We start from the raw sequence: 53288 nt of genomic DNA, 5'->3' as shown, positions 1-53288 counted from the left end.
AGTTTTTTCTAAAAATTATTTAATAAATATTTATATTTTATATTTTCAACAAAAAAATATTCCCTAACTTTTAATTTTATAATGCCGAAAATCAATCGGAGAACCGGCCAAAACCGTTGATTTGGAATCGTTAAAGAACCGGAATCGAAACCGTAACCGTTTGGTTCCAAATTTCAATCAGTATGGGCAAATTAAAGTTAATGGATATTAAATAAAATAATAAAAATAAGTGTGAAAAATAAATTTGCCTAAAATATTATATTTTTTTCAAATTTTAATATAATAAATTTTTATTGTTGGTTCTCAAATGTAGAAATTACAAGTTTGGTGTTGAATCTATTAATAATGTAATATCTGAATAATTTCAAAAAACAAAAATGATCACTTATCTAAATCTATTGATTTTTATAATATTTTTCAAATTTCTTTAGTGGAGGATAAAGACAAAAGACGTAACTAAATAAATTTACGTGTGTCTAAATGTTGGCTCAAGGGTCAATTTTATCTTGAGATTTTGATGATTATACTAAATAAATAAATTTAATATTCTTGTATGTGCTAATATTATTTTATGCAGAAATTATTGTTGAAAATTATTGAAGAAATGAAGTTCCTACATCCCAAGATTTTTATTTGAAGACCATGAAGATTAATGAAAATATTTTCTATTGGTTAGTATCATAATAAGTCTTAGGAAATTATTGTAGGATAGAGAGTAAATTATATTATAAGCACAAATTTATTTTATCTCTCTCAAAATTGTTTTGAAATGTTTTTGAATAAATTTATTAAGAGGATATAGCCAAAATCTTTACACTTCACGTTTTTCCATCTAAAATATCTTTGGAGTAAATATTTTTGGTAGCTATTAAATGAAATTCTGCAAAAAGTATTTTCTGATCTAAAAAGCAGTTTCTGATTTAATACAGCTCCTGTTTCTGATACAGCTGGCTGTTTCTGATATAAATGTTACACTCTTTTCTAAACTAAACCTTTCATCTCCAAACCTTGTATGTGTGAATATTAAATGTGGTCTGACAGCCCTTTTAATTGCAACTCATACATTGCCTCGTTAGTTTAAAAACATCAGAAACTTCATTGCTCATTAAAGCAAAAAATCTCAACGTTAACTTCTAAGAGATTATCATCTTTTCATATAAAAATCATTTCCTCTTTTAAAAAGAATGGGTTTTGCAAAAGAGTATGAGTTCATTGTTCATAGTTTAAATCTCTCAAAGCTCTCTCTTCAATCCCCCTATTTCTTTTCGTCACTTTGCTTCAAGAAAAATTTTTAAAAGAAAAGAAAGTTTATTAACAACATTTTCTGAAGAACAGTTCTGATCTTTAAATCTATTTTCTAAATTCATTTTCTGTTCTTCCTGTGCTTATATTTATATTTCTCTCTGTCTATATAGATTCTGTAATCTGTTGTAGACAGGCTCTTTATTTGAAAAACTTTTGTGTAATAGCTTAGGTGAAAAGCTATGGTGTAAGAGGTTATCAAGCGACCTTCTGCTTGTGTGAGATTCTAATGTCTTGATTTGAATTTCTGTTCTCTGCAAAAACAGAAGGGGTTGAGGTTAACTAGAACCTTTGGAAAATCTAATGGGATAAAGGTTAGATCTAGGTGTTGATCTATTTCCTTGTATTGTTGGTTTGTCTCTTACCCTTGAAAAGAGATAACATAGTGGAGGATCTCAAGATGTGTCTTGGGGAGTGGATGTAGGCGAGTTAGTGCCGAACCACTATAAATCTCTGTGTTTATCTTCTTTTACTTTCTGAAGTTCTGCTTGATTATATTCTATTTACACAACTGTTAATCTGTTTAGAAATGCGATGTTGTTAATGAGTTTCTGATTCTAATTGTGAATAAGTTTTATCTCTGTGGAACATTAGAACTCTGGATTTCTGTATTGTGATTTTACCAAGTTCTAATATGTCCTTCTATATTCAGTGTAATTCACAATATGAATTATAATCAGTTTTCTAATCTTGCTTAAAGCTTTATGAACCAGTTCTAAAATGCAATAACTGTTGTTTACAGAGTCTTTCTAAAATAGCAATAAGCTTTGTGAAGCTGTTCTAATCGCAATAGCTGTTCTTCACAGAGTCTTTCTAAAATAGAAATAAGCTTTGTGAAGCAGTTCTAAATGCAATAATTGTTCTTCACAGAGTCTTTCTAATCGTGCAATAAGCTTTGTGAGGAAGTTCTAAACTTGATAATTAACTCTCACAAATGCTTTCTAATTCCGCTGCAATAGAATTCTGAGTTTTGTTTTTAAAAGTTAAATTTTTAGAAAACTCAATTCACCCCCCTCTTGGGTTGTGCCATACATAAACGGGACCCACAATCTGGTGTCAAAGCTCTTGGCTCTTGACTTACCAAAGCTTAACCGCTTGAGAGAAAAGATCCCATGGCAGCCCCACTTCCTCTTACATCTTTAGAAGGTCAATCTGTTTCTAGACCACCTCTGTTCAATGGCTCTAATTACTCTTACTGGAAAACCAGAATGGAAAACTTTATAAAATCAGTTGATATAAATTGCTGGAGGAATGTTATAACTGGTCCTCGTATTCCTATGAAAACTGTTGACAATGAAAGAGTTCTAAAAACAGAAGAAGAATATAATGATGCTGATTGGAATGACATATCTATAAATGCAAAAGCCATTAATATTCTTCATTGTGCATTAGATCCAACAGAATATAACAAAGTTTCTGGATATAAGTCTGCAACGGAAGTCTGGGAAAAACTTAGAGTTACCTATGAGGGTATTGACCGAGTGAAGGAATCCAGAATTAATATCCTTTGGAGAGAATATGAAATGTTTAGTATGAAAGAGGGAGAGACTATAGCTGAACTAAATTCTAGATTTACAAATATAGTTAATCCTTTGAGAACTCTTGGAAATGAAATTTTAGAAGATGAGCTTGTTAAGAAAATCCTTAGAATTCTACCTAAAAAATGGGATTCTATAGGAACTGTAATGAACTATAAAGAAACTCAAGTAACGTATGATTATTTGATAGGAGCTCTTGTTTCAGAAGAGATGAAATCTTCTTTGACTTTAGAAGATAAGAAAAAGAAAGGACTGGCTTTGAAAGTAGTTTCTAGTGAAGAAAGTTCTTCTGATCTTGATAGTGATGATTTAGCACTTGTTGCTAAGAAATTCAAGAAGTTCTATAAAAAAGGTGGAAGGCCACAGAAAAAGTTTATCAAAAAGAATTTTTCACCTAAAAATAGCAACTTGCCTAAGAAAGAACCTTCTGAAGTGGTTTGTTATGAGTGCAACAAGCCCGGCCATATCAAGCCTAATTGTCCTAAGCTGAAAAAGAAATCAAAGAAAGAAAAGCTGAAGCAAGCATTTGTAGCTGCTTGGAGTGACTCAGATGATTCTAATTCTGAAAGTCAAAGTGACCAGGAGGAAATTGCGAATATCTGTTTAATGGCCACTATCGATTCTGACTCCAAGGAAATCAGAACTTCGACTTCAACACAGAAAGCTGAAAGTAGTGAAGCAAATGCAATATGCCAAAAACGTGATGAAAGCAATGTAAGTATCTCTGAGCTTGAATCAGAAAGTGATCTTCTAGATACTTATAATAACCTTTGTACTGAATTTGAAAAGCTTGTTAGAAAGCATAAAGTTCTAAAGAAAGACTTCAGAAAATTGAAAACTGAATGTAATCATTTGAAAGATGCTTTTTATCAAGAAGTTACATGCAAAGATCTTATTGTAGAGATCAAAGATCTTAAAGATTGTAATGACAAATTTTCTGAAAATCTGAAACACTTTGAAGAAAAATGTAAAAATCTGAATTCTGAAAATGAATCTTTGAAAACTGAGATTAGAATTCTAAAGTCAATTTCAGAATCGTTTTCTAAAGAAAAAACAAGTTCTAACTATGATAGCATTTCAAAACAAAATCATGTTTCTAATAAGAAAAATGCTATTTCTAATATTGCGACTTTAGAACATCAGAAGCAATTTGAAAAATCTGTTAGTCTCAATAGAAAGAAAAATCATAGTAAGTTGAATACACTTGTTACCACTAACCCTCCAGGACCCAATACGAGTTGGGTACCTAAATTTGCGTGATCTTTTCAGGTGTGCCTAAGGAGTGAGCTGAAAACAGAAATGTGGTACATGGACAGCGCTTGCTCTAGGCATATGACTGGTGATAGAAAGAAATTCACCAGATTAGAAAAGAAAAAGGGAGGTACAGTGAGCTTTGGAGATAAAGCTAAAGGTAAAATTGTTGGTATTGGTGTGGTAGGTTCTAATCCTTCAATAGAAGATGTATGCTTAGTAGAAGGATTACATTATAACTTATTAAGTGTAAGTCAGATTTGTGATAAAAATAGAAGAGTGATCTTTGAACCCTCTTATTGTGAAGTTCAGAACATGCATGATAACAAAACTTTATTTATTGGAAAAAGGTTTGGGAACATATACCTAGTAGACCTTTCTGATATGCATAACCTAGACATTTGCTTAGTTTCTCTTGAAAATTCTAGTTGGTTATGGCATAGAAGACTTGGACATGCAAGCATGCACCTTATTTCTAAACTATCTAAGAAAGACTTGGTTAGTGGTTTGCCAAAGCTAAAGTTTGAAAAAGATCACATTTGTGATGCTTGTCAATTGGGCAAACAAATCAGAACATCTTTCAAATCTAATGGCATGGTTTCTACTTCTAGACCTTTAGAATTGCTACACCTTGATTTATTTGGACCTGTTACTCCTTCTAGTCTTGGAGGTAAATCTTATGCATTTGTTATTATTGATGATTACTCTAGATTCACTTGGACACTCTTCCTTAGAAATAAGGATGAGTCATATGACATGTTTGTTCATCTTTGCAAGAGAATACAGAATGAGAAAGGATACAACATCTCTGCGATTAGAAGTGACCATGGAAGAGAATTTGAAAATCAGAAATTCGATGCTTTTTGCAAAGAATTAGGAATCTTCCATAACTTCTCAGCACCTAGAACACCCCAGCAGAATGGAGTTGTAGAACGCAAGAATAGAACACTCCAAATGCCCAGAACAATGCTGAGTGATTCTAAGTTACCAAAGGATTTTTGGGCAGAAGCAGTTAACACTGCCTGTTATATTCTAAACATGGCATTGGTAAGATCTAAACTGAAAAAGACTCCATATGAGCTATACAAAGGTAGAAAACCAAACATTGGTTACTTTCACATCTTTGGGTGTAAATATTTTATTCTAGATAATAAGAAAAATCATCTTGCTAAATTTGATGCTAAATCTTATGAAAGAAATTTTCTAGGATATTCTAGTAATAGTAAAGCATATAGGGTGTTTAATAAGAAAACTCTAGTTGTAGAAGAATCTATCCATGTTGTGTTTGATGAATCTGATTCTACTTCTAGAATATTAGAAAATGATGATGTTGTAGATTTCAATCAAGAAAAGCAGAATGAACAATCAGAACAACTAGAACAGCTAGAAAGTGAGCAGAATGTTGAAAATCAGGCTGAACCAGAAAATGAACATGAAGATCAGAACGCAACAGAAAGTCAAATGCCAGAAACAGAAAATGAGAATTTTGATTTACCAAAAGAGTGGCGATTCCACAAGTATCATCCTCAAGTAAATATCATTGACAACCCTTCAGAAAGGATGATGACTAGAGCTCAACTTAGAAGATATTTTGGTAATATTGCTTTCGTTTCTCAATTAGAACCTAAAAATTTAGAAGATGCTCAAAATGATGAAAATTGGATTATTGCCATGCAAGAAGAACTAAATCAGTTTGAAATAAACCAAGTTTGGAAACTTGTTTCTAGACCTAAATGGGTGTTTAGAAATAAGCTTAATGAACAAGGTAATGTTGTGAGAAACAAAGCAAGGTTAGTGGCTCAAGGTTACAACCAAGAAGAGGGCATAGATTTTGATGAGACTTTTGCTCCGGTTGCTAGACTTGAGGCCATTAGAATGCTTTGTGCATTTGCATGTTTTAAAAACTTTATGTTATATCAAATGGATGTGAAAAGTGCTTTTCTAAATGGTGTTCTAAATGAAGAAGTGTATGTAGAACAACCACTCGGTTTTGAACTTTATAATAAACCAAACCATGTTTATAAACTTACTAAAGCACTTTATGGTTTAAAACAAGCTCCTAGAGCTTGGTATGAAAGATTAAGTAAGTTCTTGTTAGAAAATGGTTTTTCTAGAGGAAAGGTTGATACTACACTATTTATTAAGAATAAAGCACCTAATATTCTACTTGTGCAAATCTATGTTGATGACATAATCTTTGGTTCTACTAACGACCTTCTTTGTAAGGAATTTTCTAAGATTATGTAGGGTGAGTTTGAAATGAGTATGATGGGAGAATTAAACTTCTTCCTTGGACTTCAAATTAAACAATGCGATGATGGAATCTTTATAAACCAAGGCAAGTACACTCGAGAATTGTTAAAAAGGTTCAAAATGGAGAATGCCAAGGTATGTAGTACACCAATGAGTCCATCCTCAAAATTAGAAAAAGATGAAAATGGAAAGGATGTGGATATTAAGATGTTTAGAAGTATGATTGGTTCTTTACTATATCTAACTGCAAGCAGACCTGACATTCACTTTAGTGTTTGTTTATGTGCTAGATTTCAATCATGTCCTAAAGAATCTCATTTAATTGCTGTAAAAAGAATTCTAAGATATCTTTGTGGAACTTCTAATTTAGGTCTGTGGTATTCTAAAGATGATACATTTGATCTTGTTGGGTATAGTGATTCTGATTTTGCAGGAAGCAGAATAGATAGAAAAAGCACGTATGGAACTTGCCAGTTTCTAGGTAGCGCCCTTGTATCATGGTTTAGCAAGAAACAAACTTCTGTTGCTCTTTCTACTGCAGAAGTAGAATATATTGCTGCTGGAAGCTGTGTTGCACAAGTTCTGTGGATCAAACAACAATTAGCAGACTATGGTATGAAATTAGAAACTGTTCCAATCAAATGTGACAACATAAGCGCTATCAACTTATCTAAGAATCCAGTCCAGCACTCTAGAACCAAGCATATAGAACTCAGACATCACTTCATACGCGATCATGTTCAAAAAGGTGATATAGTGATCGAGTTTAGTGCTACAGAAAAGCAATTGGCAGATATTTTTACAAAACCTTTAAATGAAAGCCAATTCTGCTTGATTAGAAGAGAACTGGGTATGTTAGTTCTAAACTCTTAATTTTAGAACTCTGTGAGTATGTTCTAAAAATGCTTTCTATATTTGATATTGAAAAACCTGTTCTGTGTTATGTTCTAAAATTCTATCATGTGTGACTTTGAAAAACGTTTTTGTGTTTAGAAGAGCTATGTAAGGTTCTGATGTGGATTTCTAATGTCACTGATTTCTAATATCTTCATCTACATCAGATTTTTTCTTTAAAAAAAAAAAAAAGAAAAAAATCAATTTTTTTAATTTTGTTATTTTTATTTATTTCATCTTATTTTGTTTCTTTTTTTTGTGTTATTTCTTTTATTTTATTCTTTTTCTTAGTTTTCTTTTTAAATTGGTAATGGAATCAAGTTTAGAAAAAGAAAAAGAAGATTCTTCAGAAAAAGAAAAAGCTGAGAAAGACAAAATAGAAAAGGAAACATTAAGTTTAGAAGAAGAAGAAGCTGATAGTAAGAAGAAGAAAGGGGGAAATAGCATTCACAGAAGAAAACCTCCTCTGCATCCCTTTTCTAAACAATCTGAGAATCCAACCGAAACTTCACCTGTTCAGAATCTCAGGAGTTCTAAAAGACTCAAAACGGATTCTAAACCTATTTGATTTCTTTCTAATCTACTCTCTAATTGTGTTTCTATTTTGTTTTGTGAACAATTTTCTGTTATTTGCTCTGATTTTTATTTGTGTCGGTTGTTTGTTTAGAATTTTCTTACTTTGTTTATTTCTTTATTTCTATTTTGCTCTGATTTACTAACCCTTTTCTATGATGACAAAAAGGGGGAGAACATAGTACACTTGATGCTTGAGTACTTGGAGGAGAACATAATATATTTATTTAAGTACTTAATCTCTTTGCTTATCATGTTCTAATCTGTGATATTTTTATAATGTGGGAGAACACAGTACACTTGATGCTTGAGTACTTGGAGGAGCATATAGTATATTTATTTAAGTACTTAATCACTTTGCTTATAATGTTCTAATCTATGATATTTTTGTTCTAATATTTTGTTTCTATGTGAACTGAATATGCTTTACATGCTCTGATTGTTAGATCTTAAAACTTAGTTTCAATTCTAATGTATGCTCTGATTAAAAGACTTAGAACTCTGTTTTAATTCTAATGTCAGTTTTTAAATCTGTATTCTGTTCTAATCCCCACAAATATTATATTGCACTTATTCAGGGGGAGTTTTATAGAAGTTCTAATCTTGCTTCATGGTAAATCTGTTATGTTTAGAACTTGTATTTTGTTGACATGCATAAATTTAGGGGGAGCACACGATTTTATATTTGATAAATTTATTGGTTTTGTCATCATCAAAAAGGGGGAGATTGTTGGCTCAAGGGTCAATTTTATCTTGAGATTTTAATGATTATACAAAACAAATAAATTTAATATTCTTATATGTGCTAATATTATTTTATGCAGAAATTATTGTTGAAAATTATTGAAGAAATGAAGTTCCTACATCCCAAGATTTTTATTTGAAGACCATGAAGATTAATGAAAATATTTTTTATTGGTTAGTATTATAATAAGTCTTAGGAAATTATTGTAGGATAGAGAGTAAATTATATTATAAGCACAAATCTATTTTATCTCTCTCAAAATTGTTTTGAAATGTTTTTGAATAAATTTATTAAGAGGATATAGCCAAAATCTTTACTCTTCACGTTTTTCCATCTAAAATATCTTTGGAGTAAATATTTTTGGTAGCTATTAAATGAATTCTGCAAAAAGTATTTTCTGATCTAAAAAGCAGTTTCTGATTTAATACAGCTCATGTTTCTGATACAGCTGGCTGTTTCTGATATAAATGTTACACTCTTTTCTAAACTGAACCTTTCATCTCCAAACCTTACATGTGTGAATATTAAATGTGGTCTGACAGCCCTTTTAATTGCAACTCATGCATTGCCTCGTTAGTTTAAAAACATCAGAAACTTCATTGCTCATTAAAGCAAAAAATCTCAACGTTAACTTCTAAGAGATTATCATCTTTTCATATAAAAATCATTTCCTCTTTTAAAAAGAATGGGTTTTGCAAAAGAGTATGAGTTCATTGTTCATAGTTTAAATCTCTCAAAGCTCTCTCTTCAATCCCCCTATTTCTTTTCGTCACTTTGCTTCAAGAAAAATTTTTAAGAGAAAAGAAAGTTTATTAACAACATTTTCTAAAGAACAGTTTTGATCTTTAAATCTATTTTCTAAATTCATTTTCTGTTCTTCCTGTGCTTGTATTTGCATTTCTCTCTGTCTATATAGATTCTGTAATCTGTTGTAGACAGGCTCTTTATTTGAAAAACTTTTGTGTAATAGCTTAGGTGAAAAGCTATGGTGTAAGAGGTTATCAAGCGACCTTCTCCTTGTGTGAGATTCTAATGTCTTGATTTGAGTTTCTGTTCTCTGCAAAAACAGAAGGGGTTGAGGTTAACTAGAACCTTTGGAAAATCTAGTGGGATAAAGGTTAAATCTAGGTGTTGATCTATTTCCTTATATTGTTGGTTTGTCTCTTACCCTTGAAAAGAGATAACATAGTGGATGATCTTAAGATGCGTCTTGGGGAGTGGATATAGGCGAGTTAGTGCCGAACCACTATAAATCTCTGTGTTTATCTTCTTTTACTTTCTGAAGTTCTGCTTGATTATATTCTATTTACGCAACTGTTAATCTGTTTAGAAATGCGATGTTGTTAATGAGTTTCTGATTCTAATCGTGAATAAGCTTTATCTCTGTGGAACATTAGAACTCTGGATTTCTGTATTGTGATTTTACCAAGTTCTAATCTGTCCTTCTATATTCAGTGTAGTTCACAATATGAATTATAATCAGTTTTCTAATCTTGCTTAAAGCTTTGTGAACCAGTTCTAAAATGCAATAACTGTTGTTTACAGAGTCTTTCTAAAATAGCAATAAACTTTGTGAAGCTGTTCTAATCGCAATAGCTGTTCTTTACAGAGTCTTTCTAAAATAGCAATAAGCTTTGTGAAGCAGTTCTAAATGCAATAATTGTTCTTCACAGAGTCTTTCTAATCGTGCAATAAGCTTTGTGAGGAAGTTCTAAAGTTGATAACTAACTCTCACAAATGCTTTCTAATTCCACTGCAATAGAATTCTGAGTTTTTTTTTTTAAAGTTAAATTTTTAGAAAACCCAATTCACCCCCCCTCTTGGGTTGTGCCATACATAAACGGGACCCACACTAAATAAATAAAAGAAGTATTTATTCAAGTTATACTTAAAGTCTCAATAAGTGTGAAGCTGTTCTAATCAATAGCTGCACTTTGCACAGACTTTCTATATCTGAAATTAGAACATTGTGAGGAGATTCTAATCCATATTCTACTCTCACAAAGTTCTGTATATTTTCCGCTGCACTTATAATTTTAATTCATGTTTAGAATTTCTAAAATTTATTTCAGTTTTTAGAAAACTCAATTCACCCCTCTCTTGGGTTGTGCCATACATATTCGGGACCCACAATGAGTTTTTTCTATTTGCAATTTTTTTTTAATAATAAATTTAATTTCTCTTTTGCTGATAAAAAAAAGTTTGGTTTTAATATTTTAAGATATGTTGCAAAACACATATATAGATGGTTTACAAAATGATAGATCCAGTTGCCAATATTATTTTCAAATATTTTATAAAAGGTGACTATTTTTTTCATAAAGTTATCATTTTACAAAATAATTGGTCGGCTACAAATATTATTTTGTAGAAGATGACTATTTATTTTATAAAAGTTAATGGTTTACAAAATAATTTATCTGGTTGCCACAGTCTTACAATATTTTTAAATATTTTGTAAAAAAATGCATATTTTTTTGTAAATGAGTTGGTTACAAAATAAGAAATCCAATTATTAATATTTTTTAAAAATTTTCAAATATGTTATAAAAAGTAACTATTTTTGTAACTCAAGTAAAATTAAAATCATTTTTTAATCTTCCTCAAGTCAACGTGCAAGCCATGCAATTACTGTTTATTTCATTTACGTGTTTTACAAAGGAAAATCAGGGGCCGCGATAGGTTATATAAAGTGGGGTCAATTAACCCACTCAAATTTTAAAAAATATTTATAAAATAGGGTTAAATTGATAAAAAAATTAAAAAAAATGTATATTAAATGAAAAATTTTAGATTTTTTAATATAATTGACCCCATTAAAAATCAAATTAAATAAATAACCCTACTGAAAAAAATCTGCCGCTGGAAAAAGTTATTTGTGAAAGTGATAACATTAAATAAATAAATAGGTAATTAAAATATTCATACAATTATTTTCTAATATTCTGTGAAAGGTGATTCTTTTCTTGTAAAAGTTGATGATTACAAAATACAGGCCTGATTGCCACTATTTTAAATTTTTTCAAAAATTTTGTAAAAAAATGAAAATTAATATTTTGTAAAATTTTCATAATTAAACTAACGTCGTTTTACTTGAATCCTCCTCAGATCGTCATGCAAGCAGTAACAGAAGGAGGGGACTGCGGGATTAATGTTTAGTTCACTCATTTGCATGAATCCTCCTCAACTCTTGATAGCCTAGTGGCGTTCCACTCATACTCTTGTAATGTATTTTATTATTATTATTATTATTTTCTTCCAATATTTAACGGTTCATAAGCCCACAACCCACTTCTAATGTTGGAAGCCGTCGGCTAAAGTATGTTCAAGGTGAATCGCAATGCAGTTACAAGGGATTGGATTTTAAAGTTTTATTTTAGAATTCAATTGCCTATTTTTGGTCCTTAATCTACAAAAGGAATCAATTGCGAGAAATGAGATAGACAAAAGAGTTTTGAACTGTTTGCTGCTGCTACATTTTTGTGAATATTTTTTTTTTTGGTAACCCATATTTATTGGGAAGAAAATAGTGTAGCTCATTCCGTAGCACAATTATTAAATTTGGATAGAGGAGTTTCCTCCATCTATTAATTCTACTGTGTTAGTAGATGATAAACGTGCTTTGAGTTGATGAAATTTGGAATGTTTATTTTGAAAAATGTGTATTTCCCAAGTAAATGCTCAATACCCAAGTAGGCCCAAAAGGTGATCATGATCAAATGCTTTTTGGCTATTTGAGACATCTGCAATATCTCATCTTCGACAGATATAGATAATGTGGTATGTCTTATTTTATTTTCCTGTTCTGGATAAATCCAAGATATTTTCCTGTTGATTGTCCGGTGGGGGCCTAACCAAAACTCAGCGCCATTGCACTTCAGTTTCTATGTCGCTATCCTCTCCATCTCGCTGTTTGCTTTTGAATCTTGGTCTCTTCCTGTTTTTTTTTTTTGCTCTGGGTCTATCATTTGTTGCTTTATTCACTGCTTTGGCTTTGTCTTAAACTTTGCTTCGTTGATTGGAACGCCCATCCTTAATAATTGCTCTGCTTGGCCATTGATTAAATTACTGCAATTCTATTTTGCATTTTTTCCTTTACATTTACCAATATAGTTTGATATATTAATAAATAAATAATATATAGAAACATATTATCAATATATATAAACATATACTGATTTCTCTATTTGTACTAATCTGTTAAACTCAATTTATCTCAAATATCAACCCCAACCATGGCCTAAGAAACCCAAAAGGCGGTAGCAACAGTATCAATTACCGGTGTCAAAACAGTTAATGCATCCGGTTCGACACCAACTTACTTAATACGCCGTACCATTAGGGTAAATATGAATATTTCTCATTTAATAATCTTGACAATAATTTAAACATGTACACAATAAGAAAATTAAACGAGCGATACAAATATAACACATAACCCGTTTAATTAAATGGATAAAAAAGTACAATCAATTTAATTAAATGGATTCATATAACCCATACGGTATAACCCATATAACCCAATTGATACATATAATTACCATTTTACCCTTAATTAAACCGATTAGATAGATTACCGCGAGTTAACCTGTGACATGATATATTTAAATTTGTGTTACATAAGGGTCATAATTTATTACACGAACTCATTTAAATTCAATTTTAACTCATTTGATTTCTGTGTTAGGTGAATTATATTCCCGTGTCAGACAAATTGTGTTTCCATGTCATGATCTTTTTTTAACATCTCTACTATCAATTAAGGAAAAATTGGCGGAGAAGCCTATTATTGAGAAATAAATAACACCAAAATCGGATTTAGAGTCAGAGGCGCAGGAAAAAGACTATAAATATTTGATGTTGAACTAATTATGGTACTTGTATCAAAAATTTAGATTTTTTTACAATTACAATAATATTTTTTATTGTAAAATTGATTATGATAAGTTGAATTTTAAAAGATTGCTTAGCTTTCTAACTATTAAGATTTTAATCTGTTATGTTAGGTATGTCTATGGTTTGAAAACAATTAATTTTTGTTTCAAAACCTCTAATTTCAGATATAAAAATAGTGGAAGCAAAATGCTTTTAGGGAGTTTTTAAAATATGAAATCCTTGCTTTAATACCACCTAACACAACGAGTAGCGTAGAAAAATATGACACATGATCAAATCCTTGAAAAATAAATAAGATATAAAGCAAAAACACAATTTCATTAGAGAAAATTCATATTTTATATCAATAATAAGAGAATTTTTTTTACAATGTTAAATATTAAAGATATATATAGAGTTAAATTAATTAGGAGTAGCATAATAACCTAAATCTAATTAGGAATACAAAATCCTAAAATAGGAACCCGTTTTAAATAGGAACTTAAGAATCTATAAGATACTTGGAAAAAAAAAAAACTAAAATTAAACTAATAAGGAAACTACTATGATTCGAGTAAATTAAAATAAATATAAAACCAACTTGTCAAAATCCCACTTCATACCATGAAAATGGATAAAGTTTACCTGTATTCACTCTATGAACCCACCTGTATATGAAACTAATGAAGATAAAAAAATTTTAAAGCTATTCTCACTTTAATCTTTTTTTTTTTTTTCCAAGTGAATGGCAATAAATACTATTGTTTCAAAGAAAAAATTCATACATAGGGCCATAGGCCTAGTCTTGCCAAGTATATATAAAAATATGAATGAAGGGAGGGGGATATTGGGTTTGTAGCCCCTACTAAATTTATAAATTGATAAAAATATCTTGAAATATTAATTTTGATTAGTTATATGTTGTTTGCAGACTTAGACATAGCATGAGGTTCGAAAAGAATTGAATAATACAAATGAAATACCGAATAATAGATTGGTTTGATAATTAAACGTATAAGAATAATTAGCCGGTATTTAATATGAGCTAGAGAGAAAACAATTAATAATTGTTTCAGATGTGTAGACTCCAATTTATATTGCAAGTACAATAAAGTTAGTGTTTTTAACTTGTATCCTTTATAGAAACCAACGCAAGTGAAACAAAAATAAAGAGAAAGCTAAATAAAGAGGTGTGGCAATATAGACTAATAGTAATAATATTTTTGTTGCGTTTACTTTTGTTTGGCATGTTTATTTATTTTCGTAATTAATATAGACTAATAGTAATAACCTATCTTTGAAGCATTTTGATAACTAGGAGTTTAATACAAACAATTAATAAAGCTACATTAATACAAATATAATTATAAACTATTTAAATATAAATTCTTTAGTTAATATATATATCCTCACTAAATTTATAGGTTGATTCTATTGGTTAAAAAAATAAAGATAATTTAATTTTAATTAGTTATTAATTTTTCTATTTAAATATAAACTAGTCACTTGCTCGTTCCTACTAAATTTAATTAGGAATTAGAATGATATTGTGGAAAAGTTTTGTCATATCTTGTGTGAGTGTATATATATCATTTTTAATTGCTTTTGGCTTTTAAGAATTTGTTTATTTTTGCTATCAATAATTTTTTATTTTGCTGTTAAAAATAAGTTCTTATTGGCTTAATAATTTTATATATAATTGCATATGTTATTTAATTATTGTTTGAATAATTTTGTAAGAGATAACAATGATATAAAATACCAAACTAATGTTCAATATGATTATAGTCGCAAAAAGAATGAAATATTAGAGTGTTAGTTGCAAGAATAGATTTTTAAGAAAAATAATATCAGCTGAGTTTAAGATAAATCTTATATTTTGTTATTTATCTACTTTTTATATTTTATTTTAGAAAATATTTATTAACTTCTTTAACTTTGAAATTTAAATTTAAGAAAATGAATAGTTAAATATACCAAGTTAGCTAATGGATTTAATTATTTGTAATATTGAATAATCAAAAATTAATAAAATAAAATTTGGATAAAAATAAGCTAAAATATTCATAATATCAATGAATGATATCATTATAATATATCAGTTTAGATTCGCGTTAACTTCACAATGACACATCTTACCTATTGCTACCAATGATTTCAATCCGAATTTCAAGAAATCTTATAAATTATATATTAAATTAAGAAAAATATTATAAGAACTATGAATTTGTTAATTTCACATTTGATTAATTATTTAGCTCAAACCATTCTATAAAACTTAAAGTTGAGGAAAATGGTGAATTAATAAGAGGTTTATATTAGAAATTTTAACGTGGACTGCTATTAATTGTTGGCTATTTTAGTTTGTAATAACGGACTGAATAAATACAGTTTAAGAATATGTGTGTGAAGTCCAATTTTTGTTTATATTATCACTTATATAATGGGTTTCTGCACCTTTAATAGGCCAATATAGTAAGGCGGTTAAAAGTATAGGACCAATCCTATAAGGACTAGTGATGGGAAGGTCCATAGAATTCTATATAAATAGATTTTCCATCCTTAACCCTTATATTAACTAGTCCTATTAAAAGCCGCTTGTGAATAAGGAAACACAAAGGAAGATCTAGTCCATCTTTTACAAATATTGATTCGTATTTAAGTCTGTGATTGCAGTTAATCGCCAATGAAGAATTGTGAACTCTTCTTTAAATTACAAATCAGGTAAGCAAATTGATTTCGCCTATTTAATAGTTGGTGTTATAAATTCATGTACTAGATCCATTAATTTTCTTACAGTTTATATATATATACAAAAATTAAAATACGAGTGAGAATGATGAGTAACGTATAACGTAAAAAGAAAAACATATATGTGTAAACATAAAAATTATCATGACAATCAATTATTAAATCAAATGAAAAAATTACTATAAAAAAATTATGAAAAGTAATAAAAATATAATAATTAAAATTAGATTTTAAAAAATATTATTATTATCTATATTATATATAAAAGTGGAAATGAGAGGGGAATAATATGATTACCAATATCCCCTTAATGAAATTTGAAATATTCTAAAATAATTTTAGTTATAATCAATTAAAAATTATATTTTATTAGTTGATTGAATATAATTTATAAAAAATATTAGCTAAATAAACACATATAGAATTAAGAATTTCAAAATTTTGAGTTTTATGTTTTTATAATTTATCTTTTAATAAATATATATGATAATAAGACATTTGAAAATTTATATATTTTATTTTTTAAATATTTTTATTTTATTTTCATTATAATTTAAAATATTTTATATAGGAAAGAGATAGAAACAGAAAAAAGTATATTTTTTTTTATGTTTATATAATTTGTTGGACATATTTTGTAACAAATAAAAATTTAAATAAAATATATATAATATTTTATTTAGATCAAAATTTTAATTTTTATCTTTTTTAAATTTATCTTTTAATAAATATATATGGTAATAAGGCATTTTAAAATTTTTATATTTTATAATATAATATTTTGATTTTACTTTGATTATAATTTAAAATATTTTATTTAGGAGAGAGATAAAAGGAGAAAAATTATATTCTTTTTTTCTTTATGTTTGTATAATTTGTTGGATATATTTTGTAAAAAATAAATTTTTAAATAGAATATACATAATATTTTATTTAGGAGAGAGAAAAAAAGAAAAAACTATATTCCTTTTTGTTGTATGGTTATAGAAAAAATTGAGGGTTTATTTGGAGAGGATAAAATGTTTCTTTTATGTATCTTCATTAATCAACATCCAATATAGTTCATTTTTTACTACAGTCTCAGCAACATTTTTTTGTAAAAAAAAAAAAAATTGGAGTTGTCCATAAATAATTAAGAATTTCAAAATTTGAAGTTTTTTTTTTTTTTAAATTTATTTTTTCAATAAATATATATGATAATGATATATTTTAAAATTTTTATATTTTATTTTTTAAATATTTAATTTTGTTTTGATTATAATATAAAATAATTTATTTAGGAGGTAGATAAAAAAGAAAAAAGTATATTCTTTTCTTAGTATTTTTTTTCTTTTATGTTTGTATGATTTAATTGGATATATTTTTAAAAAATAAATTTTCAGATAGAATATGTATAATATTTTATTTAGGAGAGAGATAAAAAAGAAAAAATATATGTTTTTTTTATGGTTGTAGGAAAAATTGAGGGTTTATTTGGAGAGGATAGAACATTTCTTTTACCTAATTTTTTTTATTAATTAATTAACTTATTTATTTATTTTAAATTTACAACTTAGAACAACGGAGAAACAAAATACTTGAATAAAATCATTAACCGATCAATATTAAATCCTAACATGATTTGCTTTGTAATTTTCATTTATTGAATTGGCTTTAGTCCTTTTTTTATCCATCAATTTTAAATTTCATTAAATTGTGACCTTTTCAGTGGAAGGAGTTAAGATTATTTGTTTCTTATTATAAGTTGAGTTTTAGAAAGAGCTTTATTTTTTCTAATAATTTTTATTTTTTTCGTTACTAAATTAATTTTTAATAACTATCACTTTAATTTAGTAAGAGATTTATATCTCCCTTAAAATAAATAAATGGTCTCTTGATGATAAAAGATTTTTAATTTTTTAATTTTTTTGTCTCTTATATTCTAAATCTATTTGATTTAAAAAAAATAATGTTTAAAAAGTGAAAAAGATGAGAACTATATATTTCTGTTTTGATTCACTTTTTGGAGTTTTAAGAATTTGTTCATGTCCATATATTCCTTTATTTAATGTACTAGATAAATAATATTGTCATTATAGTTAAAGTGATTACATTATTAATTCAGAGCATCTTCTCATTTCTTTTTTAATATTGATTTGGGATTGAGAGGGAGGGTGGATTGGAGATTGAGTAATGACTTGATTTTCTTTTTGGTACCGATTAGGGTTTTAAGAATCTGCATTTATAAATTAGGAACTGAAGGATTAGGTTTATAGATTTAGTTGAAATTTATTTTGAGACCACTTTAATTATATAAAAATAAATTCAGTACATAAAAAATAACATTAAAAAAATTAAAAGAGTGTACGCATCATTTTGTTAAAAGACGGTACCAATAAAGATGGTATCCAATAAAGAAAAGTGATACATATTTAGCTATATATACCACGGATTTAAAATAATTTTGTTACAATAAGAATAAGTGTACGCATCATTTGCCCACATGGAAAATGCTAAGTGAAATTGACAGCTACAATGCTTGTAGTAAAAAATTAGATATTATTAGATATTATTGCAGAACTTTGTGGAAACCAAATGTTGTCACATGGAATTGAGAAAACACACGCAAACAAATTCACCCCTTCTAAAATATTTCAAAACTAACGACATGTTTGTGCTATGCATAAATAATTTATAAATATAATTTTTTTAATTTTTAAATTTAAATTTTTAAATTTAATTTTTTATTAAAATATTTTTTTAATATTTATATAATTTTTTTAATAGATAAATAATTTTGAATTTGCAATATTCAAGTTTAATTTAATAAATATAGTCAAAAATTTTATAAATTGTAATTATGATATTAAACCATTTTTTTTTAAAAAATATGATAATAACGTTATAAAATAAAATATTATATTTAATTATTTATATCGTCAAATAAAAATTTATAATCTTAAAATGGATATTTCATTTAGTGGAGAAATTTTATTGTGCTAATTATTTATTTAATCAAATGATTATTATTTGATTATGATTATTATTATGCTGTAAAAATTTATGCTAATTATGTTTATTATTATTTTTTACTATATTATTGATTATTCTGTAAGAATTTATTGAATTTAAAATTTTAAATAATTATATTGATTATTTTTTATTAAATTTAAAAATTTATATCTTAAAATAACATAATAGACTAAATTTATATTTACAGTTGAAAAATATGAAATTACAAAATCCCAAATTGAATTTTCATAAAGTAGAATGGAATGCAATTTTAAATTTTAAAAAATATTTGAAACAGAACATAATGATAAATGTGTATCTCCTAAAACGTGCTAAACGAGGTTTTTCGTCTAGCAATTAAATCTTTGAATTATTTTAGAAGATTAGATTTGGATAGAGGAAGTTTTCTCCGTCAATCAATTCCATTGTGTTAGATGATAAGCGTGCTTTGACTTAATGAAATCTAAAATGTTTATTTAAAAAAAAAAAAAAACGTGTATCTCTCACACCATTAATTTTGAGACATTTGTAATATCTCATCTTGTGTGTTTCCACTAAAACGACAGATATAGATGACGTGAATGTCAGTAGGAGAAAGGCACAATACTTGAATATGATAGGACATCCGTTAAAGCAATGTTTGTTATTTCTCATAATGTAACCATATAATTGAGCAAAACTTCTCAAACGATTCATTCCAAGCATTGGGTATATTTTTACAATTATTGTTGGGCCATAATAATCTTAAGCTAATCTATTTAATTATAAAATATACTAGTATTAGAATCCGCAAAATGTATATTCTTAAGTATCATACGAAGTATTTTACTAAAGTATACAATGGCAAAAGTCATACATAATATGATATAAGTGTGTCAAAATGGGTTGGCGTGTTAGATTCAACACGGATTCGCCTAACATGCGACACGATTAGGGTCAATACGAACACAACTAATTTTATGATCGTGTTAAATTTATGAACACAAACACAATATGAAAATTAGGCAAGTGACACGAACACAACACGTTTAACCTGCTGAATATCATAAACAGTTTAAATGAGTCGTGTTGACCCATATGTAACCGTATAACCCACTTAAAAAAATAAATTCAGTACATAAGAAATAATATTAAAAAAAATTAAAAGAGTGTAAAAAATGAGTATATAAATGAGTATAATCAACCTACGATATATATCATAAAAAAAGATGGTATACCGTAAAAGAGTAAAAGAAAAATTACGAGTGAAGACAACTAATACAAACACGGGTAACCCTTGTTGATAAGGACTAATTCTCATAAAAAATAGGGATGAGCTAGAGAGGTTACAGTTAGCCAGGTCTTTATCCGGACATAATACAGTTACATATTATAATGTGAGTTGCTGCCATAGTCCAGAATGTTTGTACATTTTACAAATTTAAAAGCATAAATAGGTGTTCTATAAAAGATGTGGTGCCAGCACAGTTAAAAATAAATTTGAGGGATATTTTTACGTAAGTATTTGGTCTTCAAACAGTATATAAGGATCCACCCAAAAAAAAAAAAAAAAAAAAAAAAGCGTTATATAAGGACTTGATGCTCATCAAGGAATTCATCTAAGTTGGTGCCTTGGAGGTCGAAATGGTTTGTCATTTATTTGTGTCATTTCCTACGTTCACTTTCACTAAACCGCCACGTAGAGCTCCGTTCGTTCTTGGATTAAGGGAAAATTGCAGTTTTAGTGGCAAAGTTAGATGTATTGCTGCTCAAACCAATGCTAATGAAAATATTGTGAGACGATCTGCAAATTACCAACCTCCCATTTGGGATTATGATTTTGTGCAATCACTCACTAGTGAATTTAAGGTATATATATTGCTATTCGTTTGTTCCTTTTTTTTTTTTTTTTTTTTTTTTTTCTCTTTTCTGAAAATAAAAAACGTTAAGATTTTGATTCTCCTTTTCCTCAGTTTCAGTTTGATATTTCTGATTTTTGTAATGCAGGGAGAGGTGTATGCAAAACGGATTAACAAGCTGAAGGAAGAAGTGAGGGTTATGCTTAACCAATCCATCAATACTTTGAATCAACTCGAATTAATTGATACGTTGCAGAGACTCGGAATAGCTTATCACTTTGAAGATGAAATAAAGAGACAGTTGATGGGTATTTACAATTGTAGACGAACCGGAGTTGCAGGGACGGAGGGTTTACATGCTATAGCTCTTGAGTTTAGACTTCTAAGGCAGCATGGCTACACCATATCTCAAGGTAAGAATTATATATTTGGAAATTGTTCTTTTGATGTATATCAGATTCAAATTTATTGCAACAGCTGATATATCTACCGACAGAATTAACAAAAACAAAGTATTAGTTCCACACGTGGCTCAAACCATCACTTCAATTTGATTTTAGATTTTTTTTTTTGTTTTTTTTTTTTGAATCTACTTTGCTAATCGGCCTGCCTTTTATAAATTACTTGGCTAAACTGGGTTCATGGCTCTATTTATAAACCAAACAAATGAAACTAATGATTTTTTACAAAATTTTCTAATTTTATCTTTTTTTTTTTAAATACACGATCCCAAATACTCTCGTTTTAATAAAAATCCTTAATTTCATTGAAAACAAGATAGAATTGTAAAACAAGGTAGAATTAAATTTATTAGATAAAACTATTTATTACTATATATTACTTCATGGTAAAGTTAATCCAAGGATTGGATTAACTTAAAACACACCATTTCAAATTTCTCTTAACCACATTTTCGGTTATTGTCTGATAAAAAGAAGGCAACAATCTTCTCATTCTTCCAAACTGTAACCCTACGATCAATTTTACCATTTAACTGACTTTTCTATACGAAAAAAAGAGAAGAAAATTTTGTACAAAATTTTACTTTTGCTTTCAGACAAAAAACAGCGAGATAAGGACCAGTCTCCTTCTTCGTTCGTCTCAAACATCAGTAAGGCTTTAAACCATTAAAAAAACAATGTTCTCCTCTTGACTGCTATAGAGGTAGCCATTGATTCAAGCGAAGCAGATCCTTTTTTAATTTACTTCAACCTTTAAACCATTAAAAAAACAATGTTATCCAAAATTAATTGTTAATTAAGTGAATAATTAAATAATTAACTTTAAATAATAAATTCTATGTGAAACGGGCTGTAATTTGGAGAATCATAAAAGAAAATCTAATGAGTGAACTAAAACTAATTATGTGCTAAGTTTATATATGCAAGTACGGTGAAACAACTCATATGACATTTTTTCAAAATTAAAAAAAGAAAAAAGAATTGACTAAAATTGCAAAAATAGATAAAGTTCAGGGTTTGTTTTTTCATTTAGCTTCTTTTGGCTAACACGGCATGATGATGTGGTGCCGATGTGTCAAAATATAGGTCCCACTAACGACAACATCAATAATTTTGTAACAGATATAGAACGGAGGCTATAATTGCAATGAAAAAATAAGTTTATTGCTACAATCGCCAAAATTAAAAGAATTGGCTAAAATTGCAAAAAGACCAAAGTCTAAGGGTTTTTTTTTTTTTTTTTTTTATCATTTAACCAAATTTTAATTGTTTTTTGAGGTTTCAAATCATATGAACTAGCCTGTGGCTACTGCAAAGTTAGAACAAATCTCAAGTTCATGTTCCTTTGATACTCAATGTGTGTGTATGTGTGTATATATATATAATTCAGCCAACTCGGTCAATTTGAGTAACATTTTTAATCGAAATAAATTAACCAAAATTTTTTTTGACTTAACCGAATTTCATTGAACTAATTTTTTAACTGAACTTAACCAAATAATTTTGGCCAAATTAATTTTTATATTAACCAAACCAGAGTTAAAGAAAATAAAGACTTGATTAACCGACGAATTAACCGAAATTTATGATTAATTGATTTTAACCAAAATAAAAATTAACCGAAGTTATTAATCACTACTTAATCAAAATAAAATTGAAATATTCTTATTTTAAATTTTATTCTTTACGTAATCAATGATGTAGTTTTTAGAGTCGGTTAATTTGATTAATTTGGCTATATTAACTTTTAACCGAACCTTTAACTGAATATCGAAAATTTAAGTTTCTTTAATCGAACGTTTAATCAAATATTTATTCATCCAACCGAATTGGCTGAATTAACTAAATTGGCTGAATTAAATAGTTGCCCCAAATTTTAGCTTCTTTTTTAGCTTAATTTAGTTCAATTTTTTCATTTTTTAGGTTTTCAATTCTACATAATCAAAGAATCTAAATTGAAATTAACAGGTGATATTATGTCATTAATATTTTTTACTCTAGCAATATTAATTTGATTAATGTGACAAAGTGAATTGCAGATGTCTTTAATAATTTCATAGATGAAATGGGAGACTTCAAAACATGCCTTTGTGAGAGCTTAGAGGGAATGGTTTCTTTGTACGAGGCGTCATTCCTTTCAGGAGAAAATGAGAATATCTTACAAGTTGCTAGAGATTTTACTACAAGTTACCTCAACAACTACATTAAACAAAACAAGAATGACAATTATATATCCATGTTAATAACTCAAGCACTGAAGATGCCACTGCATTGGAGGATGCTAAGATTGGAAACTAGGTGGTTCATCGATGTCTATGAGAGAAAACAAGGCATGAATTCTCTTTTGCTGGAGCTTGCTAAATTGGATTTCAATTACGTCCAGGCAATACACCAGGAGGATCTAAAACACACATCATGGTACTTATGCCCAATTCTTTTCTCTTCTATTATAATTAACTTGGTCAGACTAAAGACTGCCATGTACTTGGGCTAGTAGTTTGTAATTTCCTTCGCTTTTTGGTAAACTTTTTTTTCCATACATAGGTGGTGGATGAATATAGGTCTAGGAGAAAAGTTGAGCTTTGCAAGAGACAGGTTAATGGAGAATTTCTTGTGGACTATTGGAATGATATTTGAGCCAGAATTTGGATATTGTAGGAGAATGTCTACAAAGGTCAATGTGCTCCTAACAACAATTGATGACGTCTATGACGTATATGGCACCCTAGATGAACTTGAATTATTCACCGATGCAGTTGAAAGGTCAGTTGATGGTGTTCCAACATCTAACAAAAGCTTCTTATTTGCCTAGCTGATCTAATACATTCACATATATTTTTATATAATATTAAAATTTGAAAAATGAATTACTAAACATAACAATAGTTCTCTAGGGTTCATAATAATGATTTTTCTTTTAATAGTAATTTTTTCTTCTAATTTTGTTGAAACTCGTAACACTCACTCGAGTACCGCTGAATCAAAACTCATTGATACATTACATAGAGTTGTCATCTCCATAGTTCTAAACATAAATATTCCAATAGGTTTGACGTATTATTCTATTTGTGGCATGTATTTTATATTATTGGGCATATATATATATATATATATATATATATATATATATATATTTGGCTAGAAATAATAATTCATTTTATATGTATCTTTATGCTTTGTTTTCAGATGGGATGTCAATGCAATAGAGCAACTTCCAGACTATATGAAGATTTGTTTCTTAGCTCTATATAACACAATCAATGAAATAGCTTATGATACCCTTAAGGAACAAGGACTTCACATCCTTCCTTACTTAAAGAAATTTGTACGTATTAATAATATTCTTAAATCATTTGTGAATGGTACTCGTTTGTTTATTTATTTATTTTTTTTTTTTTGTATAATGATAACTATTTTATCACTTTAATACTTTCCAGTGGGCAGATTTATGCAAAGCTTACTTGTTAGAAGCTAAGTGGTATTATAGTGGATATACACCAAATCTCCGAGAATACATTGATAATGCATGGATTTCTACAACGGTTCCAGTGATGTTAAGCCATTCTTATTTCCTTTCAAGAACGCCAATAACAACTGATGCCTTGAAAGCCTTGAAGGAATATCCCAATATAATTCAATTGTCAGCCATGATTGTTAGACTCGCAGGCGACCTTGGAACATCCTCGGTATGCAAGCTAGTTAGTTTAGGCAAATCCTCGTTTTCAGTTTATTTCTCCTTATATTTTTCTTTTAAATTCTTATCATATATTCTCTATTTTGTTCTCATTATTATAGGATGAACTTAAAAGAGGAGATGTTCCAAAATCAATTCAATGTTATATGCATGAAACTGGAGTTTCAGAAGTAAAAGCTCATGAGCACATCCGATATTTAATTAGCGAAACATGGAGAAAGATTAATAAAGAACGAGTTGTTGATTCTCCATTTTCGAATACTTTTGTTCACATGGCAATTAATCTAGCTAGGATAGCACAATGCATATACGAATATGGAGACGGGCATGGAATGCAAAATCAAGAAACTAAGGATCGTATTTTATCATTATTGGTTCAACCTATTCCTTATATGCCGAATTTTCCATAATTTTCATGATTTCTATGTATTCTAGTGTGTAATGAAATATTTTGGAAGTTTTAAATAAGCTTCATTAGTTATGGACTATTTTGGTTTATGCAAACAGATTAGTAAGAAATATGTGAAAAAACCTTATTTTGCTTTATGTGATCACTTATGTGATAGACTTGTACATTTCAATGAGACGATATGGTTTGATCAATAAAAGTATAGCAAATGTCTCATGAGGGAAACAACAAGTGTTGGGATTGAGTAGTTCGATATTTTTCCTTCTTAAGTAAGGACGAGGGCTCCATTCTCATTGATGGACTAAATACTTGATGGAAGCACTAAAATTTAGAGACTTTCAAGTTACTTTTGGAAAGTGATGAGACACATATGTTGATTTAGACATTATTTAAGAAGGGGAAAATAATTATTTCGTCCCTGAGGTTTACCACAATTATCTAAGTAGTCCAGTATTTTGTCAAAATATTTGAACGATTTGCCTTTTGCTTGCTGCTTAGTCCTTCCGTTAAAAAAACACACATTTTTCGTTAATTTTAAAGTAAAAAGACAAGATTAACCTGGCAACTTAATTCGCAAGTGTACGAATCGCTACAAGTAATATATGATGAGTAAGATATCGTTCCCACGAGGATTGTAATCCAAGTACCAAAATTATGTTATCTCGTTATTATTTAAACGATGATTGAGAGAATTGTTGTATAAATGTAAAATAAACAAGAGTCAAGGAAATAAAAATTGATTAAAAGAAATAAAGGAAGTAAAACTACTAGGGGTTTTGATTTCACTTAATTCTATCCAATTTATTTCATTAGTTCATTAATCAATTTAATTATTCAAGTAGGGGAAACAACTCTGAATTCACTAACAAGCTCTTCCGATGTATTGCTAGCTATTTTAATTCCATTTAATTACCTATCTTCCAATAGCGCAATTAACTATGAATTAAATCATTAAGTTATGTAGTTGTTTATGAATTTACAATTTAATGTTGATAAATCATAAAAAAAACCCATTAGTCAAACCATATAGCTTCCGCATCAAGTTATTATTCTCATGTGTTTTATTAACCTTTTCATATCAAAGATCCTTTTTCCGATAGTGATAATTGAAATAAATCAATCTAGGGGAAAATTCTGCCTAGAAGCATTGAGTTCATTAATAAATCATAACTTGAATAAGGAAAAATAAATCTAATTGCATAAATTGGAAAAGAGATTAAGCTACATCAAACCCCTAGTATAAGAATTTAGTTACACATAGTACTTAAATAAAACTCAACAATACTTGATAAATATTCCATAATCAATAAGAATAATGAAAGAAATAAACAAGATTAAGAGTTTAGAAATAAGAACTAGTGATAAATTGCTTGGATGGCTTTCTTAAATCTTTGCACAACTCTTGAATACTTAACTTCAAAAGAAAATAAAACTATGTGCAAGACTAAGAGAATGAGAGATATATGAGATGGAAGATGAGATGATAGCATGAATTGGGATCCTTCCTCTCTTTATATAGACTTCTTGGGAGAGAAATTCTTCATTGTTTAAGAAATAAATTCCACCTTGTTTAGGGAATAAAGTTCAACTTTGTTAGGAATTAAAATCCTCAATCAAGCCTTAATTTTCTCTCAATCATGACTTTCCCATGTGCATAGCTTAAGGATTGATTTGCTTGTGAAGAAAGTATCCAAAGTGATCTCATGAAAATGGTGGGAATAAGTTGGCAATCTTGACTTAGTTTAGGATTCCCCACTGTAGCACGGGCGTGCTGATTAGCACGGGCACTGTAGCACAGGCGAGCTTAATGAATTTTTACCTCATTTTTATCATTTTCTTGCAAAACCCTGCATTTTTCCTCAAAATCAAATGAGTTGTGTTTCAAGGAAGCTTTTAAATAAAAACATATCAATATTACATAAAAACTAATTTAAATAAATTAAAAGTAATAGAAATTTTAATCAAAATTACAATAAAAATACTATAAAAATAACACTTATCATAACCTTTGTATACTTCTTTTCCATATCAATCTCTCTTCTCTCTAAAATACTTGCTGCCATCAAACTTCGTCTCCATCACCAAACCAACTCTTTTCCCGTGTTCCGATCACCGTTCAACCACCTCTAGCATCGGATAACTTGATGTGGGTCCGAAAGCATCATCTCGACGTCCTTTCCTCCATTAGCGCTAAGTTCTAACGAAGATAACCCAACTCTCTCTCGATCGCATCGCAGCACCTACCCATCACCTGCTCTCGATTTCCGATCACCTCTCATCGATCTCAAGCTGACGAAGCCTCCTTTGACCTCTAACTGCCAACGAGATGCTTTCCTCTTCCTTTCTGATGCTAAAAAAGCTGCGAATCGCAACCTTTGTCACTTCACTGCTGTCGTAGTGATAATCATTAAATTTTGGAGAAGTCAAGCTTTTCTGATGAAGGCTATCAATTAAGTAGGTCTCAAAACATCACTTTCTTCTTCTAGACTTCACCACTTTCTTTTTCTAGGCCTCAGTGACGTGGCGTCACATGCTTGACAAAATACCCTATTGAGAATTTATTGAAATCTTGAATTCCCGTTGTTCAACGAGTGTTGGGTCTTTTGGTCTTTAGCTATGAAGCCAAATTTTTTTGTGAAATCTTGTAGCAGAATGCAATTTGCTAGTTGCGATTTTGTTTCCTGATAAACCTGATGATTAATTTTTTGGGAAACTGAGTTTGCATTTTGGTTTGATTTTCAGCTATGAGTTTGAGGTGAATGAGCCAATTCCTTCATGACTAGGTAATGAAGGGTTAACGTGAGAGGGTTGCCTCAAAATGTTCTTATAAAAGTGCAATTGATACGCCAAATAAATCTCTAACATCCGATTGTTCAGACTAATCAGGTTCCAGTGGTGATAGTAAGTTCTCAAAAGGGTTTTATGGTCAAGCTTTTTCAAATGGCTATTTTTGTGTTTGCCATTTTTGTGAGTGCTCGAAATAGAGAAAAGTGAGATTAAGAGAAACTGTTAATTAGATAATTTAGGGTAGTTTTGTCTTTTTATAAAAAATTAACGGCATAAAGTGTGTTTTTTTAACGGAAGGACTAAGTAGTAAGCGAAAGGCAAATCTCAGGGACAGTTCAAATATTTTGACAAAATACTGGACTACTTAGATAATTGTGGTAAACCTCGGGGACGAAATAATTATTTTCCCTTTAAGAAATCATTTTAATTTTTCCTAATTAATTTGTATGTGTTGATTAATGCTTTTCAACTAACAACTACAAACTTTGTGATAGGTTGTATTTTTATAGTTATTTTTAGTACTTTTTTTGTATCTAAGATTTGTCTTAAGTTTTGCTTAATTTGTTTCATTTTAGTTAAATTTGTTTATGTTTTACAATAAGGCTTTCTTGAATCAGATTTCACTTGGTCTTGAGGAATTTTTAAAGATTTTTATAGGAAACCAGCCAAAAATGCAAAAAGAGGATTTTAAGCAATCAATTGTCCATAACTTCCAGCAAAGAGCACGACCACGGCGTGCTACACAGCACCCCTGTGCTGTCTTCAGGGAAAAATCAAAGGAGAGACAGACTCTAGCACCGGCAGGCGTGCTACCCATCCCCTTGTGCTACTCTGCAGAGTTCAACTTGGGTCAAAATTTTGGATTTAGCCCGTGCTGCATACATGGACTTGCATGAAGATCTTTTGGGATGTGACTTATCAAGTTTGAATCTTATTTAGACGCTAAGAGAATCCTAATTGAGAAAAAAATGCAAAGTCCAAACAGTTTCCTAAACGAATTCGAAGATACTAAAAAAAAGTATATATAAAGAGAGAGACTAGCTAGTTTATTATTATTATTTTTTATCTTTTGTTCTATTGTTCTCTACATAGTTCTCTCTCTTTAAGACTTCAAGTATTCAAGTTGGTGCCGAGATTCAAGGAAACCGCTCAAGCCTATCGTCGACTAGTTTTTATTTTTAAATTCTCTTCTTGTTTATTATTCATTATGGGACTATTTACAGGCTTATTTCGATTTAATTTAATTGCTATGTTGAACTAAATCTTTTTGCTAGGGATATGATATAGTTTAAATTCAACCGCAATTTATAATATTAGATTTGATTTTCTTTATTTTAAGTAAAATTTATTATTAATTTTAATGCTTCCAGGCGGAGTTTCTCTCTTGAATTTGTTTATTTCATTAATCACTGTCAAGAGAATGATTTTTGATACAAACAAGTTAATAAATTCCATGGGAATAAATTTACTTATATATATATATAAGTTTATGCTCAAAATTTTAAAAAATGCAATAACATTTGATACTAAATTTACTTCCTACTTAAAAAAAAAAAAGGAAAAAAAACATAACATGGTTTATTATCTGTGCATAGATATTTAATTGAATTATGGATTTCAAATCTTATTAAAGGAAAAAGAGATATGAAAAACATAATATGGAAGATACTTATTAATAACTTAACAATTATTTTTAAACATATATTAATTAATTAATTATATATAACATATAAATTAATTATCTAATCAAAATCTTGTAAAATGATAAAGTAATTATTTTGAGAATTTGTAAAAGAAGAGAAACTAAAATGTTGAGAAAAGAGAGTACCAAGTGAATATTTCTAAAAATTATCTTTATTTGAACTTTATATACAGATATAGATATAATAATAAAATATTATAGAAAATTTTAAAATTAAAATTTTTAACTATTCAGCGTCCTAGACACACATATATTTATTTTATTTAAAAATAAATTTTGAAAATTTGAAAGGGTTAATAATGTATATTGTATTTGAAAATTTATTTTTAAAAATATATCTAATTAAATCATATAAACATAAAGAAAAAAGAATATTCATAAAAATATACTTTTTTTCCTTTTTTAATTTCTTCAAAATAAAATCTTTTATATTATAATAAAAATAGAATCAAATATTTAAAAAATAAATATGAAAAAAATATAAAAATTTTCAAATATCTGATTATCATATATATATATATATATATATATATATATATATATATATATATATATATATATAAAATAAAAAAACTTATAATTTTAAAATTTTTAATTATTCAAATGTATTTATTTAAAAAATAATTTTAATAAATTATATTCAATCAACTAATAGAATATAATTTTTTTAATTAGGCATGACTAAGGTGATTTTAGAATATTTCAAAAACTAACAAAATATAAAGAGTCAAAGTTAATATTCAAAATATTTAAACTAACAAATATTTTTAAATATTGAGCATCCCAGACACACATATTTTTGTTAGGATATTTTAATAGTTTTTGTTAGGATATTTTTTTAATTTTAATAGTTTTAGTTTTCTCATAGTATTGCTTCTTTGCAAATCTGTTTTTCCCTTATCATAAAAAGTAGCTGCAGTTTTTGATAAACTTTTGGTGTTTATTTGTTTTATGGTTTTGTTACTACAGTAGTGTGAACCCCTCCCCCCGAATATCAAGCATGTGAATGCATGTGACTAAGGGCAGAAATGCACATGAATGTATGAGTCGCCACCTTGTTTAATTATTTTAGGATAAACTAGGAAAAAACCCTAAGTTGACTCTGATTTTAATTAACCTAATTGCTAGATTAATTATCCCAATGTTTAAGGCACAATCTGCGAACCCGAGGTGGATCCCGAGACTATGTCATGCTGATGAACTAACCGATGAATGAAATGCTTTGCAGGGTGAATGATGCAATTGAACCAATGAAAAAAATATTTATGTGATTTCGACTTGCCGCTCGGGGTTAAATCCCTAACGTGCCTACGTACTTCCGTTTAAATGGAAGATCAAAGTCAACGTAGTTCGATAGGCCTTCTTTGAAGGGCTTTGAAGGTGTATGCTTAATGCATGAGTGTGTGTATGCTTTGTGCATGTTTGTTTAGGCATTTTGCCAAAGGATCGATTGATTCGATTAGGCGTTCGTTGCCAAAAATGTTGGTTTTAAGGCATTTGTGCCAAAAATGGTTGTCGGGCGATTTGTCGCCAAAGTTGATATTTGGGCTTATTATTGCCAAAATTGATGTTCGGGCTTATTATTGCCGAAATTGATTTTGTCGGGCGATTTGTCGCCAAAATGATTGATTTTAAGGCTTTTAGCCAAAAATGGTTCATTTTAAGGCATTTTGCCAAAAATGGTTGATTTTAAGGCTTTGAGCCGAAAATGGTTGATTTTAAGGCATTTTGCCTAAAATGTTCGATTTTAAGGTATTTTGCCGAAATTGTTCGATTTTAAGGCTTTGAGCCGAAAATGGTTGATTTTAAGGCATTTTGCCAAAATTGTTCGATTTTAAGGCGATTTGTCGCTAAAAAAGGTTAATCTCATTTAAAAGCAATTTGTTTGCTAAAAATCGAATAGACCGTAGGCAATTTGTCGCCAGAATAATTAATTAGATGTAGGCAATTTTATTGCCAAAAAAAAAAAAAAAAAACGTGATTTGAACGAGGCCATTAGTCACAATTATTGATTAATTGGACTTTTAGGTGAAGTGTTCGAAAATAAGGCAATCATACCATAGTTATTAATTAACTAGGCACTTTAGCCAATATTGTCGGATTTAGGCTTTAATACCACGATTATTAATTAATCGGGCGTTTAAGCTTAATCATGTTTTAATCGAGGCAGTTTATTTGTCTAAATATGATATGAATGCATTTATGCAGTTATAGAATTATTAGGAGTAGAAGAGAAGCATGCATGAAGTGCTAAAATTAAATAGACAGAGTTTCGTTTAAGTACCTGATTTAATCGACGACCGCTTCTTAACTCCAGATTAAGCTCCTCGCTTGGGAAAATATTAATTAATTTTAATTTGTTCAATTTTAGTGGCCAAGTATCACAACACATAAAAAAATAAAGACTGAATTAAAAATGCAAAAAGCGGTAAAAGAATCGCAAAAGCGTGAGGGAGAAAGATCGTCCGTCAACACAGACAGGAGTGGCCAAAAAATGAAGAGGTAAGTGGCCATTTATAGACCAAAAATGGGCCTAGGGCGGCAGGTGCCGCTGGAGGCCGGCGGCAGGTGCCGCCATGTCCGGCGGCCGGAGCCGCCGTGCTCGGCGGCGGCCCCTTGGGCCTTTCACTTCAGAGGAGTTTTTTAGGAGTTTCGGATCTCCGAAAAATATTCCGGGACCTGTTCCGCCATCTTCGCGACATTCCGGACGTTTTAAGTACCATATTGGCATATTTTCGATGAACTTCCAAAATGGCCTTCGGTCCGGTCGGACTGTCCGTAGTCCAGAAAAACAGGCTTTTCGAGCCTCAAAATTTGAATATTCACAAGTAGCAGGTTAGCTCTTTGGGTGTACAGAGGAAACCCCGATGGCTTGAGAAGCTCCATAGGAATAGGAGTGGCCATTTCTCGGTTTTTGGAACCGATATTGCCGGTTCGGAACTGGTGGAAACTAGAATAGTGAGGAACCAAAACTGGGGATCTATGGTCCGGTTCTGGTTTCAACTTTTGAGGAACCATGAACTGACAGTTTCAAGAACCGGCCGGAACCGATGATTTTTTCAATAGGTTAGAACCAACGGTTTGAACCGGCGGTTCTACCCAGTTCAATAATTTTTTTTATTTTTTCAAATATTTTTGTGAAATCTCCAAATTAACCCTCCTAAAAACTATATGAAGATTAGTTTTAAGGTATTTGTGGAAAATTGATTTTTTGGATTTACTATAAATACCTCTTTTCAATTAAAAAAAAATAACTTAAGTTCAAGCCTATTTCTAAAAAAAAAAAAAAATGGTTCAAGGCTTTTTTTAATAAATAAATTAAGTTAAGCTTTTTTTTTAATTTTTTCTTTAAGTTTTTTCTAAAAATTATTTAATAAATATTTAAATTTTATATTTTGAACAAAAAAAATATTCCCTAACTTTTAATTTTATAATGCCGAAAATCAATCGAAGAACCGGCCGGAACCGTTGATTTAGAATCGTTAAGAAATCGGAATCAAAACCATAACTGTTTGGTTCCAAATTTTAATCAGTATGGGCAAATTAAAGTTAATGGATATTAAATAAAATAATAAAAATAAGTGTGAAAAATAAATTTGCCTAAAATATTATTTTTTTTCCAAATTTTAATATAATAAATTTTTATTGTTGGTTCTCAAATTTAGAAATTACAAGTTTGGTGTTGAATCTATTAATAATATAATATCTGAATAATTTCAAAAAACAAAAACGGTCGCTTATCTAAATCTATTGATTTATAATATTTTTTAAATTTCTTTGGTGGATGATAGAGATAAAAGACACAGCTAAATAAATTGATGTGTGTCTAAATAAATGAATGAAGTATTTATTCAAGTTATACTTAAAGTCTCAACATATATTTCATATTTGATCTTTTAGTGCATATAATTACAGATTAGCAAATATTTTTTTGATCTCAACATATATATTTTTTTCTTCCAATATTTAACGGTTCATAAGCCCACAACCCACTGCAAATGTTGGAAGCCGTGGGCTAAAGTATGTTGAATCGCAATGCAGGTACAAGGGATTGGATTTTAAAGTTTTATTTTAGAATTCAATTGCCTATTTTTGGTCCTTAATCTACAAAAGAAATCAATTGCGAGAAATGAGATGGACACAAGAGTTTTGAACGGTTTGCTGCTGCTAAATTTTGTGAATATCTTTTTTGGTAACCCATATTTATTGGGAAGAAAATAGTGTAGCTCATTCCGTAGCACAATTATTAAATTTGGATAGAGGAGGTTCTTCCATCTATTAATTCTATTGTGTTAATAGATGATAAACGTGCTTTGAGTTGATGAAATTTGGAATGTTCATTTTGAAAAATGTGTATTTCCCAAGTAAATGCTCAATGACAGTGATTTTTTACAAGTGTACGAAAATCGCAACAAGTAATATAGAATGAGTAGAGTATCGTTTCTACATGGATTGTATACCAAGTACCAAAATTATGTTAACCTATTATTATTTAAACGGCAATAAGGGGAATTATTTTAAGAAATTAAATTAAACAAATAAAAAAAAGAACAAAAGAAATCAAGCAACAATATTTAACGAAAAGAAATCAAGGATTTAAAACTACTAGGGATTTTAACTTCACTTGATTCTATCCAATTTATTTTATTAGTTTGATAATCAATTTTAATTGTTTAAGTAGGGGAAACAACCCTAAAATCACTTTATATTGTTAGCTATTTTAACTCGCTCTAGTTACCTATCTTCCAATAGAGCAATCAAACATGAATTAAATCATTAAGTTTTATGGTTTATTTATGAATTTATAACCTAAGGCCACTAACTTATGAAAACCCCCCCTTGAGTCAAACCATATAGCTTCCGCATCAAGTTATTATTCTCATGTAATTTATTACCTTATTCATATCAAATACCCTTCTTCCGATAGTGATTAATAAAATAAATCAATCCAGATGAGAAACTCTGCCTGGGAGCATTAAGTTCAATAATAAATTATATCATGAACAAGGAAAAGCAAATCTAATAATATAAATTGGAATCAAAATTAAGCTACATCAAATCCCCAGTATGAGATTTTTAATTCAACATAGTAATTAAATAAAATTCAATTAAATTTGTAAATATTCTCATAATCAACATGAATATTGAAAATAAAACAAGAAAAGAGTTTAGAAATAAAAACTAGTTAACGATTGGCTTGGGCGTCTTCCTTGAATCTTGATACAAATCTTGAATACTTGAAGTTTTGGAGAGAGAGAAAACAATGGAACAAAAGATGAAATATACAATGAATCGCTCCCTATGACTAGTCTCTCTATTTATATAGACTTTCCGGAGTATCTTCGTGTTCGTTTAGGAAAATGAATCTTTTTTGAGTAAAAAATCTTTTGGAAATAGGAAACTGTTCAAGTTTTATATTTCTTCCCAATTAGGACTTTCTCAGCGTCTAAATAGGATTAAAACTTGATTTTCACGTCAGGAAATCATCTCATGTGGGTCCATGCAAGTGGTGCAGGATAGGCTGACATTTTAGGCCCAAGGCAAAACCTAAACTTCGGCATGAGCGTGCTGTGAGGCACGGCTAGGGCGTGCTAGCCTCTGAGAGTTTTGCTTACTTTGCTCTTTTCTGTGTCAAAATCCTATAAATTTCCTTAACATCAAGTAAATTATGATTCAAGGAAACTTTGAACAAAAACATAAATAAAACTAAATAAAAACTAATTAAAGTAATTAAAACTACTAAAATTCCTAATAAAATTATATTAAAAATACTATAAAAATAACACTTATCGCTCAATAACCAAGTAGGCCCAAAAGGTGATCATGATCAAATGCTTTTTTGGCTATTTGAGACATCTGCAATATCTCATCTTCGACAGATATCGATAATGTGGTATGTCTTATTTTATTTTCCTGTTCTGGATAAATCCAGGATATTTTCCTGTTGATTGTCCGGTGGGGGCCTAACCAAAACTCAGCGCCATTGCACTTCAGTTTCTATGTCGCTATCCTCTCCATCTCGCTGTTTGCTTTTGAATCTTGGTCTCTTCCTGTTTTTTTTGCTCTGGGTCTATCATTTGTTGCTTTATTCACTGCTTTGGCTTTGTCTTAAACTTTGCTTTGTTGATTGGAACGCCCATCCTTAATAATTGCTCTGCTTGGCCATTGATTAAATTACTGCAATTCTATTTTGCATTTTTTCCTTTACATTTACCAATATAGTTTGATATATTAATAAATAAATAATATATAGAAACATATTATCAATATATATAAACATATACTGATTTCTCTATTTGTGCTAATCTTTTAAACTCAATTTATCTCAAATATCAACCCCAACCATGGCCTAAGAAACCCAAAAGGCGGTAGCAACAGTATCAATTACCGGTGTCAAAACGGTTAATTCATCCGGTTCAACACCAACTTACTTAATATGCCGTACCATTAGGGTAAATATGAATATTTCTCATTTAATAATCTTGACAATAATTTAAACATGGACACAATAAGAAAATTAAACGAGTGATATAAACATAACACAGATAACCCGTTTAATTAAATGGGTAAAAAAATAAAATCAATCTAATTAAATGGACTGTATAAAGATCATATCGTATAACTCATATAACCCAATTGATATATATAAGTAACATTTTACCCTTAATCAAACCAATTAGATGGATTATCGCGAGTTTACCTGTGACATGATATATTTAAATTCGTATTACATAAAGGTCGTCATTTATTACACAAAACTCATTTAGACTCAATTTTAACTTATTTGATTTCTGTGTTAGGTGAATCATATTCCTGTGTCAGACAAATCGTGTTCCCGTATTATGACTTTTTTTAACATCTCTACTATCAATGAAGGAAAAATTGGTGAAGCCTATTACTGAGAAATAAATAACACCAGAATAAGATCTAGAGTCAGAGGCGCAGGAAAAAGCCTATAAATATTTGATGTTGAACTAATTATGGTACTTGTATCAAAAATTTATATTTTTTTCAATTACAAAAATATTTTTTATTGTAAAATTGATTATGATAATTTGAATTTTAAAAGATTGCTTAGCTTCTAACTATTAATGATTTTAATTTGTTATGTTAGGTATCCCTATGGTTTGAAAACAATCATTTTTTTGTTTCAAAACCTCTAATTTCAGTTATAAGAATGATGGAAGCAAAACCGGACTGCTTTTAGGGAGTTTCTAAAATATGAAATCCTTGCATTAATACCACCTGACACAACAAGTAGCGTAGAGAAATACGACACATGATCAAATCCTTGAAAAATAAAGAAGATCTAAAAATCTTAAATAAACAAGATTTAATCCAAAACATTAGGATAAATAAAGCAAAAACACAATTTCATTAGAGAAAATTCATATTTTATATCAATAATAAGAGAATTTTTTACAATTTTAAATATTAATTAGGAGTAGCATAATAACCTAAATCTAATTAGGAATACAAAATCCTAAATAGGAACCCTTTCTAAATAGGAACTTAAGAATCTATAAGATACTTGAAAAAAAAAAACTAAAATTAAACTAATAAGGAAACTACTATGATTCGAGTAAATTAAAATACATAAAATATTTATAAAACCAACTTGTCAAAATCCCACTTCATACCATGAAAATGGATAAAGTTTAACTAGATTCACTCTATGAACTGAAATACCCCGAATTTTTATTTTCAAAACTTTCAAAAATTTTATTAAATCAAAAATCTCGATTTTCAACTATATGGGCTATAAAGACTGAACAATCTTAATTTGAGTCCAAAGTTTTATGAGTTGGGCCCAAGCCCAAATATATTGTCGAAATTTTTTAATTGAGAACAGTTAAAATTTTGAGAAATAATATGAAACTCCAGCAATTAATCTATTATGTATATATATAAATTAATTATCCTAAAAATCAAATATCATTACTATCAATATTTTTATTATTATTGAGTAAATGGAGGAAATGTTATGGAACCTAACTAAAATAATCAAAATGAATCGAACCGGACCCAGAAATCAAATTGATTTTTTGAAAATCACACGAGTAACCTAAAAACCAAGTGAAAAACCTGCAAACCGAGTGAAAATCGTGCCAAATCATTGAATTAGACCAAACCGGTTTGAATCAAATCGGAATGGTCTAGAAGCCCAGATTTTTTTTTCTTCTTCCTTTTCTTTTTCTTTTCTTCTCCTTCTTCTTCTTGGATGGCGCGCGACAGTCTCCTCTTCTCCCTATGCAATGCGTTTCCGGCCACCGCACGATGAGCACGAGGTGGCGGACGACTCACCTTGTGCCACTGACTAAGCTTCTAGCCTCCTCATACGCGAACGGAGCTCCAGTGGTGCGATCAGACCTTCTTCCATAAATCGCCCCTGCTCTTCAATTTTCCTGCGAAATCTCGCCGTTCGGTGGGTACCAGGCGTCGGGAAGGGACCCAATCGACTCCTAGTCACCTCTAGAATACTTTCCCTCCATTAATTTTGAAGATAGAGCCCGTGGAGTGGAAGTGCCATTGAAGGTGGCGGTGAATCGGCTGTCGAACCCACTTTGCCCAATTAGAGGGCTGATCTCACTAAAATAACATTGGAAATGGAATCCTTGGTGAATTTTCAGTCGAATGGTATGATCGTTGCAAAATTTTGGGCAGTTTTTATTTTTCCAGCCACCATGAACAGTGGCGGTCCGGCGAGCCTCCGGCGAGGCCCAAAGGACAGAATCTTCCTCTCCTCGTGTGGATTGTGTTTCGTCATTCGATTTTCGATCGGTACGCTCTAAGATTCCATTCTCAATTTTTGTATATAAAGAATTAATTAATTAATGAATTTAATTGAGTAATTAAGTAAATTAAATTGAATAATAAGAAATTAGGTTATTGGAATAGCCTAAATATATATAGAATGTTTTTAGTCTTTTGTAAATAAATTAAATTGATTAGTATGCGGTAATTGCGATAATTGGATATGTTTAGTTAATTGGTTTAGGATCTTAGAATAATGTAATTGCAAATTAGTTTAAAACATTATCAAATAAATTACATGAACTATAATTATAATTAGAAGATTTGACATGGAAATAAGAATTCTTAGTTATTATTTATGTGAGTTAAATTGAGTAAATGATTAGATGAATGATTATAGTTATGGCGGATGGGGCGAGTTGATGTGAATTGCCCGATGGATGGGTTTTGAAAATTTGTTGTTGAATTATGGTTTGATCAAATTTTAGGGGAGGTGCTGCCGAAATTTCGATGGAACCTAGACTAGTCTTAATTAATAACATGATTAATAAGTTTATTTAGATTAATTCTATAGCTTGATACATAATGAATAAAGTGCTCTAATTATTTTATTATTATCATTATTATTCATTTAATTATTCAATTATTTATTTATTTTCATTATTATTGTTTATTATTATTATTTATTTTATCATTGTTGTTTATTGTTAATACTATTTATTCATTTATTTGCATTTGAGTATGGATGTCTAATTGTGCATTGCGTTACGATGTTTAATTGATCAATATGTCTGCATTTAATTGCAATGCTTGATTAGTTGTGATGTGACAATGGTATACTTTGTTTTTGTGGAGTTGGGATGAAGTGGGTCACCATGGATTTGTGAGGACGGTGGATCGTGAATATGATTAAATTATGATATGATATGGAATTTGACTGTGAGGCAGGGTAAATGGGAGATCGGCGCCCCGGTGTGCACCGGATGATATTGATTATATGGAAACCACAGGGTGGCTTCTTATTGGGCGCACCTGATAATCTGGATTTGATGGTAGCCCGCAGGGTTGCCTCCTGTTGGTATGGAAAAGAAAAGAGAGAATGGAAAAACAATGAGAGGGCTAGTCAAATGAGGATTAGACCGGTCGGCCATGTATGGGGAATCGGCTCCCTGGTGCACACGTTATGAGAGGGTGAGCCATGTGGGAGGACGGCTCACTGGAGTTTAGGTGACGCCACAGACCAATTTCCACGTGATGTGATTATGTGAAGTTGATAATAAGTGTGAGTGCTGTTGTTATGCCATTTGTGTGACTGTCTGCGTGAGCATATACTAGTCAGACGACTAGATTGATATATTTACACATTTGTGTGATTGCGTGTGTTGTGGAATAATTATTACTCCTTAGAAAACTCACATGTTTTGTTTAATTTTTCAGAAAGCAAGTTTCTCTTTAATTCGATTTAGGCTATGTTTCTTCGCTGCAGGGCATAAAAAAAATTTTCCTAGTTCCATAATTATTTTGCTATGTAACTATATGTATAAAAAGCTATGTATATCAAACAGTTAGTGACTCCGCAGTTGTAGAATTTTCTTACATTTAGTCGTGTATTAACATAGACGAAATAATTCTGTGAGTCCATGTTAGAAATGCGATGTATTATAAATTGAGTCCGAACTGTGGAATGTTGTAGATTATAAATTTGGGCCAAGATATAATAAAATCATGAGGTTTATTTTTCTTAGTAATATGGGCTGAATGTTTGAAATTTATATTAAGATAGTAGATTTTAGTGTTTCAGGCTTACTACAGGCCTCGGCAGCCTTAAGCTTACCTGGGCCCTAGTGCCGGTCCGGCCCATGGAAACGGGTCATGACATGAACCCACCTAAATACGAATGAACCCACCTATAAACGAAACTAATGAAAATAAAAATTTTTTAAAGCTATTCTCACTTTAACCTTTTTATTTTTTTTTCAAGTGAATGGACATACGTATTATCGTTTCAAAGAAAAGATTCATTACATAGGGCCATAAGCCTAGTCTTGCCCAGTTATCTATTGTATATATAAAAATACGAATGGAGGGAGGGGGATATTGGGTTTGTAGCCCTTACTAAATATATGGATTGATAAAAATATCTTGAAATATTATAATTATATTGGTTGAAAAAATAAATGTAATTTAATTTTAAGTAGTTATTGTTGTTTACAGACTTGGACTTATTATGAGTTTCGAAAAGAATCGAATATACAAATGAAATACCGAATGATAGATTGGTTTGATAATTAAACGAATAATAACAATTAGCCAGTATATAATATGAGCTAGATAGAAAACAATTAATAACTGTTCCAGAATGTCACGACCCGAAACCATGGGCCGGACCAGCACTAGGGCCCAGGTAAGCTTACGGCCTCCAAGGCCCGTAGTAAGCCTAAATCACTAAAATTCCACTTTTTCAATATAAAATTCAAACATTTAGCCCATATTACTATGCAAAATGAATCTCATAAGTATTTTATACCTTGGCCCAAATTCAACGTCTTAAACTTTTCACGGATTGAATCCAATTTACAATACGTCACATTTATAATATGGGCTCTCAGAATCATTTCATCTATATTAATACACGACTAAATATATGTAAATTCTAGAACTGCGGAGTCCCTAACTGTTAGATATACATAGATTTTTATACATATAGATACATAGCAAAATAATTATTGAACTAGGAAAATTTTCTTTCTAGCCCTGCGGTGAAGGAATATAGCTTAACCGAATTAAAGAGAAACTTACTTTCTGAAAAATTAAACAAGATATGTGAGCCTTCTAAGGATTAATACTTTTTGCACAACGCACGCATTCACAAAAATTTGTAAATATATCAATCTAGTCATCCGACTAGTTGTATGCTCACGCAGCCAGTCACACAAATGGCATATCACCAGCACTTACAATTATTAACATCTTCACATAATCACATCATGGGGAAATTGGTCTATGGCGTCATTGAAACCCCCAATAAGCCGTCCTCACACATGGCCCATCCTCTCATAACGTGTGCACTAGGGAGCTGATCCCCCCATACATGGCCGACCGGTCGAATCCTCACTTGACCAGCCCTCTCATTGTTTTTTCATTCTCTCTTTTCTTTTCCATACCAATAGGAGGCAACCTGGTCATCTCCGTCAAATCTAGATCATCAGGCGCACACAACAGGAGGCCACCCTGTGGGCTACCATCAAATCCAGATTATCAGGTGCGCCCAATAAGAAGCGACCCTGTGGTTTCCATATCATCAGGTGTACACGGGGGCGCCGATCTCCCATTTATTCAAATATAAGTTAAATAGAAAATATATAATGTATTTGTGCGTTATAATGTTATTTAAGTGTTTTGAAATTAAATTCTTGCTTTTGTATAATATATTAATCATTAATTAACTGAATAATTAAATAATTAACTTTAAATAATAAATTCTACGTGAAACAGGCTGTAATTTGGAGAATCATAAAAGAAAATCTAATGAGTGAACTAAAATTAATTATGTGCTAAGTTTGTATATGCAAGTACTATGAAACAACTAATATGACATTTTTCCAAAATTAAAAAAAGAAAAAAGAATTGACTAAAATTGCAAAAATAGATAAAGTTCAGGATTTGTCTTTTCATTTAGCTCTTTTTTTCTCTAACGTGGCACGGTGATGTGGTGCCTATGTGTTAAAATGTAGATCTCACTAATGACAATATCATCAAGTTTGTAATAGATATAGAACGGAGACTATCATTGCAATGAAAAAAAAGGTTTACTGCTACAATTGCCAAAATTTAAAAAATTGACTAAAATTGCAAAAAGACCAAAGTCTAAGGGATTTTTTTTTATCATTTAACCAAATTTTAATTGTTTTTTGAGGTTTCAAATCATATGAATTAGCCTGTGGCTACTGCAAAGTTAGAACAAATCTGAAGTTCATTTTCCCTTGATACTCAATATGTATATATATATATATATATATATATATAGCATTCAGCTAACTCAGTTAATTTGAGTAACATTTTTAATCGAAGTAAATTAACCAAAAATTTTTTGACCTAACTGAATTTCACCGAACTAATTTTTTAACTGAACTTAACCAAATCATTTTGGCCAAATTAATTTTTATTATTAACCAAACCAGAGTTAAAGAAAATAAAGACTTGATTAACCGATGGAATTAACCGAAATTTATGATTAATTGACTTTAACCAAAATAAAAATTAAACGAAGTTATTAATTACTACTTAATCAAAATAAAATTGACATATTTTTATTTTAAATTTTATTTTCTACTTGATCAATGATGTAGTTTTGAGAGTTGGTTAATTTGATTAATTTGGCTATATTAACTTTTAACCGAACCTTTAACTGAATACCGCAAATTTAAGTTTCTTTAATTGAAGTTTTAATCAAATATTTATTCACCCAACTGAATTGGCTGAATTAACTAAATTGGCCGAATTGAATAGTCGCCCCTAATTTTAGCTTCTTTTTTTAGCTTAATTTAGTTCAATTTTTTTTATTTTTTAGGTTTCCAATTCTGCATAATCAAAGAATCTAAATTGAAATTAACAAGTGATATTATGTTATTAATATTTTTTACTCTAGCAATATTAATTTGATTAATGTGACAAAGTAAATTGCGGACGTCTTTAATAATTTCATAGATGAAATGGGAGACTTCAAAACATGCCTTTGTGAGAGCTTAGAGGGAATGGTTTCTTTGTACGAGGCGTCATTCCTTTCAGGAGAAAATGAGAATATCTTATAAGTTGCTAGAGATTTTACTACAAGTTACCTCAACAACTACATTAAACAAAACAAGAATGACAATTATATATCCATGTTAATAACTCAAGCACTGACAATGCCACTGCATTGGAGAATGCTAAGGTTGGAAACTAGGTGGTTCATCGATGTCTATGAGAGAAAACAAAGCATGAATTCTCTTTTGCTGGAGCTTGCTAAATTGGATTTCAATTACGTCTAGGCAATATACCAAGAGGATTTAAAAGACACATCGTGGTACTTATGCCCAATTCTTTTCTCTTCTATTATAATTAATTTGGTCAAACTAAAGATTGCCATGTACTTGGGCTAGTAGTTTGTAATTTCCTTCGCTTTTTGGTAAACTATATTTTTTTTTCATTTATAGGTGGTGGCTGAATGTAGGTCTAGGAGAAAAGTTGAGCTTTGCAAGAGACAGGTTAATGGAGAATTTCTTGTGGACTATTGGAATGATATTTGAGCCAGAATTTGGATATTGTCGGAGAATGTCTACAAAGGTCAATGTGCTCCTAACAACAATTGATAACGTTTATGACGTATATGGCACCCTAGATGAACTTGAATTATTCACCGATGCAGTTGAAAGGTCAGTTAATGGTGTTCCAACATCTAACAAAAGCTTCTTATTTGCCTAGCTGATCTAATACATTCACATATATTTTTATATAATATTAAAATTTGAAAAATGAATTACTAAACATAACAATAGTTCTCTAGGGTTCATAATAATGATTTTTCTTTTAATAGTAATTTTTTCTTCTAATTTTGTTGAAACACGTAACACTCACTTGAGTACCGCTGAATCAAAACTCATTGATACATTACATAGAGTTGTCATCTCCATAGTTCTAAACATAAATATTCCAATAGGTTTGACGTATTATTCTATTTGTGGCATGTATTTTATATTATTGGGCATATATATATATATATATGAAATTGGGTCATGACAGTTCCACCTGTAGGATGGCTTCTAGCAGTAATGTGCAAGGTCAATTTGTTAAGCCTACTAAAAATGTTATTAAACCAGCTCAAGTTTGGGTCCCCAAGAAACCGCCTCCTTCGACAAAGTTTCAAAATCAGAATTCTATTCCTAAAATTGATGCTGTATTTGTGTCTACAGCAGGCCCTCCTTCTCCTAAAATTAGTTCTGATGATCAGAATGTACCCACTACGTCTGCTCCCTCTTCGTCGAAGATCAATTCTGATGTTCAAATTATGCCAAGAGACAATATCTTGCTAGACAGTGCTCCTTTAGCTGAAAAGGTCTCTTGCCCGTCTGATGTGGACATTTGTGATGTTAATAATAAATTTTCTTCTTTGGGATACTTGTCAGAGAGGGATCAAATTGATTCAGATTTTATTACTAACGTTGATAATCTTAAAAAGTCAGGTTTAATGATTGCTAAAAAACTTTCTGCTGGTAATGTAGATGGTAATTTTGAGTTATCTTCTGGTTTGGGATTTATTAAAGTGATGAAGAAGCAACGTAATCGTAAAGTTAAAACAACTGTTGAGCTTCTCAAGCCTACACGACGTCAAAAGAAAGCTCAAGCTTCCTCTGAATGCATTTTGCCCAATGAATATAATGAGTTGGAATCTTAGAGGTCTTCCCTCTTCTTCGAATCGCTTGATTCGGCTTTGTCGCACTCATCATATTTTTCTGCTTTTTGTGATTGAACCCATGGTAGATGCTTGCAATAATTTTTCTTATGCTTCTAAACTTGGTTTTGACAATGTTTATTCGAGTAGCAATAACAAGATATGGATACAATGGAAAAATAGTTTTCTGCAGCTTTCTAATTTTGCGGATGATATTCAAGTCTTGAGTTGTTCTGCTTTTATTCGTTCCCTTTCGATAACCACTAATATGTCTACTGTGTATGGGTATCACTCACGTCTTCAAGGAGTACTCTTTGGTCTCGACTTCTCAGATTGAGCCGTGATACTGTTGGTGCTTAGGTGGTTGGGGGTGACTTCAATGCAATTAAATCTATGGCAGATTATGGAGGTAACTCGACTCCTAATTTGCTTAGCATGCAGGACTTTGTTAATACTTCTGATGATTGTGGCCTTATTGATGTTCCATTTCATGGTTCCAAATTTACCTTAAATGGTGTTCGTAGTAATGGTAGAGTGTGGGAGAGGTTAGATCGGTTTTCGGTGAATAATGCTTTTTTAGACTATTTTGATGATTTGAGTGTCAGACATTTGAGTAGAGCTACTGCGGATCATTCTCTTCTTCTGCTTATATGTAATAAGGTTGACTTCAATTTTCCTAAGGCTTTTAATTCCAACATATGTGGCTCTCTCATCCTACTTTCCTTCCTATGTTTCGTGCTACCTGGAATTTGAATTTCCACGGGGGAGGTATGTGTGGACTTTGTCTTAAGTTATTTGCTTTGAAAAAGGCAATTTGGGAATGGAATAAAAATACTTTTTGCAATATTTTGATGCAATTTAGGAAGCTAAAAAGGAAGTGGAATTAGTCGAAGCTACTTTTGATTCAGCCCCTTCACCGGACAACATGAAATTCTGGCAGGAGAAACAGTGTGACTTGATTAGAAAGCTTAAGCTTGAGGAGAACTTTTGGAAGCAAAAGGCTTATATTAAATGGCTCCTTGATGGTGATTCAAATACAAAATTTTTCTATAATTATGTGAAGATGGCCAGGAGAATTCATCGTATTTCTACTGTCAAGACTGAGGTGGGACATGGATTTCTAATCAAGCTGATTTGGGCGCGGAAGCTGCCACTTTTTTTTCTTCTCTCTTCAAGTGCAGTGATACTCAGCAGAATTATCAACCACTTTTGGATAATGTAACATCCTTGGTTACTGAGGAGAATAACAAAAACCTTGAAAGATCTCCAGCTGATGATGAGATTAAATAGGCTATTTGGCAACTTGATCCGAATAGTGCTCCTGGTCCTGATGGTTTTGATGGCAGATTCTATAGAGAGTGTTGGGAGATAATAAAGTGGGATGTGTGTAGTGCAGTGAAGGAGTTTTTCTTGGGTTTGCCCATTCCGAAAGCCTTTGGAAGTGCTCAAATTATAGACCTATATGCCTTACAAATTTTATCAGCAAAGTATGTACTCGCGTCTTGGCAAATCGGGTCTCTCCCTTGCTGGACTCTTTGATTTCTAGAGAGCAAGTAGGTTTCATGAAGGTTCGCTCAATTCATGCTCAGATCATGCTTGCTAATGAGATGGTTCATGAGATTGACAAAGCATCGAGGGGTCACAATCTAGCCATCAAGTTGGATATGGCCAAAGCCTTTGACAGGGTGGATTGGAAGTTTTTAGAAGCAGTTCTGGTAAGATTCGGTTTCTCCGCTCATATGATTAATATTATTATGAGCAATCTTGCTTCTACCCGGCTTTCTGTGCTTGTTAATGGGGTTCCTTACTATTTCTTTCAACCGACTAGAGGAGTTAAACAGGGAGATCCGTTGTCACCGTATCTGTTCATTTTAGCTTCTGAAAGCTTTGCTCGGGGTCTCAATCATTTAATGGCAGCGGGTATAATTTCACCTTATAAACTAGCGAGGCATTGCTCTATAGCTTCTCATCTTTCTTTTGCAGATGACTTGTTGATTTTTCTTAAAGGGGATGTCAGAAACATTTCAAATCTCAAGAAATTTTTGCTTTCTTATCAGCAAGCTTCTGGGCAACTGATCAATTTCAACAAAAGCTCTTTTTATTGTTCTAAGAATGTCTCTCAGGATAAGGTTTCTCGTATTCAGGATACTTTGGGCATTAAAAGGAGGCCTTTTCCTTTTACATGTCTTGGTGTGCCAATCTATCAAGGTATTAATATAGCTCATTATTGCAGTGGCATTTTGCAAAAAGTCGAGTCAAAGCTCACGGGTTGGATAAAAAAAATCCTCCTCTTTGAGTGGCTGTTTATTATTGATCAAACATGTTCTAAATTCCATTCCTTTGCACATAATGGGAGCCATGGCGTTGCCATAAAAAATATTGAGATTATTGGATCGTAAAATGGCTACTTTTTTTTGGGGTAGTGATGTGGATCATTCGAAATATCACTGGGTCAGTTATCATGATATGTGTTTTTCGACTAAGGAAGGAGGACTAGGTTTAAGATCTCTTCACTCTTTACAGAAAGCCTATTCGCTCAAAATCTGGTGGACTTATATGTAGAGAAATTCCTTATGGGGCTAATTATATGTTCCAAAAATATCATCGGTAAGGAGAAATGCGCTATCAACTTATCGACTCTTGCACTTGGAAACGGATTTGTCAAGTTCACTCTTTTGCTTGCTCACTTGTTGATTTTTTAGATAATAATGTGGTGTGGCGAGGAGAAAGGAATGGCAACTTTACTCTTGCTTCAGCCTACAATTGTGTTAGAGAGAGTGAAGCTTCTTGCCTTTAAAGCAAAGCTATTTGGGATTCATCTTTCCCGCTTAAGCTTTCCACTTTTACATGGAAACTCCTCAGGGGAGCTTTACCTTTGCTATGACGTCTTCAATTATTTGGGATTTATGGTCCATCCCGTTCCCCATTTTGCTTCAAGTCGGAGACAACTGCTAACCACCTTTTTATTTCTGCCCCATCATTGCTAAACTTTGGAATTATTTCGGCTCTTTTTTCTTGGATACTCTTGAGTCACAAAATTCTCTGCGGCAAGCGTTGATTTTTTGGTGGCTTTGTTAAAGACCAAATTCAGCTATGGGTAAGCTTAGGCGCTTGGTACCTCAGGTAATTGTGTGGTCTATATGGAAAATTTATTGTAAGTGTAATTGGGGTAATGAAGCTTGCTTTTTAGACCTCCTTTTATAAAATATCAGTAGGTTGTTATTAAACTGGAGCATTGCTAATTCTGGTAAGAGATTTGCAGCAACTTGGTCTGCACAAGCTGATTGCCACTTCATTTGGGCTTCTTTTGGCAAACATAAATTAAAGTCAATGATTATTACTTGGATTCGGGCTAGGCAAGATTGCTATAAACTGAATATTGATGCGTCGTTCAATAACTTTTCAGCAGTGGGGGGTGCTATCCTCCGAAATAGCCATGGTAATTTTCTTGCTGCTGCTTGTTTTCCGATTGTTACCAAGGCAACTTATGATGCAAAGCTTGAGGCTTTGATTTGGGGGCTTTCTTAGAGTATTGATAAAGGTTTTTATCCTATCCAGGTGGAAATGGATTGTCTGGATCTAGTTGCTTATGTTAATCGGGCACAATGGATTAGAGCAGGTCCTTCGGTTTTGTTGCGTGTTGCTTACTTGTTGCATCTTCACTCTTCTTCCATTCATCACATATATCGTGAAGGAAATCAAGCCGCACATCTTTTGGCTACTCATCAAAGGATCCATCATACTTCTCTCTCTTTTACCTCTTTTAATTCTTTGCCTCATTTGCTTAAAGGTATTGTATTATTGGAGGCTATGGGGACTACATATTTGAGATATAAATAAAAGGATCATCTTTTTCCATATAAAAAAAAAATTGGATATGTAACATCCTAGTGAGTTGAGTTGAGTCAGTTCATAGAGGTAAGTTGAGTTGGGTTGAATCAAACCTTGTTGGGGTAGAATGAGAGTATAAGTGGACTTATGTGAATGTAAAGTTAGGACTTGCTTGCATTAAAACATACAGCTTGGGTATGAAGTTGTAGCCTTTGTACACTTGAGGTACCAATTAGATATGTTACACAGCCAACTCACTTCTTCTAGAGACTACCCGTTCTTATCAGTTCACTTTCCTATTTTCATGTTTATCATTCTCTCCTTACTTGTCCCGCCCATTTTCTTTCCATTGTCAACATAGTTAAGCATTAAGTCAACTGCAAGTAAGTAAAATTCCTTGAAGTGTGATGTTATTTCCTATTTCATTGAGTTATATTGGAGATGAGTTATGAGAATTCTTGTGTATAGGAGAAAAAAGTTCAAAAGTTGCAGAAAAGAGAAGCTAAAACAGAGTCCCAGCTTTTTGAAACCAAGGTTTGATATCTCTTGTTATTTCCCATGTTCTTTGCATGAAAACTTGTATGGAGTGTTGTTCATGAGAATTCTTGTTGAGTATTGTTGAATGAAAGAAGTGGGAAGGAGGTGAAAACAGGGGATAAATATATGAAGTGGAAACAGAGTTTGCTGGAAATTTTACCAGCAACTTTATCTTGATTTTGACCCCATTTAATGATGGAACTAGGAATTGTCATAGAAGAGTTATTTGTTCCTCTATGTGTTATCTTTACGTGGGCTTTTGAATCATTCAATTTGGAATTGTATATTGAGAGTTATGGCCAAAAGAACACAGACTGCACAATCTGGAAACACGTCGCGCGCTCGCGCGGTCTGGAAAGCAAGTCGCGCTTGCGACTTTCACATGCGCGGTCGCGACTTTGGCCAGAAGCTCTCTGACTCTCAGTGTGCGCATCTCGCGCTCGCGAATCACACAAGCGCGCTCGCGACTTCATCTCGCGCTCGCGACTTGTGCTGCGCGGTCGCGACTTCAGCCAGAAACACACTGACTCTCAGGATGCACAAGTCGCGCTCGCGACTTTCACATACGCGGTCGCGACTTGAGCCAGAAACCCTCTGACTCTCAGTCGCGATTCTCGCGCTCGCGATGTTGCAAGGCGCGCTCGCGACTTATGCTGTGACACTCTTTTGCCTTTCATTTGCTATGTAATTACATTCCTTTGCTCAACATGCATGCATCCAATCATTTTACAACAAAAATACAACATAAGAACATGGATTAAAACAACATGTAAGCATTTATATGGTGTGAAATCATATCAATATGATAAACTATGACGTTGTGAAACCATTTATGTGCTATTGTGTTACATTGTTGACATGCTAATCTTAAGCTCCATTGAGGTTAGGTAGAAACCATGTAGATAAGGCTATGTCGCGACATAGAATAGCAGATCTGCGCCCCATACAGTTTGGAACTCCGGCTACAGGCCGTTGAGTGGATATGATTAAACCGTGCGGTGCAAATCCGGTTAGGGGCACCAAAACGGACAATATTGGCATAGGCGAATCCGGTTCGGGGCCTATCGCCTATAGCATACATTTTCATCCAGTTTCATACAATTTTTCTTATCACTTCGGTTTCACTATAACCTTATGGAGCTATACAGTTATATCAACTACAAATTGCATAATCATACAGTATACTAAACAGCAAGAAAGATCATTAAGGGAAAATGAAAGTATCATGATATGTGTGCTTACATTCCATATGTGAGTAAATGTTTAGTTCTACATATGTATGTGCTTATATGTTTCTTCATTCATTGTGATATTCACTGAGTTTAATCAAAGTTGCAGAGTTCATACAACATAAAGAACATCAGGTAAGATTATGAAAGCATCATGTTATATATGCTTACAAATTTATTTATTTAATTCTTAATGAGCCATACAGTTATGAAATGTTGTTAATCATACCTTATATGCTGTGACTAAAGTGCATCAGTCATACAACAGAATGAACAGCAAGTAAGAAAATGGAAATATAATGTTATGTATTCATACATATTTATTGATTTCATGCAGACAACACAATGAACAGCAGGTAAGACCATGATAGTATCATAATGTGTAATATAAGGTTCATGTAAAGGAGTTATGAGAGAAGTAGATTAATTATGTTTATGAGTTAGAAGTTTATTCGTTGCTACAAAGAGACATTCATGTTAAAATTTACTGATTCTATGAGTATCAATGCTTTATGAAATTGGTATTTGAAGTTAGTTGCCATCGCACTTTGTTTAGTATGTGAAGTATAAGAACCACTGAGTTTTATACTCAGCGCGTCGATTTTTATCACGCGCAGGTTGAAGATCGTGGTTGTTACTTGAAGACTTGAGGAGTACTATCAAAGCAGAAGTGCTTAATTTGGTCATAGTAGATTGAGAGATGTAGAATTAAGATTTATGGCATGTATTAAGAGTTATGGCATGTATAATTCTTTTATTGTTAGAGCTTATGTGATTGTAAATATAAGTGAAACATGTAATTATTTTGGTGTAAGTAGTTGGTGATAAGAATAATATTTATGAAATGATTGAAGATGAAATAGTTTACTATAGTTGATATGATTAGGTCATGAAAACTTGATATAGATTCTGAATGAAATTCATTGCCAGATATTAAATGCTTTTGAGGATTTAGATAATTATGTAAAGATATTTATATAAAGGGTTATTGTGTTATGATGATTCTTGGAGATGTTGGAAGTTTAGAGTGTAATTGGGAGTGTTTATATTCATATTTTGCATACAGTATGCTATCAGCATGACAAGATATAAGTGCAACCAGATTGTAGCGTCTCGGCTCGGTTCATTCGGGTTAACGGGTGGACCGGGAAGGGGTGTTACAGGATATGGCGTTCCCACTGCAGTCGCTTCATTGCATTTCTTCACGATTACTGTTCACCCTTCCATTAATTCATCCATTCATTCAGAAACTACTTATCATTAAAAATGGATATAAACTTCGGTGAAAAAAAAATTTTATATATATATATATAGCTGGTTAGAAATAATAATTCATTTTATATGTATCTTTATGCTTTGTTTTCAGATGGGATGTCAATGCAATAGAGCAACTTCCAGACTATATGAAGATTTGTCTCTTAACTCTATATAACACAATCAATGAACTAGCTTATGATACCTTTAAGGAACAAGGACTTCACATCCTTCCTTACTTAAAGAAATTTGTTCTTATTAATAATGTTCTTAAATCATTTGTGATGGTACTCGTTTTTTTTATGTATAATGATAACTATTCTATCACTTTAATGCTTTCCAGTGGGCAGATTTATGTAAAGCTTACTTGTTAGAAGCTAAATGGTATTATAGTGGATATACACGAACTCTACGAGAATATATTGCTAATGCATGGATTTCTGCAACGGTTCCAGTGATGTTAGGCCATGCTCATTTCCTTTCAAGAATGCCAATAACAACTAATGCCTTGAAAGCCTTGAAGGAATGTCCCAATATAATTCAATTGTCAGCCATGATTGTTAGACTCGCAGACGATCTTGGAACATCCTCGGTGTGCAAGCTAGTTAGTTTATCCAAATCCTCTTTTTCAATTTATTTCTCCTTATATTTTTCTGTTAAATTCTTATCATGTATTCTCTATTTTGTTCTCATTATTTATAGGATGAATTTAAAAGAGGAGATGTTCCAAAATCAATTCAATGTTATATGCATGAAACTGGAGTTTCAAAAGTACGAGCTCGTGAGCACATTCGATATTTAATTAGTGAAATGTGGAAAAAGATCAATGAAGAATGAGTTGTTGATTCTTCATTTTCGAATACTTTTTTTGACATGGCAATTAATGTAGCTAGGATAGCACAATGCATATATGAATATGGCGATGGGCATGGAATTCAAAATCAAGAAACTAAGGATCGTATTTTATCATTATTGGTTCAATCTATTCCTTATACGCCGGATTTTCCATAATTTCATATTTCTATGTATTCTAGTGTGTAACGAAAAAATGTTGAAAGTTTTAAATAAGCTTCATTAGTTACGGACTATTTTGGTTTATGCAAACCGATTGAATAAATATAATTAAGAAATATGTGAAAAAAACCCCATTTTGCTTTATGTGATCACTTATGGGATAGACTTGTACATT

The 53288-nt window shown here is 30.8% G+C and overlaps 2 protein-coding genes and 1 pseudogene across 3 annotated transcripts in view; all 3 read left to right on the top strand.

The window, feature by feature from the left end:
• The window catches only part of LOC119370050 (terpene synthase 10), a 6481-nt gene extending 5515 nt beyond the window's left edge, over positions 1–966 (top strand). Inside the window, exon 8 of the mRNA XM_089719284.1 lies at positions 948–966. Within this exon, the coding sequence (XP_089575410.1) occupies positions 948–966 (19 nt within the window). The remainder of the gene's footprint in view (positions 1–947) is intronic.
• Positions 967–20732: 19766 nt separating this feature from the next.
• LOC149497773 (terpene synthase 10-like) lies at positions 20733–25685 on the top strand. 2 transcript variants are annotated; one of them, XM_089719156.1, is made up of 7 exons: positions 20733–21021; positions 21160–21424; positions 23512–23890; positions 24131–24235; positions 24659–24797; positions 24910–25158; positions 25268–25685. In XM_089719156.1, exons 1-7 carry the CDS (start codon positions 20797–20799, stop codon positions 25574–25576), a joined length of 1671 nt encoding a protein of 556 aa, XP_089575282.1. In that variant the 5' UTR covers positions 20733–20796; the 3' UTR covers positions 25577–25685. The 2 variants fall into 2 exon arrangements, with proteins under 2 accessions (XP_089575282.1, XP_089575281.1); XM_089719155.1 differs by having other exon boundaries at positions 20735–21021; positions 24017–24235.
• Positions 25686–43497: 17812 nt separating this feature from the next.
• LOC105645168 (terpene synthase 10-like) lies at positions 43498–52936 on the top strand (annotated as a pseudogene).
• Positions 52937–53288: the final 352 nt, after the last annotated feature.

This window comes from Jatropha curcas, chromosome 3 (assembly GCF_041381405.1).
Source record: "Jatropha curcas cultivar XTBG-Jc1 chromosome 3, XTBG_Jcur_1.0, whole genome shotgun sequence".
Lineage (NCBI taxonomy): Eukaryota > Viridiplantae > Streptophyta > Magnoliopsida > Malpighiales > Euphorbiaceae > Jatropha > Jatropha curcas.
Note: the sequence above shows the minus strand (reverse complement) of the source record. Positions and strands in the feature narration are given on the sequence as shown.

What these genes read in the sequence shown, in the direction of transcription:
- LOC149497773 (XM_089719155.1), top strand. Translation starts at nt 20,797, where the DNA reads ATGGTTTGTCATTTATTTGTGTCATTTCCTACGTTCACTTTCACTAAA. An exon ending in GATCTAAAACACACATCATG is followed by an intron (nt 23,891 to 24,016) that starts GTACTTATGCCC and finishes TTCCATACATAG; the next exon opens with GTGGTGGATGAATATAGGTC. An exon ending in TTCCTTACTTAAAGAAATTT is followed by an intron (nt 24,798 to 24,909) that starts GTACGTATTAAT and finishes AATACTTTCCAG; the next exon opens with TGGGCAGATTTATGCAAAGC.